This window comes from Lissotriton helveticus, chromosome 2_1 (genome assembly GCF_964261635.1).
Source record: "Lissotriton helveticus chromosome 2_1, aLisHel1.1, whole genome shotgun sequence".
Classification (NCBI taxonomy): Eukaryota; Metazoa; Chordata; class Amphibia; order Caudata; family Salamandridae; genus Lissotriton; species Lissotriton helveticus.
In genome coordinates, this window is record NC_136059.1 from 676,310,205 (window position 1) to 676,382,293 (window position 72,089).

Genomic DNA, 72,089 nt, shown 5'->3' on the forward strand with positions numbered 1-72,089 from the left:
GATTTCAAATATTTTTTTTGATCAATGTTATTTGTATATATATATATATATATATATATATCCACAACTCGCGTCCACCATCTGCCGCTCCTCTTTCACCCGGGTGCCTCCTCAACGCATGGTGGAGTGCGTAATATGTCTCCAAACAAACAGCTCGAATCCCCGAGCTGTTCCCCAAGTAAGGACACTCCAGCCAATTCTCTTTGTCTCTGCGTTCGATTTATTTTAACGCACACATGCAGTCAACAAACGCGTTTCAGCGTTGCCGCCTTCGTCAGTGTTGGCAGAGACATTTTTCTCATTTAAATAAAGTTTTCAAAAAAATGTATCACATGTTAAAAAGGTAAACATAAAAAGAGGCACACAAATTCATTTTCTTTTTTGGCAGCCATCTTATAACGTCTCACGTTAGTATTATCACTAACCAATCTAAATGTTAAATCACATTTTTCATTAGATTCATTGCATTCGTTTCAGTGAAGTCATAGTAATAAAACGTGAAGTCAGCAATTCATTTATGTAAACTCAACATTGAATTACATAACCCTGAATGGGCTTGTTTTTCCTCGCTTTGTCCACAACCTCATAATTAGAGTATATTATTACCTTGTGTCCCACTTTTACATGACAATGAATATACTTGAATACCAGTGTATAATTCATCTTTGATAGACATATCATGCCCTGAATGGGCTATCATACGACGAACTCTTTATTCAGAGTACATCGATACCGTTATTATTCAATTCGATGGCTATTGTTGTTCTTGAAAGTGCCTCATAATACCCTCTTTGTTCTCTATTGTTATGCCCTGAATGGGCTAATCACATCCTATCATCTAATAGGAACACAGGGGGGGGATAGGACATTGATGGAGAAAAGGGAAAGGGGGAGGGGAAAGGAGTGGGAATTTTATTTTAAGGAAATTGTTATGTGGCAGGGAAGTTGTACTCATCATTCACTGTTTAAACTAATGGGAGGGGAAGGAAGGGAAAAGTTGTAGAGAAGGTTCTCCATTCAGTATACTCTACTTTACTTTAGGTTTGTGGGTTAGTGTAAATGTACCCACATTTCCTCTTCATTATTCAGACCTGTTGGATTCTTGGTTTGAAGCATGATGATATAGCGAGACTCCAACATTCTTAACTTTTTAACCCAGTCTCCTCCTCTCTCTGTTCTGTCCAGTTGGTCCAATATGAAGAAGGACAGCAGATTGTTATTGCTTTGGTGCACCTTCTCATAGTGTCGGGCCACTGGGTAAGTTTGGTCTTTCAGGTTTATTGCCCTCATATGTTCGAAGATTCTGAGTTTGGTCTGTTTAATGGTACTGCCCACGTACTTCTTACCACATGGACAGACCAAACAGTATACAGTGAACTCTGAATTACAGTTCAATAATTTGGAGATTTGTCTTTTCTGTCCCCTTCCTGGTACTTCATACTCTTTTACCTTTTTGGAATTTCTACAGGCCTTGCATTTCATGCATGGATAGAAACCCAATACTGGGGCTTTCTACTTTTTGCTCACTTCATGATGGCTATTCACTAGATGGTCTCTAAGTGAGTGACTTCTTCGATATGTTACCAGTGGATAATCAGGCAGAGATTTTCCCAGGACACTGTCTGATTTAAGTATTTTCCAATTTCTACGCAGAATTTGGAATATCTCTGGTGACTTATCATTGTAATTTGTGATAAGTCTCAATGTCATATCTGTTTTCTTGACCTTATCAATTAATAATTCCTTCCTCGGTCGTGCATCACTCCTTTTTTCCGCCTCATTCAAGACCCCTCTGTGGTAACCCCTTGCTTCGAATCTCTGTCTGGATTCTTTTTTGGCCTTTGTATATTCCTCCTCAGTGGAGCAGTTCCGCTTAATGCGCAGGAACTCCCCCAGTGGGATATTGTTCACTACACATCGTGGGTGACAGCTACCAGCATGCAGGATTGTATTCCCTGCCGTCGGTTTTCTATACAACGATGTTTGTATCTTGTTGTCCTCAATGTATACTTTTAGATCTAAAAAGAAAACCTCATCTTTGCTTATGTTACTGGTAAAACAGTTTTACCAGTAACATAAGCAAAGATGAGGTTTTCTATTTAGATCTAAAAGTATACATTGAGGACAACAAGATACAAACATCTTTGTATAGAAAACCGACGGCAGGGAATACAATCCTGAGGAGGAATATACAAAGGCCAAAAAAGAATCCAGACAGAGATTCGAAGCAAGGGGTTACCACAGAGGGGTCTTAAATGAGGCGGAAAAAAGGAGTGATGCACGACCGAGGAAGGAATTATTAATTGATAAGGTCAAGAAAACAGATATGACATTGAGACTTATCACAAATTACAATGATAAGTCACCAGAGATATTCCAAATTCTGCATAGAAATTGGAAAATACTTAAATCAGACAGTGTCCTGGGAAAATCTCTGCCTGATTATCCACTGGTAACATATCGAAGAAGTCACTCACTTAGAGACCATCTAGTGAATAGCCATCATGAAGTGAGCAAAAAGTAGAAAGCCCCAGTATTGGGTTTCTATCCATGCATGAAATGCAAGGCCTGTAGAAATTCCAAAAAGGTAAAAGAGTATGAAGTACCAGGAAGGGGACAGAAAAGACAAATCTCCAAATTATTGAACTGTAATTCAGAGTTCACTGTATACTGTTTGGTCTGTCCATGTGGTAAGAAGTACGTGGGCAGTACCATTAAACAGACCAAACTCAGAATCCTCGAACATATGAGGGCAATAAACCTGAAAGACCAAACTTACCCAGTGGCCCGACACTATGAGAAGGTCCACCAAAGCAATAACAATCTGCTGTCCTTCTTCATATTGGACCAACTGGCAGAACAGAGAGAGGAGGAGACTGGGTTAAAAAGTTAAGAATGTTGGAGTCTTGCTATATCATCATGCTTCAAACCAAGAATCCAACAGGTCTGAATAATGAAGAGGAAATGTGGGTACATTTACACTAACCCACAAACCTAAAGTAAAGTAGAGTATACTGAATGGAGAACCTTCTCTACAACTTTTCCCTTCCTTCCCCTCCCATTAGTTTAAACAGTGAATGATGAGTACAACTTCCCTGCCACATAACAATTTCCTTAAAATAAAATTCCCACTCTTTCCCTCCCCCTTTCCCTTTTCTCCATCAATGTCCTATCCCCCCCCTGTGTTCCTATTAGATGATAGGATGTGATTAGCCCATTCAGGGCATAACAATAGTGAACAAAGAGGGTATTATGAGGCACTTTCAAGAACAACAATAGCCATCGAATTGAATAATAACGGTATCGATGTACTCTGAATAAAGAGTTCGTCGTATGATAGCCCATTCAGGGCATGATATGTCTATCAAAGATGAATTATACACTGGTATTCAAGTATATTCATTGTCATGTAAAAGTGGGACACAAGGTAATAATATACTCGAATTATGAGGTTGTGGACAAAGCGAGGAAAAACAAGCCCATTCAGGGTTATGTAATTCAATGTTGAGTTTACATAAATGAATTGCTGACTTCACGTTTTATTACTATGACTTCACTGAAACGAATGCAATGAATCTAATGAAAAATGTGATTTAACATTTAGATCGGTTAGTGATAATACTAACGTGAGACGTTATAAGATGGCTGCCAAAAAAGAAAATGAATTTGTGTGCCTCTTTTTATGTTTACCTTTTTAACATGTGATACATTTTTTTGAAAACTTTATTTAAATGAGAAAAATGTCTCTGTCAGCCAACACTGACGAAGGCGGCAACGCCGAAACGCGTTTGTTGACTGCATGTGTGCGTTAAAATAAATCGAACGCAGAGACAAAGAGAATTGGCTGGAGTGTCCTTACTTGGGGAACAGCTCGGGGATTCGAGCTGTGTGTTTGGAGATATATATATATATATGTATATATGTGTGTGTGTGTGTGTGTGTGTGTAAATATATCTAAATTTACTGAAAAAAACAAAGGCTGAATTTAGTTAGGTGAAAATTTCAGTGACAATATAACATTTTTAGCACACAAAAAACACTGTAAGTCACCAGTTATATTGATAGTGGTGTCCACAGGGCCTAAACGTCTCAGGAGAAGGACTGTGCACCCGCTTCACCTATTGTGAGTGGCAGGCCCTGGGGGATGGGGTCCCTTAGGCCTCTTAAGGCATGGGGAAGGGGGCTAAGGGCCTAATGAGGCTCGAGTTGCGGGGCCATGCTGTCCCTTTAAGAAAAAAGCTCCTGGGAGATGGAGTACCTGGCGGCCTAAGCAGGCTTAGGGTGGGGAGCGATGTGGCCCCCTCCCCTTTAAAATACATGAGTCCCCGCCCCGGGACGCAACACGGCATGCAGAGGTGGAGCTGCATTCCCACCCTCTCCTATTTAGTTGTATATGGCCACGGTAGACTGGGTCACCGGGCCACTGCCAATCCTAAGCCTCCTCGCAAAGAATCAAACCACTACTTTTGGATGGTTATAGCGTGAGCTGGCTGCCTTTGAGGGGCTTGTCCACAGGGTCTGGCCTGCAGCCAGGCACTGTGGCCAAACCCCTGCCACACACAGCTAAAGGCCATGTGCAGCGTGGGGTTGGCTGCATGCAGGGGTTGACTGCAAGGACTGACTTGTTGCCAGTCCCTTGGCCAACGCCTGCCTGCACACGTCCCAAAGCCCTGTGCAGCGTGTTGTCAACTGCATGCTTGGGGGTTGGTGCAGCCAGGCCCTATTGCTAAACCCATGCATGGATAAAGGCTGTGTTCAGCGTAGGATTGGCAGCGTCTGGTGGGTTGACTTTAGGCCCCGTGCTCAACTCCCGCCATGCACAGCTGAAGGCCTTGCGCAGCATGATGTGTAGCATCAGCGCTATCCAAGGGGGGAGAGCAGGACCGGGACAGGACTGCAGGTCCCAGGCTCCCCTGCGGCTGAATCCGATGCCCGCATCACGTGCCTGGAGGCGCTTTAAATTCCAGGACAGCTCCCGCAGCAATACTAGATGGTGACAAAGCTAAAGGGATTGCCAAGCACAAGATACCCCGATTAAGAAACACACTAGGGTGGGGAAACAGTTTTTATCTTTTACCATCTCCCATGGGCTCCGTGCTTGCAACGGTAGGACTGACTCTGATGGAGAAGCATGCCACAAGTTTAAGAGGGGGGTAACCAAAACCAGAATTGATTACATTCTGGTTGATATTGAATTTTGGTCTAGTGTAAAAGATATGGCCGTATTAATACGGGAAGATAGCGATAATAATGCCCTGACTCTTATACTTATTGGCTCAGCTCTGCTGTATGGCATTTCTGGAACCAAGAGTGGCCCGGTTATTACTAGTAATAATAACAAAAGAGTCAAATGGCCAATGATACAGACTGATCCAACTGCCCTTTCCAAAATATATTCCGCGGTGAGTACCACTGCTACCAGCATAAATGACACCTTGGCCTCATTCCTTAATTTGACCGCCGTAATTGGATCAGCCTTTTGCAAATTACAAAACGGACAACATGCAAAACAGAACATAGCCCCCTGGTAAAATATGGCATGTGGAAAAGCCAAAGCTGAATTAATCATGGCAGTTAAATCAAAACTTCCTATAGAAGTAAAGAGATGCAGGAAGCTATATAAATCTGTCCAAGCCAAGGCCAAAAAAGACAGGGAGGCAAAATACTGGGACAAGCTTGTCGAGGCAGCAAAACTAAAGAATAGCTAGCTGTTTTGGCATCTTCTTGCCAAAGGTTCCCCAAACTCAAAAATAGAAACTGGTTTTCATATTCAGGCCTATGTGTGGGAGGAGTATTTTAAAGAATTATATGCAGGACAGGGTGCTACCACTGATCTGGGCTTACAACTTGAATTACCAAACACAGTTTTAACTGAGGAGACAATCATCACTGTAGAGGAAACCATCACAGCTATAAATGCACTACAGAAAGGGAAAACCCCGGGCCTAGACAAGCTTCCGGGAGACCTGTAAAAGGCTAAACCCTCAATCTGGGGCCTCCTATTACAAGTAGTTTTTAACGCCATCTTTTCGGGTGGCGAAATCCCGGCAACCTGGAGGAGTGCCGAGATTATTCCCATTCACAAAAAGAGAGATAAAGGGTTGCCCTGCAACTATAGGCCAATCAACCTTATAGATGTCTTTCAAAAAATGTTCTGCTAAGTAATCTTGACTAGGACCCAAAATTGGATGTATGACATTACAACGCATGCTTTTACATCGCATGCCTTTACAACGCGGTATTTACAATGAATACCTTTACAACGCATAATGCTTTTAGGCGCTGGATGGTGAATTGTTTAATTTACTATTCCAACTCCAGTCCCTGTGGATAGTAGGGAAGGTGTTGGATAGTACATTAAACACATTCCCTATCCTAGAGCGCCCCCCAGCGCAATGCGTTGTAATGGTTTGCGTTGTAAAAGTTGTGTTGTAAAGGCACTGCGTGGTAAAAGTTGCATTGTAAAGGTTGTTTACCCCCAAAATTGGATCGAGGATAATAACATCTTGTCAGACCTTCAAGCGGGATTCAGGGCCGCCACAAGTACCACTGATAACGTTTTCAGATTTTTCCTGCTAATCTGGAAGGAAGTGACCATAAGAGGTGGCCACTTGTATGTTGTATTTGTGGATTTAAAAATGGCCTTTGACTCGATAGACCGCAACCAACTACGGCTTGCTCTGAGCGAACTGTGTTTCCCACCCTATTCACTTAACATTTTGATTTGTTTAAATCATAACACTTATACAAAGGTTAGGTGGAATGCTGAAGGCAGCCTGACAAAAGACATATTAGTACAGAAAGGTGTACGCCAAGGTTGCGTCCTCGCCCCAACACTTTTCATCCTCTATATTAATGGCCTTATTGAAAAACTATACATTGTGGAGGTGATCCCCCAAGATTAGCAGGCAGTTCTGTACCCTGTCTACTCTTTGCTGATGACACCCTGATAATCTCAAGGACATCTTGTGCGATCCAGAACCTTTTAAATAAATTTGACAAAGTATGCAAGAAGAAGGGGTTAGAAATAAACTGCTCCAAAACAAAATACATGACCTTTAATCCCTATAAATTAAATAAGGGAAAACTCATGCTGGTCTCACTACCACTGGAGCAGGCCAAATATTTTGACTATTTGGGGGTTCGTATTAGCGATAGGTTGGCCTGGACGCCCCAAATAGAGAAGAGCGTTGTGATCCTGCAGCATGCTGATTACGCTATAGCCAGGAGGGCCAGGGCGTCTCCTTATCGCCCAGTGTTGCCTATTTTGGAACTCCAAAGAGCTAAAGGTCTAGGAGCAGCCCTTTATTGTGCTGAGCTATGAGGGTTGGAAAATTTAAATGATCTAACCCTAGCTGAAATTAAATTCATCAGGGAGATTCTGAACCTACCTGCGAGCACCCCCTTATTGCCGTTAAGACTTGATCCTGGCCTTAAACCCATAGACCACTTTGCTATCCTCCGGGCACTCTTGTTTTAGATCAGAATCTGGACCAGTAAAACAAAGGTCCCATCGAAGGTGGCTCTGGAAGAACTAATTGTTTTGCATAGACAATCAGGCCATATAAAATAGTTCAATAAAATCAAGGACTGGCTTCTGGCACTGGGATTGGGGTGCGCTTGGGAGGTTCCAGGCTCCATAACAAAATCAATGGTTCCTCTGCTCAAAAGAAGGTTTTGGGAGTACATGGATCACCAACATATAGAAGGTATTGCACATGGCACTTTAACTTTTTTAAATTTTAAAGGAGTCTTCGGCTTTGAAATATTTATGGTCGATAGTGAACCACCACAGGCAAAAGCTTTGTATATTCAGTTTAGACTTGGGACTTTACCTTTGAATCATAGAAGTAGCATGTGGGGGAATGCAATTGTAACACCGTTGTGCCCCACGTGCCACACCAGTGCGGAAACCACTGATCATTTTCTTTTTTATTGTCCCACTTATGCTGATTATAGGAAAACCTGGATAATTCCAGTATGCCGCCTTCTGTTTTTCAGATCTCCTAGCGAAGCTCTACGCATTTTTAGATCTGATACAACACGGTGGCTCGTATTTGAAATATCGAGATTTTTGCTGTATGCTTGGTGGAGAAGCTCCAAACTCCATGAAAGTGCCTCTGTAAACTTGACTGGATAATACCTATTTGTATATTTTTTTTGATGAAATCTTGTTGTTATGTATTCCCTTTAGTGCTGTTATTGTTTGCCTGATTTAAGATTTTTATGAAATATGGATTTTTAACCTTTTATCGTTACATTTATGAAATGTTTTTATTATTGTAAATGATCCTGGTTTTGATCTAATATATATACATACATACACACACAAAGGTTAAAGTAATGTTATAGTTAGGTGAATATTTAAGTGACATTGTAAAATTCTGGGACTAAAAATAACACTGAAATTCACCAGCTATATTTATAATGGGATCCCCTGGGCCTAAAGGGCTCAGGAGGAGGGCTGCATGCTCCCTCCCCTATTGTTAGTGGTAGGCCCTAGGGAATGAAGTCCCTGGAGGCACTGAAGGCAAGGGGAGGAGGGCAATGTGCCCCTCCTCCCTTATTATTTTTGGCCGTGCAGGATGCTGGACCTGGAGCCCATTTGGGCTTGGGGAGGGGCGCTGCACACCACCTCCCCTAAAATAATATTTTTAACGTAATAAACTGTTCTTATAAAGTATAAAACATTGACTGGTGAGCACTTTCACGAGTATGTCAAAATATGCCAGTTTAATTTATTCACTTCGGTTATGCTCTTTATTTTTAATATTCCTTAAATGCTCCTTCAGTAAAGTGAAGACAAACCCTGAAAATTCGATTTCATCCAAGAGATTCATGTAGTTAAAATCTTAGAAACATGATAATTGTCCCTCTTTTTTTCTTCCTTATCTGGGACCTCTTCTGGCATTTTGATTTTGAGTTGCCAAGGCTCACATTAACTATGGTTTATTCTGCCAGTTCATTGTCCTTACCTGTGTTGCTATAAAAGTACTAAGAAATGTGTCAACTGGATTCATAAGCTACCTCCCTGCACACTAAATTTGTATGGTGATGAAGCTCATGTGTATCAAGATAAACATTGCCAGTGTATCCATTATGATTTACTCTACAGAGTTAGATTAAAATCATAGACTCCTTGTAACTCTAGAAGGCAATGTCAAGCACACACTGCATGCCCAGTACTGTCTGGACAAGCCATGAAGTCCTGCGGTTATGAAAGCACCAGTCACTAGCTGCTGTTTTGTACCAACAGGTCCTTGGTGCTTCAATCTTTTTAGTTTGAACTTTCCATTCCCTGAGGTGGACAAATTAAATTACTTTCAACCATTCAGCAAGGGATGCTGCTGTCTCCATTAGGTAAGCAATTGCATTGCAAGCAATATGAACACATATTTGGCTTCTTGTCTACGTATTACTCAATGCCAATGTAAAGGAAATTTCAAGTTAGGTGAGGACTTAGAAAGTCGATTTTTGGGAACACACGTGCATCCTGCAGATGAGAGGAACTGTGGGCAATTGCCATGATAGAACACTCCTCATCAACCAAACCTTTACAACATATTCTGATTCAGGAGCAATGTAAAATATTAGAAACTAACGTTTATGAGAATTCTTCAGACTTCTCAGCTGACCTGTATTCCCTGGGAGGTCCGTTGATATAGATTTTCCAGGTACATTTATAGTGCAGGCACATTTTATCTGCTTTTAGTTTGTGGAAGAGTTTATTCATTTGCATGAAAATATGGAGAGGGCTCTGGCTCACAAGAGTAGCTGGAGTGTACTTGGTAGGGTACCAATGTTTTAAAGAGAAATACATTGTTTTGTTGGCCAGGCCTAGGAGAAGATGGCGAGTAAAATAAAAAATCTTTTGGCATACTCCTCTTTTCTGACATGTTGAATCATTCTTGAAGGTAGAATATGATCAGTAAAATGAGAAAATATTTGGCAAGGTCCTTTTTGCAGCTATGTTGAAACATGCTTTGACTGTCGTACATACTGAAACCTGGATAGCATCAAACGTATGGAGAAATTGGAAATAAATCGCAAGAGAGATTTTTTCTCTGGTAGCAGTTTTCTGTTTTTGGTGAAGTTCCAGGACACGTACACACCAGGCATTTCTGATGATTTTCTACATTTCTGGATTAGACATGGACTTGGTTCAATGTTGCTGAGATTTTATTCCATCCATCACTTTTTTGTGGGATCTAATTGTGTCTTCCCATGCTCACTGTGCAACTGGAAAGCTCTACCTTGCTGATGAGACCATAACAAGGGTAAATACAGTATTTGTAGTCTGTTTCAGGGAGGACCTGGCCTGGCAGTTGAGACTGGACTGTTCCCACTGGAGCTGGGTCAAGGATGTATTGCATATGTCTGGGTACAAACTAGGTTGCAAGGTGGGTGAAAAATGGTGAATTGGGGTGATACTCCGATCGATCTCCAGAGCATGAGATTAATTCAAGCATTACATACATCACTTTGTTTTTTGATGCCCTAAGAGTGACGGGTAAGCCCAGACCTATGTCTCGTGCTCACTGTGCCACTGGATTCAAGCTATACCTGGCTGATGAGCCCATAACCATGGTGAAATTGGTCCTGGGTTGCTTGTATTCCACTTCATGCAGGACCTGGCCTGGCAGTTTGGGCTGGACTTTTCCCATTGGAGCAGGGTAAAGGCTGATTTGCATATGGCTGGGTCTAAACTGAGGTGGCATGGTGGATGAAAAATAATGGATTGGGATGCCGCCTGAGTGAGCCCCTGTGACTGTGATTAATTCAAGCATTCCTTCGATCACTTTGTTTTTTGATGCCCTGAGATTTCCTATACCGCCTTCTTTATTTAACACACTAGATAAGGTTATCACTTTAGAAGGAAATGCTCAATTCGATGCTTTAAGAATAGTGGCACTAGGGAGCGAATGAACTGTGAATGGATGATAATTGGCCGTGCTGGAATTTGAAAATATTTACTCCCGACTCCATTTATTGGAAGTCAATGTATGGCAGGGTTCGTGAATGGTATGGCTTGAAAAGCAGAGTCTGACATTACATTTATGCATTTCTTCTTAAAAATCTACTGCAAAGGAATAGGCAACAAAGACAAATGAGGCTGTACATCTGCTTTAGATTACTTAATTTGTCACAAAGAGACAGCATTTAAAAATATTTACAGGGTTATGACTCCTGCTGCAGAGATTACTGTGTGCCTAGCAATTGTGTCAGGATTATAACAGGGGTAGGATAACTCTAGTGGTTAATACAGTTCTAGCACTGTTCTGTGTTTTGTCCAGTCACAGATGTGACTCATAAAGTAGCATAGGGGGTTATTGTACCTGCTACAAAACACATCATTTAACATGCAGAACACAGATGTGTTTCTTATTTCAGATAGGTAATTGGGCCACTGCTTTTGACATTGACATCATTTTGTTACTTCCAGGTAATAAGCCTTCTAATATAGTACAGTGGTGTATTTGCAAGCATCAAGGAGCTGCATGCAAACTGTATGTCATCGGTTTAGATCCTCATAGTTTTTTTCTATTTCTGTTCTTACCCTGAATTTTCAAAGAAGGGTTCCTTTGGGAAGTAATAAAGCAAAATTAGTACACACAACAACAATCTTGGGGGCATATTTTCAAGGATTTATCGCTGAGTTATCGGCACTTTATCGCAGCCAAATTTATAACCCCATTCACAAGCTGGTGCAAACAGCACATAACACCAGTTTACCTGCAATAGCAGCCGCAAAAAACATCGCCACCGATGACCTCGGCAACTATTGCTAACGAGATGCAGAGTAGGCGTTCCCGTGCCAAAATCAGTAACAACACCACCCTGAAAGATTCTCAACCACTAGCCAGATCGGTGAAAAGAACCCAAAACAGGCAATAAGGCATGCTTGCAGCAGGAAATCAAGACCTGCCCTGACCTGGTGTATAGTCGGATGACAGTATGCACTACAAAAGGGAGCCCAGGCCAGAACCACACCTGAAGGGCAACAGATGCCATGGAGCCACTGATCATGCAGCTGGGAGCCCTAATAGGGCCACAACACCCACAGCCACCAACCCCAGGACCCCCCCACCGGGCATCCCCCTGGGCACAGACATGTCACATCAACTTCATCAAATCATGTACAAATAAATTCGCCTGATGTTGCACAATCACAACAAGTAACATGCATGTGTCATCACAAAAATGAGCATCACACATTCACCTTTGAATTACCAAAAGGAAATTTATATTAAAAAACTCAAAATTACATTAATGAAGACTCATGGCCAGTCTCCTCGGGACAATCTATAGGTCACAGCCTGCAAGACAAAAAAACAGTTAAGAAGGTGTGTCACGTGTTCATCAAAGGACAGAGAGAGAGCGAAAGAGAGAAAGAGATACAGAGAAAGAGGAAGACGGAAAGAGAGGGAGGGAGAGAGGAAGACAGAAAGAGAGGGAGAGAGAGAGGAAGACGGAAAGAGTGTGAGAGGGAGAGAGAGAGGAAGACGGAAAGATAGGGAGAGAGAGAGACACTGAGAAAAGAAGAGAGGAACAGGGAGAGAGAGTGTGACACTGCGCATGCAGGCCTCACTGCTCACCTGCTGCCACCGGTGTGTCTCCAACCACGTGCCGGTATGTACTGCAGTTAACCTGGACCCTCACCTGAAATAGATCCCTCATATGAAACAGAGTCCAGATACATGAATGGCAAAGTACATACAATTGCACATGCCATTATTGCCTGTCTGCCCATGCGCACCCACACAGCAGCACCTCAGTTGTTTCCGCTACCCAGCGGTGCATGCTGGCCCCTGCGCACCCAGGCAGCAGAACCCCAGCCCTCCCGCTGCCTAGTGGTACATGCCCGCCCCTGTGCACCCAGGCATCACTGTTCACCTTCCGCCACTGGCGTGTCGCAAAGAGGGACCACCACGTGCCGGTGCAAGCCTCAATCATGGGGCCCACGACCATGGCACCCTTCATATCATGCAGTCCCGCTCCACGGGCCACCAGTTCTCACACTTGATTCTGGGTCTTGATTTCGCTATGGCAGAGGACATACCAGTGCACACGGCATCATTGCAGGCTGCACACCTGCTCAGCCCTTGAGGTGCCACTAACTCTGTGACCCACGAGGCGGTAAGCACACACTGCCCGCTGGTTTAGGCCTACACTGCGGTCTAGCAGGGCTCACAGCGATCGTCACCAGTCCGGACCGCCAGGATGGGGCATCATCGCAGGCTGCACACCAACTCAGCACTTAAGGTGCCCCTACCTCAGTGCACTGAAAGTCACCATCCCACGGTGGTGTGCCTGTGCTGGCCACAATGTATCCGGTGCCACCAAGTCTGTGCCCTGCAATTCATGAACCCTCTATCATTGAGTATCATGGTGCAGATGGCATCTTGCCACCTTTGGCCCTGGGGTATGCGATGTTGCAGGGCCCTAGGCCCTCCTGTCTACATTAACACCACACGGATACACCCAGATAGAGAGTGGAAATGGCATCGAGCACGTGCACCTGGCCCTTTTTATTTGCAGGGTCACATGTCCTGTGATGCGTGTGCTGGATGGGTGTGGTGAGGGTGTAAACCGGCCGTAAAGGAGTGGCTGTGGCATGCTGACAACTAGACCTGTGCTCTGCAGATCACTACAGGGAAGACCTGGCACATGTAGCGTTGTTGTCCCCACCTGTGAGCGTGAGCGGAGTGGGCTGGCCTGGCGTATGCCAGTCCAGCATAAGGGTTTGAACTGGGTGTGGTTCCATACTGGGTTGGACAAGGAAGTCACTAATGCGTTTGTCCCTGTTGTTGTGTTGGTGCCACCCGGGCCACATATGGCAATGTGTCACCCTGTGACCCAAGTCCAACGACATGAGCAACATGGACGTAAGGGGGAATCTCTGAACCTGTATTCATCCATACTTCCACACTTGAAAGATCATAGACATGACAAATCTGGTGATTATGAATGTTTATTGCACATTCAGTGGAGTGTTGAAGCTGGAGCAGTACAGGGCCATGCACACACCACTTTACAATGTTGGCCCATGGATGGCCAGCCAGAGTCCTTCAGGGAATGACAAGTCCAAAGGAAGATGAAGAGTTCAGTCCACAGTCTGATTACAGTGTCATTGGCGATCAAACAGAATATGGCAGTCCATGTCGAGGTCCAAGGTGAGTGTCGCAGAGTGTATCAGGGAACAGTGGAAGGTGATGATACAGAGGGCAGAAACAGGCCATATAGTGGAGATGAATGCTACAGTTTTCTTATTACCGGTAAGGTGGGTTCATCTGCATCTTCCTCCTCTGCTGTTTCATGTGCCTCACCGGTGGGTGGTGGTGTTCTGTCTCCAGCACTGTGTGGCAGTGATACCTCAGGGGCCGGAGGTGGAATGTCTGCCACGCTGGGTGGCACTAACACCTCAGGGGACAGAGATGTGGATTGAGGGGCAGCAGCATGCATCAGCGCCAGGCTTTGTGGCAGCAATGCCATGAGGATGGTCCTGAGGTCATTGGAGAAACCCAGCTACCTCTCACTGGTGTGCAGCCGTGGCAGCCGCTCTTTCTGCCTGCGTCGCTCCATGGTCTTCATTAACCTCCGCATGTGTCCCAACTCCCGGTTGACATCGTGAGAGCTACTCTGACTGGACAGTTGTTCTAATCTCTGAGTCAGGGCTCCAGCAATGTCAGCCATGGTCCTTTGGAGAGCATGGAGAGATTCTGGGTGTCCGTTAGGGACCGTGAGTGGTCCCGGATGAGACTTAGACACCCCCGTTTGGCATCTAGCTTGGCTGCCATGCAGTCTCATGTCACCCCAACATACTGCATTGGATGGTAATGTGTTCTTCGTGGGGGTCCTGGGAGGCAGCCGTGGTGGTGGGTGCTGGCTGCTGTGTGGCCTGTGCAGGGGGTGGGGTCTCCTCATCGCAGCTGGGCTGCCCAGCTCCTGGAGTGGGGCTGCGGAGGCTCTCCATGAGCTTTTGGAGGGTGTCGTAGTCAAAGCTGTGGTGGTCCTCTTCATCATCAGAGAAGAGAAGTGCGGGCTGCTCTGCAGGAGGTGTTGATTCTCCCTCTGCAATGTGAAGGGGAGGTGCAGTTTAACAATGTGTTCACATGTATGTTGTTGCATTGTACATATTTTCATACAGACTGCATGACTGTGTGCATTGTGGCTGTTTGGGAGGAGATGCCAATTTGATGGGGACAGTAGACATTTTGACAACATAATGGATGTGTGTTTGTACTTGTACATTATCCACTCACATTTCACTCCAATGCCAAATGTGATTGGCCAGTTTCTACACACAATCGGCACCAGTTGTGTCCTGTGTTCTGTTGTGGATTTGTTGCGGTTTGTCCACATTGTTGTCAATGTTGATGTGTTCTGCATGTTATGTGTGTGTGCTGCATTTCGGGGGAGTCGCCATTGCAGCTCGGATTTTGCTGCCCCTTATCCTTTTAATGACTTCTGTGCTTATCGAGTGCTGAGGGTATATTGGTCTCTTGGTGGGAGTTGGGGGCTGGGGCATGGTTTGCCCGCAGATGTGCTCTACTTAATTGTACATGTGTGCCATTATACACCCATCTCCCCGTCCCCCCAGTCACTGGTCATTATTCACCCTGGTGCTGTTGTGCCTGGTCATGTTGAGCAGTGTCCGGTCCCCTAACTCCTGCCACCATCTCCCCACTGATACTGTGGACACCATTTCCTCTATCTCGTCCAGGTCCTCCCGTTTTGTACTTGACATCATTCTGGCCCCTCTTGACCTCTTCCATTGTCCTCTTCAGCACTTCAACTGCATTCACCTTGTCCACGATGGACTGCCATAGTCCATTTTTTGTTGCCAAAGACACAGTGGAGGTGACGAACAGTTGTTGATGGTGTTATACCACCTCCGTTATCAGGATCCTGTTTTCCGGCGTACTGAAGCGCGTCTTCCTACTCTTCTTCTCCTTGCCCTTCCCTGACCCTGAGGTCCCAGGCTGGTCCTCTGAGGGGGGGCTTATGGGGTTCTGGTTGTCCTCCATACTTGTTCCGGCAACATTCACTGTGCTTTGCTGTTGTTTTTCATTTTTTTGTCTGTTTTTCTCTACTTTTATGGTGATTGTTCCCGCCTGACGTGTGTGAATTGTAGGGCTGTTGCTGGTTTTCGCTGATTTTTGTATTGTGATTGGCCTCGTCGCAACTTTTTTGCATTCGTGTTTTTCATTTTTGAGACGTCGCAGTGAGATTATTGGGGACATTTGATGGGTTATCATGGGCCTATTGCATGGTACCGCTGTGTTGTGAATGCTACGTTAACACAGCGTTATTTTCCCGTGATAGACTGCGATAAGGAGAGTTGCATTAAGCATTAAGCTAATTTTGAAGTAATTATCACATGTTCTTGAGAATATCGCCCTTTGTGTTATATTTCATATCCTTGCTTTGTCACCCGACTGTTCACTCTTAACATGTAATGTCAACAAATATAGATGATATGTGATTCCTTCACCTCATGAGTTATAATCCTTTTTTGTTTTATGTAACATTTCTGGTACAATGATTTACACACATGATATATTGTGCCTCTGTGTGTGATGTAAAGAACTCTGATACTGTACACTGGGATGAGTAGTGCTAGAAAGTAAATACATTAAAATGTAATAGGTGCCATTTACATCAATATTTGTCTAATTACTCATACATACAGATAAAGAAATTATGATGCCGGTTTCCGACAGGCTCTTCATGTCGGGCTTTCAGACATGAAAAGCCTGTAGGAAAGCGATTTTGGGGTCGCCTAGCAGAGACCCCATTTCTCCATGGCTTTTGGTTGGAGGCATCTATGATGGCCCCTGTAAATTCCTGCTCCGCATCTTGCACCTCATGGTACCTGCAACTTGGTGCAGTGATTATCAGAAGCTCTCATTTCTCAATGGGAGCTTGTGCTGTGGCCGGTTTCCGATCACAGTACAAGCTCCCATAGAGAAAGGCAAGTGTGCTACCGCACCATGTGCGGTTGCATTGTAATTTTGGTGTCTGGACCGCTGACCAAAGGTCGGCCAGTCCCGTGACCGCAACGGTTTCGGGTGGACTCACGATGCCCCAGGTCTCTCTGTGCTACTCATCTGTAGAGACTCACATTCTGATGATGGGCTTTTGGGGGTCCTTGATGATTTACTATGTATTAGACTGAAGTAGGGGAGACAGGATGGCAATGAGCAAGAGCGGTGTAGAATTTACAGTTGCTTGACGTAATTAATTGTAGCACACATCAATGAAATCAATGTAACCAGATTTAGCAAGAGCACCATTGACAAGTCCTTTTAGTTCGTTTAACAATCAAATGCATGTTTTAGTCCTAGTTACCTCTAATTAATCTCTGAATTGGAATGGGTTTGTAAAAGCAAAAATAGAATTTAATATATTGAGCTTAATGACATGGAGTTATTGCCTCACCTAAAATGATCTCAATGGAAGAAACTGAAAGACAGGCAATATTTTAACACATTAACCAAAGCCTCCATTTAAAAATCTTATTTCTTACTATTGGGTTTTCGTATTTACCATTGTGTCCCCTCATTTATTTATTACAACCAGTGTGCAAAAACGTTCACTTTCCATGACAGGAGCAGCTAGTAGCTCCGACATTTGAGTTGACTATTTCCAAATAATCACGAGGGAAAAAAGGAAGAGTAAGCCTTATAAGAAGGGCAGTTTTCACAGTGTTTCATTCAAAGAAAAGGATTCGGTATAGAGATGAGAGGGCATGCCTCATTGTACTCGCCGCTTAAATCCCATTTCCAATTCACTCAACGCGTTATTTGACTTGGCAAGTGAGCTGGTCTGTGTATTAGATCAGCAGGGAGCCCAATCAAGGAGATGCCAAGTTTGCTGCGGCTCCTCTGTGCTGCATTAGGCTCCACTAGTGACCTTAAGCAAAGTGGGTGGTTGAACCCAAAAGAGAATAGCATTAACCTTTACTTGAAGTTCAGCATGATTTGAAGTCCCCTTTTGTGCGTTGTTTCAAAAAATGCTAAAATGCATTCAGCAGAATTGAATCTAGTCTGCTCAGCGCCATCTTCACATGGGAGCCCTAGCGGTACTCGCCTCCACTATTGCTGACACATGCAAAAGAAATGAAAAGCATTAACTCAGCTGAGACACTTGGTTCTGCAGCTGCACCGCGATTTACTTTGGAACCCAGAGCTTTCAGGATATTTTGCCTTTTCACAGGGCTTGAAAAATTGATGGAGAAAAAAAGAAAATTCCCTCCTACACATAAGGAAAGAAAAATAACACAAGCCTAGTTGAATGGATGTTTTTTTGGAAGCATGATAAAGTAGCACATGAAGGTCAGTTATTATGATTATTTTATTCACTTTTGTCAAAATAATCCCTGCATGTCATGAATTTTCTTAGTCTATTGCAGTTTTTAAAAACAATCGAACCATTGCATATTTTCCTAGAAAATAATTCTTATGACACATTTAAATGATTTCTTCTGTGACAGATATCAGAAAGTGTTACACCTAAAATTAATTTTCCATGTTTCCACAATGGCATGATCGGAGGACACTAGCTGTTGGCGTTTGGAATGGGTCAGTTTTATAAGCTTTACCTCAATATCATGTTCAACTCCATCTTGTCGTCCATTTTTATGTTTGTAATATGGAAAGCTATAGCTGTCTGTCAGAAGCTCGTGCTGTCATTCACCACAAGTGGAGAAGCGTGGCTCAGTGGTTAGAGGCGGCAGACCCGGAAGCTGAGATCGGCCGTGGACCAGGGTTCGACCAGGGTTCGATTCCCCGCCTCGGCGGGTCTCGGGCTCAAAAATTCCACGGACTTGACAATTCTCGCTCCGGTGCCTACTCGACTCACGGGGTCACACTCTGCGACTCTGGGCAATAGCTTGCTTAATCTCTACTACGGCCCCTCGCGGCGGGATGCCTGGCTTTCACCTTGTGGATACCCTGCCGGGGTATCTCACAGGGGAATACCAGGACGGGTTCCCTAAGCAAGCGCCTTGAGACCCCTGGGTGATTCGTGCGCTATATAAATCGAAATACATTTACATTTACATTTACATATCTCAAACTACACAGAACATACACACAGATAGGGATAGAGAAAGGGGTTTTGGGCAGCCCCTTTATAGTCAACCGCAAAAGGGATTGTGTTTATGAGTTGATCATCGAGGCTTGTATCAAGCCGTGAAATATTGTTGTACAGTGCTCCATCGTGTGCCAACCATTCTGATCTCATTTACATGCTGAGTAACCCCATCATGTACTTGTCTCTTTCACTGTGTGCACAGATAACTCCATCAGCAACACAGTTATGTTCAGCATTGGGAAATAATCATCTGTGCAGAAACATCTACAAAGACAGACACATGCACAGAGAAGTGCTGAGACATACACACAAACACATCCATAACACACCATCATACGTACACTCACAAACACACACACATTAACTCCACACACTCTTTGATACTTGAAGGTTATAAAGTGGACCAATGCAAATATATGCACCAGTCCATACACAGACAGTGTTTGTAAGGTTCAGTCAACATGAACCCACACTTTGAGGACTGATCTGGTCTTCACAGCATGGATTATGCATGCCCACACACACATACCCACATGAAGCAATAAAAACATAAAGAACCCTTCCCAATTATTCACCAGGGAACGGCTGGATTGAAGACATGGGTCAAAAAGAGAAACTGAGGTGCACATACATACACACATACAATGACATATTCTTAACAGGTATGAAAAAATATATATATTTCTTAACCATTCTTCTTAGAGGATGGCCAAATATCAGCCATCTTGCCATTTATTGTTGTTTCCAGCAGTGACTTTGATAGCTCAAGATCTTTAAGTTTTGGATTTATATGAATGCATAAACAGGTCATTTTTGATCAGTTGCCTTAACACAGGCAGGGAGAGAAAACATTATTGAGATCCTGGACCTGGACACTTTTGCATAAATTTAATATATCTATGTTGTTCATTAACTCATAGAGGTCCAACAGGGAGCCTCTGAAAAGCAAGCGTTGAGCTAACTGAAGGTCCTAAAGCCAACAAGATAATTTCTCTGCAGAGGTGCCATATATTTTGTATTCATTTCCATTTCCATATATTTTGTATTCATTTCCTTTGGCATTTCCCTATTTTCCAGTCCGCTTTCTCTGGCACAGATTGTCTCTCTGCAATTTATTGGTGAATGTTTCAAAGATTTTTAAATCTCAACACAAGTGCAAGTACAACATAAATTTTATTATTTACATTGGAAAATGTGGTGTGTCCACGTTGCGTTTTGTGCCGTTTGCTGTCATGGGCACTAGGCCTACAAACACAAGTGAGGTACAATTTATCTTGGAAGACTTTGGGGAACGCAGAGTGGGTGGATGTTTGTGGATCAACGCAGATTCCAGAACTTTTCATCACAGAAATGTGAGGAAAATGTGTTTTTTTGGGTTACAAAGTTTGAGGTTTGCAAGGGATTCTGGGTAACATAACCAAGTGACAGCTGCACAAGTCACCACATCCTGGATTCCCCTGGGTGTCTAGTTTTGAAAAATGTATAGGTTTGATAGGTTTCCTTGGGTGCTAGCTGCGCTAAGACCCAAAATCCAGAGGTAGGCACATTCCGCAAAAAAGTATGTGCCTAGTGGGCATTCTGCCGCCTTAGGGAGGGGGGAAATTGGGGGCTATTGCCCTGATATGCCCCCAAGAGGGTCAGAAAGATTGGCTATTTTGTTTGGTTGAGTACATTGGGATGCCTATTCTGGGCAGCCCCCACCGCTACATATAAAAAAAAGCCAGCATAATCGCTGGCATGCTCGTGGGCTCTCTGCCCCACCCAGGGGGCAGATCAGAGGCAACTGCCCCCATCCGCCTCCTGGGGAACATAAAGACAGTGACATCTTTTTTGAATATTGAAAAACATTTACCCCTAATGCCTAGTGGGCTTTCTGTCCCTCCGAAGGGGCTGATAAGGGGCTGTTGCCCCCATCTGCCTCTTGGGAGGGGGGCAGAAAGACTGTGGTAATTATTTGGGGGGTGGGCATTGGCATGCCCATTCTGGGCAGCCCCCTCCCTTATGTATAAAAAAAACAAATCCCTGTGTCCTAGTGGGCTTTGTGCCCCCCGAGGAGTGCGGGCAAATCAGGGGCTACTGTCCCTATCTGCCTCCTCAGGGGGGGCAGAAAGACTGGCATTTTTTGTGGGGGTGGGGGCATTGGCATGTCCATTCGGGGCAGCCCCCACCCAACTTTGGAAAAGTAAAAATCCATGCGGCCTAGTTGGGTTTCTGCCCCTCCAGGAGGCAGATCAGGGGCTATGGCCCCCATCAGCCTCCTGGGGAGGGGCAGAAAGCCTTATTCCTTCTTTCGGGGGTAGGGTGATGGCTTTGGCATGCCCTTCTGGGTCGCCCCTACCCCGGCCTATAAAAAAAACAATCCCTGGCATCTAGGGTGCTTTCTGCCCCCCCCCCCCCCGGCGGGGTAGATCAGGGGCTATTGCCACCATCTGCCTCCTGAGGGGAAGAAAGTCTTATTCTTAGATTTTCATTTTTTTTTATTTTGGGTATTTGCATTCCCATTCTGGGCAGCCCCACCACTAAGTGTATATATATATATATATATATATATTACCTACTGGCGGTCGCCAGTAGGTATATATAGTTAGGATTTTTTCTCTATGGGTTTTTTGAAAATTCTATGTCTAATAACTTTGGCGTTTGTGGACGGAATTGGCTGAAATTTTCAGGAAAATGGCACATTTTGTTTCTGAGCAGCCCTTGAAAATTTGGGGGGGGTTCGTCAAGGGGGGGCCGAGAAAAAAGGGGGGTCCCAAAACGCGTTTTTCCCATGTTAATTTCCATAGGGCGGTTGGCCTCACTTTTAGCCCGAACGGCTGAATGGATTTGCACGAAACTTGGCAAAATTGTAGGGACTGGTAGCCCGATGTGCCTTTTGTAGGTCTCAATATATGTGCTCCAGTGGATTTTGAGAAATTAACGTTTAAAAAAAGATATATATCTGTAACAGCGGACCGGGCAGCGCTCTGGTTCGCGGACTTTTCGCGCAACGGAGCTTTGTGAAGCGAAGCTGATTGGTTCTCCGGCGTCTGTCAACATTCCAAACAGTCCGTAGCGGCCGCCATCTTGTCTCTCGGTAGGATCGAGAGACAAGAGGAGGCCAAAGCGAAGGGGCAAATGACCATAAGGGGGCATAGTACATTGTCGCTCACCCCCTAGGTTTGATGTGGAGGTTTTAAAAGGGCCCCGCGGGGCAAAAAAAAATAAAAATAATAATAATCGAACAGCTGAATGGATTTGCACGAAACTTGGCAAAATTGTAGGGACTGGTAGCCCGATGTGCCTTTGCTAGATCTCAATATATGTGCTCCAGTGGATTTTGAGAAATTAACGTTCAAAAAAAGGTATATATCTGTAACAGCGCACCGCTTCGCGTACTTTTCGCGTTACGGAGCTTTGCGAAGCGAAGCTGATTGGCTCTCCGGTGTCTGTAAACATTCCAAACAGTCCGTAGCGGCCGCCATCTTGTCTCTCGGTAGGATCGAACAGCTGAATGGATTTGCACGAAACTTGGCAAAATTGTAGGGACTGGTAGCCCGATGTGCCTTTGCTAGGTCTCAATATATGTGCTTCAGTGCATTTTGAGAAATTAACGTTCAGAAACAAGATATATATCTGTAACAGCGCTCCGCTTCGCGGAGATAAAATTATATGTGTATTACCTAGCTGTTGCTAACACCAGTTAGCGACGGCTAGTAGAAGATAGCGACCATCTTGGGCCCCACTTTGCATGTGAGTGATATTTATCACTAATGACATGCAAAGTGGGCATGCCAAGATGTTAGCGACTGGAAACAGTCGCTAACATCGCTATCTCCTATTATCAACTTTTGGAAATATTCGAGATAAGGGCGAATATCTCCAAAAGCTACCACCTGCCCTGAGCAGTTCTTAGCCATGTTATCCAATGGGAGGTGGATAACATGGCTAAGAGCATTAGCTCGGTAATGCATGAATATCGCTGAGTTTTCAGCGATATTAATGCATTGCGGTCGTTTTTTATCGTATTTCCGATAAACCTTGATAATAGCAAGGTTTATCTGCGATAATTTCTGACGGTAAAAAAATCGTTGCTAAGCATCGTTAGGGATAAATATCGCTTAACTTTGGTAATATGCCCCAACGTCTGTTAACGTTCGATTCGAAGGAAATCAGGAAGTGTTGAAAAACATTGTCTGCGCCATCTTGTCTTTTTTCAAATGCCACACTTTTGTCGTGCACGGCAGCCATTTTAGATGCCTTGACCAGACCCACTCTGTGCACGCTGTCGATCCTTAGCATGGCTCCCCACCCTCGCAAGCATCTCCCCCAGGCAGTGGTCACCCCCGCTCTCTGTCTTATGCATGGGTAATAAACCTCCCCCATCTGCGCTGCTGTTCCCTGAGAATCACACCCTGTGCCCGCCCGACACCTCCCTTTCGCCCTATTCACTACCACACCCTCTGACACTCCTTTTCCTCTGTGTCCGATTGTCCAGGCTGGTCCTAGGGTATCAGCTAGCCCTGCAGATGTAGTTTATGGCCACAGCTGTAAAGAATCACCCCTCTTCAAAGGAGTTATAGTAGATCAAGGCCCACACTCGATGAGATCCGTCACAGCAGAAGCGTTGCTATTATCTGAAAACCATCCTGTATTGTGATTGGGGAGGGGACCGAGCCTGAAGCGGAAGATTCCAGGGATGACTGTTTGTACATCAAAGTTTTTACAATTATGTGTCACATTAAAAATATATAGCACTCCGACAAAGTAGTAAGATTATAAAACTTTAATAATTTATAAATATATACAAGAAAACAAAAATAGTAATAACATATAAACATTTTTAGGGAAAAACAACGAAGTAGCGGTCGGCTGTGCGAATAGTCCCAACGCAGCACAACGTCCAGATTTCCGGCGTGGGGCGTCGCGGGGGGTGGGTCATCAGTAGCAAACTGTTGTGCGAATAGTTCCAAGGCAGCAGAACGCGCCGAAATCTAGATGACACGAAAGTGATGTCTAGTAAGTTGCCACCCAGCAAATAACGGCATGGGGCGTCGCGGGGGGTGGGTCATCAGTAGCAAACTGTTGCGCGAATAGTTCCAAGGCAGCAGAACGATGGCACCAAGGTGATGTCCAGTAAGTTGCCGCACTGGTTTTGGTATCCTACAATGCTGCTCCGAATAACGGCGTGGAGCGCCCCGGGGGAGGCGGCGTGAACGGGCCTCTCCAGGTGGAGTCTCATCTGTTGTAGTGGGGCGCCCCTTTACCGTTTCAGTTGCCATTCCGTCCGTTTTTGGTCCACTGTGTCAAAAGCCGCAATTCAGCTGAGTTGCGCCCACTCTTGCGGTGCAGCGATAGGCGGCTGTCACAGGACTCTCAAAATGGCGGCAGGCTGTTTCCTTTTTGGGCCTGGTCCACTGAAATGGCCCTGGGACACCTTGGAAATCGGACGCTTGTCTGCTAGGTCTTGGACCCCATTCTCGAAAGCGTCCCCTCCGCCTTGAGAATTCATCAAAAGTTTTGGGGGCTCCGACTAGTGCAGGCTTCTGGTGGGGAGCGGCTGCCATGATTGCTCGCGGAATGACCACGACTGAGCTACGAGATGGTGGTGCTTTCATGCTGACGCCAGCTTCAGTCTGAAACATCCAGAAACAAGGTGGGGCTTTCATCGTTTGGGAAAAAAAAAAAGTTTTCATCCTATGAAAAGTGTTGTTTTTAGGTCACATGATCATGCCTTCCATCATTAGGAAACCAAAAGTAAAATGAACCAATGAAAAGTTTTATAAACAAGTCACATGACCTGTTATGCGGCATAGGGTGTAAAATGCGGAGAAAATACGTTGGCACGTGAGGCGGCGTCAGTAGCGGACCGATGTGCGAATAGGCCGAAGGCAACACAACGCGCCAAGATCCGGATGGCACCGAGGTGGTGTCCAGCAAGTTGCAGCACTGGTGTGGCCATCCTACAATGCTGAAAGTCGGCGTGGGGCGCCCCGTTGGCCTGTGAGTTTGCGTCAGTAGCGGACCGATGTGCGAATAGGCCGAAGGCAGCACAACGCGCCAAGATCCGGATGGCACCGAGGTGGTGTCTAGTAAGTTGCCGCACTGGTGTGGCTATCCAACAATGCTGAAAGTCGGCGTGGGGCGCCCCGTTGGCCTGTGAGTTTGCGTCAGTAGCGGACCGATGTGCGAATAGGCCGAAGGCAGCACAACGCGCCAAGATCCGGATGGCACCGAGGTGGTGTCTAGTAAGTTGCCGCACTGGTGTGGCCATCCAACAATGCTGAAAGTCGGCGTGGGGCGCCCCGTTGGCCTGTGAGTTTGCGTCAGTATCGGACCGATGTGCGAATAGGCCGAAGGCAGCACAACGCGCCAAGATCCGGATGGCACCGAGGTGGTGTCTAGTAAGTTGCCGCACTGGTGTGGCCATCCTACAATGATGAAAGTCGGCGTGGGGCGCCCCGTTGGCCTGTGAGTTTGCGTCAGTAGCGGACCGATGTGCGAATAGGCCGAAGGCAGCACAACGCGCCAAGATCCGGATGGCACCGAGGTGGTGTCTAGTAAGTTGCCGCACTGGTGTGGCCATCCTACAATGCTGAAAGTCGGCGTGGGGCGCCCCGTTGGCCTGTGAGATGGCGTCAGTAGCGGACCGATGTGCGAATGGGGCCAAAGGCAGCGCAACAATATTTTCTGATTTGAAGACACCACAAGGCGCTGAGATGCCAAGATCCGGATGGCACCGAGGTGGTGTCTAGCAAGTTGTGGCACTGGTGTGGCCATCGTACAATGGTAAAAGTCGGCGTGGGGCGCCCTGTTGGCCTGTGAGATGGTGTCAGTAGCGGACTGATGTGTGAATGGGGCCAAAGGCAGCGCAACAATATTTTCTACTATATTTTCGGAGTAGAAGACACCACAAGGCGCTGAGATGCCAAGATCCGGATGGCACCGAGGTGATGTGTAAGTTGCGGACCGATGTGCGAATGGGGCCAAAGGCAGCTCAACAATATTTTCTGAAGAGAATACACCACAAGGCGCTGAGATGCCAAGATCCGGATGGCACCGAGGTGATGTCTAAGTTGCGGACCGATGTGCGAATGGGGCCAAAGGTAGCGTAACAAGATTTTCTGTATGGAAGATACCACTAGGCGTTGAGATGCCAAGATTCGGATGGCACCGAGGTGATGTCTAGCAAGTTGTGCCACTGGTGTGGCCATCGTACAATGGTAAAAGTCGGCGTGGGGCGCCCTATTGGCCTGTGAGATGGTGTCAGTAGCGGACTGATGTGCGAATGGGGCCAAAGGCAGCGCAACAATATTTTCTGACTGACACCACAAGGCGCTGAGATGCCAAGATCCGGATGGCATCGAGGTGATGTCTAAGTTGCGGACTGATGTGCGAATGGGGCCAAAGGCAGCGTAACAATATTTTCTGTATGGAAGATACCACTAGGCGTTGAGATGCCAAGATTCGGATGGCACCGAGGTGATGTCTAGCAAGTTGGTGTGGTCATCCTACAATGCTGAAACTCGGCGTGGGTCACCCCATTAGCCTGTGAGATGGCGTCAGTAGCGGACCGATGTGCGAATAGGCCGAAGGCAGCACAACGCGCCAAGATCCGGATGTCACCGTGGTGGTTTCATAGTTGAGAGGCACTTCATCTGCAGTGGGGCGCCGAGATCCGGATGGCACCGAGGTGATGTCTAGCAAGTTGCTGTACTTGTGTGGTCATCCTACAATGCTGAAACTCGGTGTGGGTCGCCCCATTAGCCTGTGAGATGGCTGTTCTTTGGATTTGGGCCTGGTCCACTAAAATGGCCCTGGGACACCTTAGAACTCGGACGCTCAATTTTTTTTTCCTTTCCTGTACATGCAAAAAAAGGTAAATGCCCGGTATGTTACACGCTTCATCTGCCACGATGAACTCTCCAGAGGAACCGAAAAAAAATATAGTTGTGGTAACTATACCATGCATCGTCATATGGAGAGGTGGCACCAATTAATTATAGTGCTGCATAAAAGAGAGATTTGGAGGAGAACCCCTGACCTGCTAGTACATTCATTAAAGAAGTGGCACTGAGAGCTTCAGAGGCAAGGGAAACGGTCCCAAATATTTAGAAGAACTTTGGAAAGATTAAAATGACATGTTTAGATTGTGGTAAATTAATTTCATGTGGGCAGATGAGTGTTACTCTAATAAATACAGCATATGAACATCATCATAGTCGATGGTTGGTAGAGACATTTTGACTATATCCTGGACCTGCCCGTCCTCGCCCAAAATGGCGCCGGAATAAATGGGACTCGTAACTCCTTGTTGTGTACTGGTTGCAGAACCTTGAAATCACGAGATACGTATGCAGTTTTGAAGCACATGGCGGGCGGGGACGAGAATTGATTGAATATTTCGACATCCCTATTGATATTAAGTTCTGATGTGTTATTGATTACTGTACTGTTGAAAATTCGAATTAACGTCACCCATGGTACTTGCCCGCAAATGTATATCTAGATAATTTTATTGTAACTGGCCCTGTCGTATTTTAATTATAAAATGTACGTCCACCGATTCCGTAACTGTTAGACACCTTAGTTTTTGCAACCTAATGGCCCGCCCGTTACGTTCCTCTACAGTGTAAATGTCTATTCATCATATACGATTACAGTTTGCTCCGTGGCAGGCCCACGTGGTTATAGGCTCGTATTTGTATAATGAAATTTTCACAATAAAGGTTTTTAAAAGAAAACATGGTAGTAGTGTATACATTGGTAAAGTTTTTAATAATAGTCACTGTTTTAGAATCATTAAAAGGCAAGTGAAATAAAGCAGACCAATTACATGAAGGGTAAAAGGTATAATACGAAGGAACGCAGTAAAGATAAATGGTCAAGGGCTGTTGTGTTTTCTATTCCTGCAACATAAAGTGATCGATAAGAATCTCATATTCAGGCGTATCGGCGACTAAGACAGCAGGTCGACCCTCTTTTGCTCAACGGCTCCGTCATGGGACGAAGAAACGCTCTTTTTCTCGAAAAAAGAATATATTTTACTTGCAGGACAGTTGTAAAATTTCCGGGAAAGTACATTAGCCTGGAACATTATAACATATATTTAAGAGAAAATAATGTTCGGAAGTAATTAAAAGCGTAATTTTTAGGTGATATGACCAAGGCTTTCATCATTAGAATAAGAAAAGTAAAATGAACCAATGAAAAGTTTTATTAACAAGTCACATGACTTGTTATGCTTACGTTACGCGCTGCGCGCCCCGGATGACTTCCGGATGCGCTAACGCGGCGCGTCATATGACGCATTACGCGACAACGCAGGTCCAGAATATAGTCAAAATTTCTCCACCAACCAGCGGTCGAAACACAACCCCTTTCAGCAGGCTAAATAGTTCTGTTAAATGACAACAGAAGGGACAGGCAACAAGAACCATCAGTCAAAGAGGGGAGGGCTAGTTCTTCTCTACCGGGTTACATTGGGGCGCTACCGGAACTGATCGAATTGGTAGTCTACAGTGTTTCTGGATGTTTCAGACCGAAGCTGGGGTTAGCATGAGAGCAGCACCATTTCGTAGCTCCGTTGTGGCCATTCCGCAACCAATCATGGCAGCCGCTCTTTATCGTTATTTTGGGCGGGGTGGGTGGCGGAGCCGAGCTGTTTTGCAGCCATCATTGTGTGGAGTTCAGTTCATCTCACTAGTTTTGTATTTGTCATGAGGGGTTGTTCCTAATGTTTCTATTTTAGCGAGGTCAAAAAGAGATCCCATTAGTGGCCTACTGATTTTGCTCGATTCCTTTTCTTTTTTTTTACACGATTTTTCGTTATCTGCAAAGACTAAACAGAGTATTGCGACTCTGTGTTTGTTTGTAAATAGAGAATGAACCAAAGAGAACTAATTCTAAAACAGTAAATACTTGGATAACAATCAATCAAATGGAGAGAGAAGCAGGCACGACGGATTACAACGGGGGCAAAGGCCTGCGTTAACTACCTTTCACTATCTGCAAAGAGAGAGTACTCCTAATAGAAATGAGGGGGGGGGGCACCATTCAAAGCAGATCAGTGTGCATAAACACGAAAATGTTTTCACTTACCACGTACTTGACATTCGACAGCTTATGATATTTGCTATTAAAAAACCATTGAAATTCACTGAAAAAACCATAGGTTATAGACCATATATAGTTAGGAATTAGCATTTACAAAACTTTGAAAATTCACTGAAAAAACCATAGGTTATAGACCATATATAGTTAGGAATTAGCATTTAAAAAACCTTATTTTACTCACACAAAACCATTGAAATTCCATATATAGTTAGTTGCACTAACTATATATCGCGCACCCGCAATCCACTGCTGATCATGTCACATATTACATCATTCATGACATGGTCAGTGACATCACTGATGACATCACTGATGACATCACTGATGACATCTCAAATGACATCACTGATGACATCACTGATGACATCTCATTTGACATCAATGACCACATCACTGATGATATCATTCATGTGACAATACAATGCATCTCCTCACATTTTAATATAACCTCTGTTTCACCCAGTGTTAAATACAGAGTATAATTTTTGAAACCATTGACACACCAATACTAGTTACTACATACGTACTCACTGATTCCTACGTCTACACACACATTCACTCATTCACCCATACAATCATTCATACATACAATCACTCATCTTTACAACACTATCATATGCACTCATACACCTATACAGACACTCACACTCTGCCACTCATCCATGGAGTTACTCACACACCTAGTCAGTCCTGTAAAGAATCTATCACACTTCCATTTTCTTGTCTATACAGTTAAACATAGAGCACCTTACATTTTCAAACATATAGTAACACATACTTACTTTCTTATACAATCATTGATACAAGTACACATTGATCTGCACAGAGTCACACACCTCCCAGCCAGCCACACACACACTCAGTCTCCCATACAAATACTTGGACAATCAATCAATAACCCATATAGTTAATCATATAGCTACTGATCAACACATGCAGTAGTTTACAGAACAACAGACATAATGATGCACAAATTAAGACAGTTTAGTCACTAACCCATGCACTCAGTGAGACACATTTAATCACTCACTCATACATTCAGTCATGCACCTACTAAATCCTTCGTCCAGACAGTTATACATCTACTCATTCTTCAATATCTAAAACATATTTAAACTTTACAGAAACACACAGTCACTGGATGATGTCATCAGTGATGTCATCAGTGATGTCATTTGAGATGTCATCAGTGATGTCATCAGTGATGTCACTGACCATGTCATGAATGATGTAATATGTGACATGATCAGCAGTGGATTGCGGGTGCGCGATATATAGTTAGTGCAACTAACTATATATGGAATTTCAATGGTTTTGTGTGAGTAAAATAAGGTTTTTTAAATGCTAATTCCTAACTATATATGGTCTATAACCTATGTTTTTTTCAGTGAATTTTCAAGGTTTTGTAAATGCTAATTCCTAACTATATATGGTCTATAACCTATGGTTTTTTCAGTGAATATATATATATATATATATATATATATATATATATTCACTGAAAAAACCATAGGTTTGACACCAGTTATAGTTAGCTGGAAATTTTACTGACATCAGACCATTGAAATTCCCACGTTATAGTTAGTTGGACTCACTATAACTTGCGCGCCTGCAATGCACTGCTGATGATGTCACATATTACATCACTCATGACATGGTCAGTGACATCACTCATGAAATCACTGATGACACCATCCAGTGAATGTGTGTCTTTCTGAAAAAGAAATATGTTTTATATATGTATATGTAAAGGTCGATGGAAGAATAAATGTTTAAATAAGTGTCTTAATGGATTTTTTTTTTTTAAATTGATTGGTTAAGTGGCTTATTAAGTGTATCTTAGTGAATACATATATTAGCGAGTATTGTTTAAATATTTAAATGTTTGTATCAGTGTTTCACTTTGTGTATAAGTGGCTGCATGGGTTGGTGAGTAGCTACATGTGTGTGTATATGGGTTATTAGATGTTTTTTTTAGTATCAGTATGAGTGTCTGTATGGTTTGGTGGGGGTGTTACTTAGCACATAGATGCATCAATGACTGACTCACTGTTTGTATGTGTTTTGAAGACAGCATATGTGCAGGACTGTATGGGTGGATGAGTGTGTATATGTGTGTGTTAGTGAGTGAATGACTGTCTCACTAGTGTATTTATCAGTAACTACATATGTTTTAATCTAGTATATGTGAGTATTGATGTATATAAGTGAGTATTTGTGAGAGTGAGAGATTGAAAGAGTTCTTGTTTAAATAAGTATGTGTTTCTATAAGTGATTGTTTAAGAGAGTAAGTATGTGTAAGTTTCCTTAGAAGTAAGGTGGTAGTGGGTGTATAGCTGTATATGCAAATACATGGATGTTCAATAGTTTATTTGCATGTGTGATTATGTGTGTGAGTAACTTTTGGATGACTGTCGGTGTGTAACAGGATGTATAGGTGTTTCACTACATATGATGAGTGAATATATGTATGAGTGACTATATAGAACTGTTGGTGAATGAGTGGATGTGTATATAGATGGTGGTATTACTGAATTGGTTGTTGTAACTGGTATGGGTATCTCTATTTTTTTGAAAAATTTATTTTCTATTTTTGAATATGTGTTTCAAGGGTTACATTACACTGAAAGGAGGTCTGTCACTCTGTCACAAGGATGGTGTCATTAGTGATGTCATGAGTGATGTCACTGACCATGTCATGAGTGATGTAATATGTGACATCATCAGCAGTGCATTGCAGGCGCGCAAGTTATAGTGAGTCCAACTAACTATAACGTGGGAATTTCAATGGTTTTATGTCAGTAAAATTTCCAGCTAACTATAACTGGTGTCAAACCTATGGTTTTTTCAGTGAATTTAATAGGTTTTTTAAATGCTAATTCCTAACTATAACTGGTGTGAAACCTATGGTTATTTCAGTGAATTTCATAGGTTTTTTAAATGCTAATTCCTAACTATATAAGGCTTGAAACCTATGTTTTTTTCAGTGAATTTCAAAGGTTTTTTTAATGCTAATTCCTAACTATATAAGACCTGAAAGCCCACCAGGAATCTCCAGTATGCGCCAGGGGACTGCATTGCAGAGAGGTGTAATGAAGCCACACCCCTTTTTACACCTCTCTGCAACGCAGCCCCGTGCATGTTTGAAGAGGGGAAACTCATTCCCCTTGCATACTGGGGGCCCCTGGGGGCCAACTTGCCCACCTGGAACCTCCAGTATGCGCCAGGGGGCTGCATTGCAGAGGTGTAATGAGGCTATGCCCCTTGTTACACCTCTCAGCAATGCAGCCCCCTGCCGCGTTTGCAGAGGGGGAACTAATTCCCCTTGCATACTGGGGGTCCCTGGGGGCCAACTAGCCCACCAGGAGCCTCCAGTATGCGCCAGAGGGCTGCATTGCAGAGAGGTGTAATGAGGCCACACCCTTTTTTACACCTCTCTGCAACGCAGCCCCCGTGCATGTTTGAAGAGGGGGAACTAATTCCCCTTGCATACTAGGGGTCCCTGGGGGCCAACTAGCCCACCTGGAACCAGGTGCCAGGGGGCTGCATTGCACAGAGGTGTAATGAGGCTATGCCCCTTTTTACACCTCTCTGCAACGCAGGCCACTGGCACGTTTGCAGAGGGGGGACTAATTCCCCTTGCATACTGGGGGTCCCTGGGTCATATCTGCCCAAACACCGATATTCCGAACGATTGAAAATTACTTTTCTTGAGAAACATTTGGATTTGGATTATCATGTCCTATACTTTGGGATTTTGAAAGACTGACTTTGAGGATGCTATAAATTACTCAAGTCTGCCCGAATTGTGTGGGTAAAATTGATACCTAGTCACTTTGAATAAGAATGTACTTACGTCTCGTCTAACATTTGGAAGAAATATCTAGTTTTATGACAACAGGATACCGACATAACTTGAAGGAAATAAGAACGCCCTGAAGAAGTTCTGTTGTACAGATGAAACGTTTCGGCTGGCTGTGGTACATGAACTTAAGGAAAATAAAAGCATTTGAATATACACCAAGATTCAGCGCTTCAATAAGGACTCTAAGTGATATGATTTGATTGGACTTATTGTGCAAGTGGTGCTGTGCCAAACTTTGGAATATTCTCCACTACTCTCTACTACTTACTCTCTCCTACTCCACTACTCTCAAATACTCACTCTCTACTACTCATTCTCTACTACTCTACTACTCTCTACTACTCTCTCTCTACTACTCACTCCCTACTACTCACTATCTACTACTCTCTACTACTCACTCTCTACTACTCTCTCTCTACTATTCACTCTTTACTACTCACTCTCTACTACTCTCTACTACTCACTCTCTACTTCTCGCTCTCTACTACTCACTACTACTCACTCTCTACTACTCTCTCTCTACTACTCACTCTCTACTACTCACTCTACTACTCAATCTCTACTACTCTCTACTACTCACTCTCTACTACTCTCTCTCTACTAGTCTCTACTACTCACTCTACTACTCACTCTCTACTACTCTTTACTATTCTCTCTCACTCTCTACTACTCTCTACTACTCACTCTCTACTACTCACTCTCTACTACTCTCTACTACTCACTCTTTACTACTCTCTACTACTCACTCTCTACTGCTCTCTACTACTCACTCTACTACTTACTCTCTACTACTCTTTACTACTCACTCTCTACTACTCACTCTCTACTACTCTCTACTACTCACTCTACTATTCACTCTACTACTCTCTACTACTCACTCTCTGCTACTCTCTCTACTGCTCTCTACTACTCTCTACTACTCACTCTCTACTCTCTATTACTCACTCTCTACTCTCTACCTCTCTCTACTTCTCTCTCTACTAGTCTCTACCTCTCTACCGCTACCTCTCTACCTCTACCTCTCTACCTCTACACCTCTACCTCTCTACCTCTCTCTACACGCACACATATACACTTTTATATATATATGCATATATATGCATATGCATTTATATATATGTATGTGTATGTATATACATACATATATAAACATATATAATCTGTATATCAATATAAATACAAATATAAATGCATGCATACATATACATATATGCATACAGATGCATGTTATTTACATGAAAGTTTAAAAAACACTAATAAAAGCAAAGCTAAAAAGCCACCTCATTACAAACAGAATGGCTTTAACTTAAACGAGGGCGAGATTTATTGCATTTTCAATGCTTGTTTACTTTGGTTCCATCAAGAAGGCATCCAGATGTGTCACACATTTGCCATAAATTCTGAATGTTAGCACTCTAGTTGCTCATTAGATCACTGTAGTAAAGCTACTGCTCACCAGGGAAGTCTGCTGCTGGTATTCAAAGTGCATGTTTCAGTCTGCATGTCAGAATTTCTTTAATGAAATTGAAGAGGATTTAAAAAGTCACTCAAAATGTGCCCTAATTTTTCTTTCTGCAGCACTAATCATACTTTCTATGGCAAAATATACCCCCTCATTTTGTTCCTTTTTAAATTAAATGTTTTAAGAGTTACCACTTTATTCCAATCAAGATGGCTTCAGGTGTGCCATACCTTTGTAATAAGTAGGACTGTTAGCGCTCAAGTTGTTCTTTAGAACACTCTGGGACATTCTGTCATTGGGCTATACTTGGACCACATCTGGGTGATATTTGGGCTACATTTGGGCTCTTTTGTCTCTGGTGGCCATCTTGGGAGACTGCATGTCAGAATTTTTTAATGAAATAGTAGAGAATTTGAGAAGTCACTCAAAATGTGCCCTAATTTTTCTTTTTGCTGCACTAATAATACTTTCTATGGCATAATATACCCCCTCATTTTGTTCCTTTTTAAATTAAATGTTTTAAGAGTTACCTTTGTAATAAGTAGGACTGTTAGCGCTCTAGTTGTTCTTTAGAACACTCTAGGAGGCTGCAGTACAACACAAAGGAATCAACTGACAGTCTCTGTCCTTGTTGGATGTACATGTTTTACTGAGAATGTCAGACTTCATTCTCACATGACTGAGAAAGATAATGTGAATTTACAGAAAATATGCTTTCAGTTTAGCTTATAGATCCCCTTCCAAACCACTGTGGGAAAATCATGAGATATTAGTTTTCTTTCAAACATGATTCATGATATCACAGCAGAAGGCTTTTTCACATGGTAAAATCACCTTAGAACACACCACAATTCCTAAAATGAGTATGGTACCATCAACAAATGATTTATAATGTAACTAAAGTCCTAAAACCCTCTATTAACTACAATGCTTTTTAATGAGGTGCTATCATGAATATTGGTCCCAAGATGGCTGCCAACACTTCTTGGATGAAGTGCTGACAGCCAATCAGATCAGATGTGTGGTTAGGCTCCGCCCAGATATATATATTTTTTTGAACCTAAATTACTCAAAATCCACTGGAGCACATATCTTGAGACATAGCAAAGGCACATCGGGCTACCAGTCCCTACAATTTTGCCACGTTTTGTGGAAATCCATTCAGCCGTTCGGGCTAAAAGTGAGTCCAACCGCCCTATGGAAATTAACATGGGGAAAACACGTTTTGGGACCCCCCTTTTATCTCGGCCCCCGCTTGAGGAACCCCCCCCAAACTTTCCGGGAAGGAGCAGAGCGGAGCGGGCCATCTTCTTTGAGAAATTTGCGAAGATTCGTCCACCGGCGCCAAAGTTATTCCCAATAGAATGTTGCAGATTGGAAATCAATCCTAACAAACTCCAGTTATTGAGAAATAAACACTCACTGGTGCCGTGGCCTCGATATAAAGCAGACGTTTATTTAATGCAAACGGGTGCCCAACGCGTTTCGGAGTTACCTCACTCCTTGTTCACGGGTAAAGTTTTACAAGTGAATTTGAACATTTAAAGGTTCAGTGTTCCTATTTACAATAGACATAGAAAATATACTCTGTCATGTGGTTTTGGAGATCCTTCATACTATAGAAAGTTGCAGTGACATTGCATTGTTCAGCATAATTAAAGTCAAAAATTAATTTTTATTAATAACAATGGCAATCACATTATTCTCCCCAAGTGGGGTAAATTACGTAAACATAGTGACCTTTACTATGGTTTTATGAAAGATGCCCGTAATTTGTAATCTTCAACTATAAACATATAATTAGAACAACTAAATACAACATATATTACATCCAAGTGTATTCATATCTAAATTCAACATATTGTCGTTCATAGTAGGTAATTCTTGGGAATGCATGTCAAAGTCAAGCTCAAGTGAGCACAATATCCATCAAGTCAACTGCGTTTGCCAATATATATCTTCTCTTCTGTTACAAAACCAAATATATGAGTTACTAAAATAATAGGAACTACTGTGTGCAAACACAGAAAAGTGAAAAAACGTGTTAAAACATCTTCTTAAAAAAGGGGCAACAGCGGATAGATACAGTTCTAGGCTATAGATTTTTATCTTAAATGTATTGACATCTCCTCGTCCAGATTTAAACCAAAGGGGCTCCCTGAGTTGTACTCAATTATCATTTTTGATTCAAGTTTTCCTAATTCTAGTGTACGGTTTCCACCTCTTTCTCTAAGAGGGATAGAATCTAGTACACAGAATTTCAGAAGATTCTGGTTTTGTTTGTGTGATGTACTGAAATGGCGAGCTACAGGGTACTGTTTGTCATTTTTTGCAATAGCTCTTTAATGCTCTAAAATACGTAATTTAACCCTATTGATTGTACTCCCAATATAAAACAAATTGCAGGGGCATTTTAATGCATACACTGCATAATCGGTTTCACAAGCGACATTTTTTGTGATCTTAAACGCTGGTTTATCATTGCAGAGTTTTAATGTTTTGCAGTTGTTACTATTTCTGCAAGCTTTGCATTTAGTACAGGTGAAAAATCCTTGTACAGGATTGTGTTTTTTTATCTCTTTAATGTTGCTGGTCATTAGGGTATCCTACAAGGATTTAGTTCTTCTAAATGTCATCGAAGGATAATTCCCAATGTTGTCCTTTAGGTCATCATCAAGTTTCAGAATTTCCCAGAATTTCATCTGGCTTCTATGCACCTCCCATGCATGGTTATTATAGGTTGTTATAAACCTGATTTGGTTATTAGACTCTTTGGGTTCTTTTTTATCAAAAAGTACTTCTCTTTGTACTTTAGATACTTTTTCAATTGCTGAATTAATAGTTGCTTTACTATAACCCCTTTCACTGAATCGTTGAGTCATTGTCTTTTTTTCTTCATCATAATCTTTTTCTGTGCTGCAGTTCCGTTTGGCCCGCAGCAGCTCGCCAAACGGAATGCTGTTTATGAGATTCTTCGGGTGATAACTCTGGGCCTGTAGTAAACTATTACCAGCTGTTGATTTTCAGTGTAATTTACTGCAAATGTTGTTATTTTCTATTTGCAGTTTCAGATCTAAAAACTGTATTTCCTCTGTACTCATCTCACTGGTAAATTGTCAATTGAAACAGTTGTCATTTACTATTTGCACAAATTCATCTGCCTGCATTCGATTTCCATCCCAAATGCAGAAGATGTCATCGATGTACCTGACCCAGAGGACGACGTGGTCATGGTACTGTCTAATGTTTCGGACAACCTGCTCCTCCCACCAGCCGAGGTACAGGCCTGCATTTAAGATAAAAATCTATAGCCTAGAACTGTATCTATCTGCTGTTGCCCCTTTTTTAGGAAGATGTTTTAACAAGTGTTTTCACTTTTCTGCTGTTGCACACAGTAGTTCCTATTATTTTAATAACTCATATATTTGGTTTTGTTACAGAAGAGAAGATATATATTGGCAACCGCAGTTGACTTGATGGATATTGTGCTCACTTGAGCTTGACTTTGACATGCACTCCCAAGAATTACCTACTATGAACGACAAATGTTGAATTTAGATATGAATCCACATGGATGTAATATATTTTGTATTTAATTGTTCTAATTATATGTTTATAGTTGAAGATTACAAATTAACAGTAGAACCTACCTTGAACCTTGCCCTACACCCCAGTCCATCGTGGCAAGTGCTGATCGAACGGAGGGTGAATACAGGGCACTACATCTTATCCTCACTTCCTGTCCCCTCGGCTTCTGGCAGGTGAGCGGGCTAGTGCTCATGCACAGACAGCCTATTCAATTCCTGCCGTGACAGAGACAGAGTGGACGTGGTAGGATTACTGCAGGCTTTGTTCTCTACTCATTTTAATCGCGTCGCATCTTTGTTTAAAAAAAACAAACTGGCAATTGTATTGCATTGATTTCGGGGGAATGACGGGAAAACAGTAGAACCTACCTTGAACCTTGCCCTATACCCCGGTCCGTTGCGGCAAGTGCTGATCGAAAGGAGAGGGAATACAGGGCATTACATCCTATCCTCACTTCCTGTCCCCTCGGCTTCCGGCAGGTGAGCGGGCTCACGCACGGACATCCTATTTAATTCCTGCCGGGACGGAGACACAGTCGGATGCGGTAGGATTACTGCAGGCTGTGTTCTCTACTCATTTTAATTGCGCCGCATCTTTGTTTTAAAAGAAAAACCTGGCTATTGAATTGCATTGATTTTGGGGGGAATGACGGGGAAACAGTAGAACCTACCTTGAACCTTGTCCTACACCCAGGTCCGTTGCGGCAAGTGCCGATCGAACGGAGGGTGAATACAGGGCACTACATCCTATCCTCACTCCCTGTCCCCTCGGCTTCCAGCAGGTGAGCGGGCTAGTGCTCATGCACAGATAGCCTATTTAAACACAATGCCAGAACGGACGTGCAGCAGACATGCACAGCGGGCGCACCAATAGCACACCGAAGGTGCACCAAAGGCAAGCCCGTCTGCGCCCGTTCGCGCCCAGACAATGCCAGAGGCCACAACCCCTGCACAATTATACCCAGGTTTTAAGAGATTTAGCGCCTAGGAGCACCACAAATTCAATAGGAAGCCCCGATAAACTGTCAACACTTGTGGAATGTAATAAAGAGGCACACTATCTGTCCAGATTGTGGGTTCCACCTTCACACTAGAGGGACTAAATCTGACCTCTTTCCTGGTAGCTTTCAGAGAAGCATATATCTTTTGAACTGTAGATTGCTTCCAAAGCATTTGACCAAATTCACTTTGCTATTAGACGATCTTAAACATGATGCCCTGCTGCTAACTGAAACCTGGTTAAATAGTGACTTAGCACCAAATATTATCGCTGCCCTACCCCAGGGATATCACATTCACTGCGAGGATCATAAAACCGGGAAAGGGGGCGGTATCGCAATTATTCTTAAGGACTCCTTTAACTGTTGCTTCTCCCCCAATCGAGTCCCTGACTGTGAAATCCTCTCCTTCGCAATTGAGTTTTCCCCCACAAACACCTTTTCCGGGATTCTCATTTATCGTCCTCCGGGGGCTCTTGGACAGTTTCTATGTGCCCTTCCACCCATCACGGCCGACTTAGCCTCCACATCAGCCAATTTTTCGATCCTTGGAGATCTCAACATACATCTAGATAATCCCTCTGACCATAACACCAGGCAATTAACAGCGAGTTTGGAGGCCCTACAGTTTAAACAATTAATACTCAAATCTACTCATGGAAAAGGCCACACTCTTGAACTGGTATTTTGTAACTGTTCACACCTCACAGTAGGGACGCTCCGTCCGCTTCCTTGGACAGATCATTTTCTGATCCCCCTTTTGTGGGATTTCTCCCATTTGCCTACCCCATCAGCCCCAATCACCCATAAGCAACGTAATAGGCCCAAACTTTCAACTGAACTCTGGGCACCATTCCTCGATGCCTCCACACCCACCAATAACACTAACCCCATAATAGCAAATGAGGAATATAATAACTGGATTTCTAGCTCTCTTGACACCATACTTCCCCTGAAATCCTCTCAGGCTTTACGTAGTAATCCCTCTGCGCCATGGTATTCTCCAAAGTTACAGGAACTGAAACGTAATTGCAGGAAGTTAGAGAGGAACTGGTGAATCGATTACTCTCCCCCTCGTAAAATTCTGTACAGGGAAGTGCTAAAAACATACAAGAAAGAAATGAAAGAATCTCAGGCAGCATTTTTTTAACAAAAAATTATAGCAGCCGCCTCATCACCTAAGGAAATTTACCGCATTGCTAAAACTCTGCTTAAACTCCCTCAGATCCCTCCCAACACCACAGATATCCAAACCCGATGCAATAATCTAGCAGAATTTTTTGTAGACAAAATACAGAGTATCTACACTTCCTTCCCCCCTCCCCAGCTCGCTCCTGCCTTTCCGCATGATATCAGCTTTGGAGCAGCTAATGCAGTCAGTTTGGATTCCTTTCCTCTTTTTGATTCTAGCACACTGACATCCCTTATGTATAAGGTTAAATCTGGCTCTCCTCTTGACCCAGCCCCCCACGAGCTCTGTTGCCTGTTGTAGATAATACCCTCCCAACTGTCTTGAACCTGCTCAATGCCTCTATTTTAGCCAGCATTGTCTCTCCCCCTTGGAAGCAGGCTATAGCCAGGGCTTTGTTAAAGAAGCCCACTCTGGACCAAGATAACCCGGGCAACTACCTACCAATCTCCTTGCTGCCTTGGCTGAGCAAGATATTGGAGAAACATATAAATATACCACTGGTTGACTTTTTGGAGAATAACAATCTACTCGACCCCTCTCAAACCGGGTTTCATCCAAAACACGGTACTGAGACTGCCTTTCTCGCAGTAACGGAAGAAGCTAGATGTATCTTGGATCGGGGAGGCACCACGGCAAATATTCTTTTAGACCTAAGTGCAGCATTTGACACGGTAAACCATGAAATTCTGCTACACCAATTTACCACCTTAGGTGTCACAGGAAATGCCATCACATGGTTCCGGTCTTTCCTGACAGAACGTACCTTCCAGGTCTTTGAAGCTGACCATATCTCACCCAGTTTCCCGCTTGGCTGTGGCATCCATCAGGGCTCCTTCCTTAGCCCTACATTTATTAATGTATATATGAGCCCCCTAGCTGAGATTGTCCGTCCCTTCGGCATTAATATCATCACTTTTGCCGACAACACTCAGCTGGTGGTGGCTCTGAGTTAGCCGAACACCCCTGCATCCAATCTGATCGGTGGCCTCGTGGTAGTGGCTAACTGGATGACTCTCTCCTGTCTGAAACTAAACGGGGAAAAAACAGAGATGATGCTCTTGGGTCATGCCCCTTCATTCAATGCACATCTATTGTGGCCTCCCTGTCTTGGACCCCTCCCTCCTCTAAAAATCACAATAAAAAGTTTAGGCATCTGGTTGGATAGTTCACTCAATTTCGACCAACAGGCAGTGGTGCTATCCGCCTCCTGCTACGGTCTTCTCAGTCTAATACGCAAAATCATCCCTCTACTCCCCTTTCAGGCGAGACAGATTATGGTACAGGGCCTAATCCTGTCTCGCTTAGATTATGGGAATGCTCAGTACCTGGGGGCCCCTCAATCGACTATTCAAAGGCTTCAGATCATTCAAAACTGCACTGCCCAAACTCTGATTAAAATTCCTCGCCGGCAGTCTTCTAGGCCGGGCCTGAGGGAATTACATTGGCTTCCACTCAAGGAGCGAATCCAATTCAAGGCCCTATGTATCGCCCACAGGGCCCTTTGGAAAACTGGCCCGGTCATCTGTCACTCCCTGATCTCTCCCTATCAGACCCCCAGATAGCTTCGATCAGCTATAGCCCATCTCGCCATTGTCCCTAAAGTTCTGAGATCAAGAAGTGGAGGCCGCTCCTTTTCTTTCAACTCGGCCAAGCTATGGAATACTCTTCCCCTCCCTCTGCGGGCGGAACCCAATCTACCTGCTTTCTGCAAACATCTAAAAACCTTCCTTTTGAACTAAATTTCTCAGCTTTCAACACCCTCTGTTCTTGCTCAAGTCCGTAGTTCTAGGACACCTCTGGGTAGCTACCGCGCTTTACAAAAACATATTTAATTTCATTTAATTTCTCTGAATGCACATGGGTTAAACTCCCCGATGAAGCACCAAGCCCCACTACACTGGCTTCAATAGAAGGAGATGTACGGGGTGCTACTCCAGTTGACCCACATTCTTAAAATAGATATCAAGCGCCTTTGATCCTACTGGTACCGACACAGTTTCACTCCACCCATACTCATAAGTTGAAGGGGTGGCGATCCTTTTCCACAGGGGCCTCTCTTTCACACTGTACATCTTTTATAGGGATCAGGAGGTGCTACCGGTGGGGATACAGGGCAGGCTGGGCTCCACCCAACAACCATACTGTTGGTCTCTAGGCCAAACGGGAAACATGAGGAGTTGTGCTCTGACTTTTATCCAAGACTCTCAAACTTTTCCCAACGGGATATAGTGGTGGGCAGTGACTCCAATACACCCCTATACCCAAAGCTGGACTGCTCTGACCTTCACCGAAATAAACTCTGAGCCCCAACAGCCTTACTCCACAGTTTGTGAGATCTGGCCTTGGTTGACGCCTGGTGTAATCATCTCCCTAGGGAGCAATATTATACCTTTTACTCTAATGTCCCCAAAACTTATTCCTGCTAGGATTACTTTCTATTCTCCCTAACCTGACTACCCAGGCTTATAGATTCTACAATCTATGTTAAGGTACTTTCCCCCATGTGGCTGGCCGTAGGTAGTGAATGGTGTGACGCTCCATGACCCAACCCTACGTGATCGTATCAAGAACCATAGAACACTATTTTGCCAAAAACAACAATTGGGCAGGTGTCCCCTGCAATCCTTTGGGATGCGGCTAAAGTATTCAATCGGGGCAAACTTATCTCAAATACAATGGCATTTGGGTGAGTGGCCAAGATTAACAAACAAAAACTAGAAACACAAATATCCCTAGCCAAGGCACATCATAAGAAGGGGGCACACTTAGAACCCTGCAGGTTCTCTGAAAGCTCCGGGGAGAACTGGAGCAGATCATGATAAAGGCAGTGCTAAGAAGATCCTCTACCTTAACCAAGCCTATTACGAGTGCGGAGATAAGGCAGATAGTGCTCAGGGAGGGGAGCTATACACCCCCTTCAAATTCAATAGAAAAAACCCTAAGGGATAGGATCCCTGATTGCCCTAACATTTCAGGGATGGGGTCCCTCGGGTCAGTTGAGGCTTGGGGAGATGGGTGCATGCTCGCTCAGCTTAAAAAAACAATACAGCCCTGCGGGAGGGGTCCACCGGGACTTTAAAGGCTTGTGAATGGGGCAACACCCCGCCTGTCAAAGTAAAACAAACAAATGGCGGCTCCTGTTGGCACCCAGGAAAGGGGCCAGCTGGGGAACTGGTGGTGCCTCAGGGTTCCCACCGTCGCCCCTTGTGGTTGGTTATGGGCAGGTACTACATCCAAACCCATGCTGAGCACAAATAAAGGGTATGTGCAGCTTGAGGATGGCTCCCCTCTGAATTGGGTTTGCATTTTGTGTTATAAACAGCCCTGGAAATTCACTGAAGAAAACAAAGGGTAAACTGACATTATATTTAGGAATTGTAATTATATCTTGCTTTACATTAAAACAAACTTTGGAAATTCGCTGAAAAAACAAAGGTTAAAGTGGCATTACAGTTAGCTGAAAATGTCAGTTAAAGCATGCCTTTTTCAACTAATAAAAACCACTAAAATTCACCAGTTATAGTGATCTCAAGTAACTATGAATTGTGCTACAAAGTAACTACAACCCAAGCCCTCCCCATGCACTGCTAATTACCTCACAACTTACATCACTTGCTACATGTTCCATGACATCCTTGACAACATGACTGCAACATCTAAAATGATATGGTTGATAACACATTGCATGGCGGGGATGTTAACAACAGTTACTTTAGGGCAGGAGTTATAGTTACTTGAGATAACTATGATAGGTGAAATTCAGTGGGTTGTTTTGTTTGAAATGGTACGTATTAACCTAACTACAACATCCCATTAACCTTTGCTTTATCTGGTGAATATATATATACATGTATTCTTTTTTAAAATGTTGCACTAGACAGCATGAGAGAAATGGAAAAATACCCTTGAATTTGTCATTTTTGTGGTATTTATCTCATTTTCCAGGGGAGCCTAAAATCAAATTGCCTATTTTGGTGCTTAAATGCTGTTATTTTTAAAGCTAAAAATGCATTGCTTGAATGAGTACTCTTTCCTGAGAGCAATCCATTTATTAACGGAATGTAGATCAATTTCAACAGTGGCTGGGTATCACTGCCGGCGCACACTATAATGTCCAAACAATTTATATATGCAATTCCAACTTGTCTCTACTGCGGTGCTCCAAAAAGAAGAGTGGCCAGCTGACAACTTTAATGAACCACAAAAGTTCAAAACATTGAAAAGTATCCTCAAGCACACAAAGTCAAGAATTTCCCTGTAAATATATGAACAATCCATCTTGGGATATAATCTTCATGCTTCCAGTGTCTAGTTATTATGCTTTGAACCTCTTTGGCCAACACGTGGATTGTTTAGAAGGCCTATCACCCAAGACTTCATCACGGCTAAAAATAGATAAAATCACTATTTTGCACATAGCAATACCTCAGTAATCAATAATACATTGACACTGTTATCCTTCACCTCATGACAAAACCATGTACAAAATAAGAAGTAAAAAAACAATCATATTAGAAGATCCTGTGTGGAAAACCTACAACATCATTGAAAGTAAGTATGCTATCACAACTGTTTGCATCTGTATATGATTTTTTTTAATTGTTAGCACCAAAAATAAAACATAATCACACTTTTGTAACACATGCAGATTGCCTCTACATCACTATGTGTAAAATATATAGTACGAACTTATATAAACCCAAACCTAACCAAGTGTAAAAAACACTATTCACATGCCTTAATATCAACTATTGCTTGTAATAGTTCTTAAAATAAAAACAATTAAAAACAAAGACAGACAATCTCCAGGTATCATATCCATTTAAATATATCAGAAAAGAGCATATACAGTGAAGACCGCTTTCTCACTCATCTAATAAGAGATGTAGTTCTTCATGTACAAATGTATATCTCCTCGTTCCATAGTGCCTGAAAACGACAATAGCGTATGAATAACTATTAATATCAAGTCAACAAATATAATGCTACACTACACTCAATAACTCCACAATTAGTGCGCAACTTAACAATATTAAACGTACCAAAAATAACACCATACATGAACAAAAGTGCCCCAACCTAAGGAAAATGCACTTTAAGACGCAAGTGCGGATGCCAACTCACTCCCACTTAAATTAGCATGCCCATAGTCCACCACAGAAATTATAGTATAAAGTTATATCATATGTGATAGATTAAAAAAAGTTAAACTACAAAAACAAAAAGTACTTATCACTTTTTTCATTAAGTGATTTCCAAAGCTTACGGGACATGGAACAAACATTTATTAGGAGGGTATGTGAAATATGTGTTATTAGATCTGCTAAGGCTAGAGTTCAGGTGCTAGACCGCTTAAAAAGTGAATTATGCTTCTGGTTAAAATTCATCAAACCACTGAACTTCACCAGTTATGGTTAGCAATGTAGACTGGGCAAACTATAGCTCATGCCATCTGCTATGCTCAAAAGATACATTTGGCATTGGAGCAGCAGCAAACAAAAGAACGTTCAACAGGAGAATATGGTGCCATATTTACATGAAATTATGTGAAATTACCTCAGTGTAGCAGAAATGTCCCCAGGCCTAGTCAAAGACTATGATACAAACTATTAGTTGGTTTAATATTTTACCACTACAGCATGTGCCCTTCAAAATCAGTGCATGTTTTGGCACAGAATGTACGTTAATTACAGTTTAGATTGCTGTAACAGAAATCATTTATAATATTGAAATGCATTATTGCTGAATTGCTTATACTCTATAATTGATTAGTTCAGCAAAATCCTGACAACGTCAGTAGTTCTGAATAGTTATTAATACATATCTCATGGAGAGGGGAAAGTATTGTGTTTTTAGGCGTTAAAGACCACTGGTGCGCTGCCTGGTACAGATGCCTTAAAAATAGAGTTACTAAGGCTCAATGAGGGGAATACCAGACATGTGCGACTTTGATTATTGTGCACACTTTATAGATTATGAGGACCTTAAGAAGGTGCCGCCATCTGGCATTTCTCCCGCAAGTCTCTACATATTTTGTTTTTCAAATTTGACTTTTTATTAAGCATCAAACCATTCCACATACAAAAAGACAGCACCCGCAAGGGTACAATGGGGCGTGCAGTTCCCAGGGTTACACCACTAATAGCTACGATGGGTTCAGCTTCACATAGGCCCCATGTCTGCAACAGCCCTGTACAAAAAGTATGATGCCAGTTTCAAGAACATATAACACCCCTCTCCCAGAATAAACAGAACACCCCTCCCCCCCATCCAGTGGTGACTAAATGATAATGAAAACAGAATGGAAATAATACAGCTGAGGCAGAATAACATATTGGCACCTTAACTAGTGGTGAGATTCAGGTCGAACAGTAGTATCGCATAACACATTGGCACCTTAACTAGTGGTGAGATTCAGGTCGAACAGTAGTATCGCTAGGGAGCCCCCTGCGGCAATCGGGTCACGTAAGGAGAACCTATAGTTGGAAGAGGTGCATGGCCCGCATCGTCCGTGGACAAATCGCTGAGGGTGGACCCCGAGAAAAAAAGGTCACCAGAGGGCCCCAGCGAAGCACAAAGTCTTTATAGTTATTCTGGAAAATGTCCACCAGGCGCTCCATGGATTGGATCCTCCATCATCGGGCATGCCACAGCGAAATTGCCAGGCCTCTGTCTTCTTCCACGCAGCCGCCAGAGTGAGTTTAGCTGCCCCCAGACACGTCCACATAATCGCTTTGTCAGTCGTAGTTTGCCTGGTCAGGAGGGGATCTCAAAGGCCAAGGAGAGCAAAGTAAATGGAAGTCTGAATCGAGTAGCCCAATATAACTTTGATATGAGATAGAATCTCGTCCCAGAAAGGCCGAATCTTAAGGCAGTCCCACCATATATGCCTATAGTCCCCCCCGGGGCCCACATCCCCGCCAACAAAGATCTGAGGTGTCAGGATAGATGCATCAAAGCTTAGTAGGGTATAGGTACCAATCATATAGGGGTTTATAGTGGGCTTCTCGAAGAGCCAGCGATCTATTATGCTTGGAGAGATCCCTCCAAATATGTGACCATTCCCCTTCTGTAATATCCCTCCCCAAAACTTGCTTCCAAAAGGTCATATAACGTGCCCATGGGGAGTAAGCCGTGGAGAGCAACATATCATAGATAGCAGAAATGGCACCCATCATAGAGCCCGACCTGAGGGCCACAAACTTCTCCATTTCCGTAAGCTCCCCGGTAGCCGCTTCTCGGATGGAAGGTGTCAAGACCCAGTGTTTGAGCTGAAAGTAGTGGTTTTGTTCACTCTACGGTAGCGCGAATTCCGTCCTACATTCGGCAAACGTCAAAACCTCCCCATATCAGAACAGATCAGCTATTTTGAGGCACTCCCCCCTCCTCCAGCAATCTAAGGGCCCCTCATGTAACGCCGGGGGGGGGGGGGGGGAATCTGGATTAAAATGAATAGGGGTGTATGGGGAAGAGAAAGTAGTCCACCCCGCCCTCTTGGTAACCTTGTCCCAAGTGGACAGAGTCGTACTAGTGGGAGTGCTGAGATAGGCATTGGGAGGGCGATCCTTTTTGGCTTTCCATAATACATACCATATATACCACCCCACCACGGCGCGGTCCATGTGGAGCCAATGCTTATCGGATTCCCTGGCTGACCACTCAGTTGCTACCCGCAACTGGGCCACCTGATAATTAAAGGCAAAGTCAGGTAGGGCTAAACCACCTTGAACCCGTGGACGTCGGAGTACATGATGGGGTAGGCACGCCCTCCACCCTTGCCAAATGAATTTGGTGACCAGAGAGCGGAGGTTCGGCAACAGAGTACCCTCCAAATCGATAGGGAGCGCCTGAAATAAGTATAAAAATGTAGGTAATACCGTCAATTTTATTGCATTGATTCGCCCCAACCAGGAAATGTAGAGAGGCGACCACCGTTTATAGTCTTGCTGGAGATGGGACAGTAGAGGTGGGTAATTCATTTTATATTGATCGCCCAATTTAGCCGTGGGGCGCACTCTGAGATAGAGTAAAGAGTGCTTAGCCCATTGGAATGGTGTCAGAGGTTTCAGGCGAAGTACCTCAGCAGCGGAGAGGTTAAGGTGAAGTATGAAGGATTTTGTGTAATTGATCTTGAACCCAGCTACTTGCTCAAAGCTTCGTAGTTCTCTTTGCACCACCTGCAGCGATTGCGCCGGATCTACAAGCGAGAGGAGGATGTCATTGGCAAATAAGGAGGCTTTGTGTTCAGTCCTGCCAAAAGGAATGCCCCGAATCTCATTGTTGGCTCGAAACCTAAATGCCAGGGGCTCGATACTGAGGGCAAACAAAAGGGGTGAGAAGGGGCACTCCTGATGGGTGCCTCTGCTCGGAGCAAAGGGGGAGGAGGAACAGCCATTAACCATCACGCGGAAGGTGGGAAGATGATAATTGGCCTTCACCATGTTAATGAAAGTGTCCCCAAACCCGAATTTCCGCATGTTTAAAAAAAGGAAGGCCCAGTCCACCCGATCGAAGGCCTTTTCCGTGTCGAGGCACACTAACACGATCAGATGGACTGTACGCCTGATGTTATCATGTGTTTGCCTGCCTTTTATAAAGCTCGATTGGTCGGGATGGATTAGCGTCGGTATCAAAGATTCTAAGCGCGCAGCTAAAATCACGGAATCAAGCTTAGCGTCCAGATTGAGAAGTCCGATGGGTCTATAGGAGCCGCAGAGTTGCGGATCCTTACCAGGCTTGGGGATCACTGTAATCACAGCTTCCGCCATCGATCTAGAGACCTGCTCATCGGAGGTAATGGCCTGAAATATATCCTTAAGGTGTGGAATGAGCTCCGTCAAAAAACATTTGTAAAATGAGCCGTAAGGCCAGCAGGACCCGGGGCTTCATGCAGTTTGAGTCTTGAGATAGCCACCCCAACCGCCTCCTGTGTGATGGGGGAATCCAACTCTGCAGCAGACACCCTCGATATCTGCGGAAGAGCAAGGTTATCTAAAAATTGGTGTTGCCGCGCCGTGTCCGAAGTGCTGCTCTGATAAAGCTCGCTATAGAACTCCCCAAATATGTTTGCTTTAGCGGTGTCAGAATGTGTGAGGTGTCCCTGACGGTCCAAAATCCCCCCAATGAAGACCCTTTCCCTTTGTACCCGAAGCTGGCGTGCTAAGTGCGAGCCCACCTTATTGCCCTGTGTGAAAGCTGACTGACACATTTTTGACAGGGTGAACTCCGCTCGATTTGAGTATATAGATCTCAATTTGCCCCTGAGAGTAGTAAGTTGTCTCTGGAGGACAGAGGATGGGTTGGCTTCATGATCTTGCTCCGCGACCTCCAATTCCTTCTCCAGGGCCTCCCTAAATTTCCCTCGTCCTCTGTTTGTTTAAGTTGGAATTAAGCTGGATACACTTCCCTCGAATCACGGCTTTAAAAGCATCCTAGGTGTTCTGGGGGGGTTGTGTCCTGCGGGTCATTATGTATAAAAAAGTCAGCAATGGCCGCTCGTAGATCCTCTCTGGCCTCCGGATCTCTGGTCAGTGCTAGCGGGAAAAACCACCGAGGTGTTCTTGGAGAGGTCCCAGTCCAGAGGAGGCCCAAAGTAATCAAGCTATGGTCAGACACTGATATTGGGAAAATCTGAGCAGCCTGAACAGCCCCCAACAAGGATTGACTTACAAAAATAAAATAAATTCTGGCATACGTCCTATGGACATGGGAAACATGTGTATAGTCTTTGGTAGTGGGATGCAGGGTACGCCAGGCATCAAGTAACCCAAAGTCAGTGATTTTCTGTTGTGCCCTACTTGAGAAAGTACCAGTAGCAGACCTACTGGAGCTAGAGCTATCCAGAGACCCCTGCCATGTGAGATTAAAATCCCGAAAGAGCACAATAGGACCTTCGGCAAAACCCCCTATTTGGTCAAGTGCATGAGAAAGGAAGGCAGGTTGCCCCGAATTTGGCACGTATAATGAGACAAAAGTGCAAAGCTTGCCCCTCAAGTGGCCCTTGACTAACAACAATCTCCCCCCAATCAGATTTGAGAGACTCGAGTTAGAAGTTCGCTGAGACATGGAAAAGCAGAGCCACCCCATTGTGTTTTGTGGCGGCAGATGAGGTGAAAATCATCGGGTAGCTCCTGTGACGCAACCTAGAAGCCTCAGCCCTCTTATGATGTGTCTCTTGTAATGCTACCACTTCAAATTTGTGATCATTAAAATACTTCCAAATTTGTAGGTGTTTCTGTGGGGAGTTCAATCCTTTAACATTCCAAGAAGGATTGTTAACCATCAAAAAAAGAGTACCCCCTCCACTCTCCCCGAACTGCTGCAGAGGCCCCCACCCCTCCGAACAAACCCCTTTGCACTGAGTACATGGCCAAGTCCATGACCCCAGCCCTCCGCCGCCCCATGCACCACTAGAAGGTAGTAAGTCTGTCTCACAAAAAAAGAGAAAACAAGATGCAAACCCCCCCCCAACAGTCACCACCGAATTCCCCCCTCCCAACCCCCCCAAAAACTCACAGCTGTTGGACCCGAAGACCCCCGGCCTAGACCCCCCTAACTCAAAGGGAGGAATAATGGGTGCCATGGACAAGGCCCGCACCCCTCGATCGAAATGCTAAGAAAACTAGGGAACAGTAGAATGGTAATCTGTCAATAAAAGAAAAACCTTAGTGTGCTCAGGATGTCAGTACGGAGAGCAGCAGCTCTCCAGTGGTCTTGCCCGTCGCCGGGCCCAGGCATGGCGCTGCCATCATCCATTGTGCCGTGAAAAAACCTCTGAGCCGCAAGTTGAGCAGACTGGAGAATAGAAGTCCCCCCCGAGGAAGAATTTGAATTGAAAACATTTGTAGAGCGCAACATACACCCTGCGGTTTCTTGGCGCTGTGTAGACAAGGTTAAGCAAAACGGAGCCGTGGATGGCTGGCCCAAGAAATAACATGAGGCACAATTTACAGAGGAAAGGCTTGTTTAAACAAAAAAGTTTTAAGGTCTTTGCGGAAAGAGGAATAATGGGAGGCAAATCGTAAATGGTCAGGGAGGGAGTTCCAGAAGGTAGGAGCCAGAGTTGAAAAATTGGCTCCTCCCCACTTTTTTCGTTTGTAGCGCGGAATTTGGAGGAGAGATTTGGACGATGATCGAAGCTCTCTGGCAGGAGCATATTCATTAATCAAGGAGGAAATAAAAGCGGGAGCAGAACCCTGGCGAGCCTGAAAAATCATACAACCCGTTTTAAAAAGGGAACGTTCCTTGATAGGAAGCCAATGAAGCTCCTTAAGGAGGGGTGTAGAGTGATGAAAGCACGAAAGACCATACACCAATCGTGCCGCTTGGTTCTGAACCATCTGGAGCTTCCGCAGGCTGTACGCAGGGATGCCGTTGTAGAGGGCGTTGGCGTAATCCAGCCGCGAAATCACCAGAGCGGACATGATCAGTTTGAGTGCCAGAGGGGAAAAGAAACGAGAAACAGTGCGAATAGTGCGAAGAGTGAGGAAACAGGAGGAGACGACGGAGCTGATTTGTGAGTGTAAAGTGAGTTGGTTATTCACTTTAACACCCAGGGTTTTGACTGTGGAGGAAGGAGTGGGGGAAGGACCAAAAGAAGTGGGCCAAAAAAGAGAGTTCCAGGGACTGGAAGAACCACCTGTGAGAACCAACTCGGTTTTGTCCGGGTTCAATTTGAGGTAGTTGTGGTTCATCCAGTCCCTGATGAAAATCATAATAGACTGGAAATTAGAAATAGAGTGGGGAGAAGAGGAGAGACTGAAAATGAGCTGGAGGTCATCCGCATAGTTATATACGGTGACCTCCAGCTGCTGGAGCGCAAAGATTAAAGGAAAGATGTATAGGTTAAAGAGTAAAGGAGAAAGTGAGGAACCCTGGGGAACACCACAAGTGACGTGGAGTGGGGTAGTCGTGAAGTCCCCCAACCGAACCGCCTGGGTGCGGTCCCTCAGGAAGGACGATAGCCAGACCAGGGCTGAGCCCTCGATTCCCGCCGCTCTGACACGTGAAAGCAAGATGGTATGGTCCACCATGTCAAAAGCAGCGGAGAGGTCGATGAGCACCAGCGCCTGATGTTTATTTTGGTCCATGCCATCCCTGAGGTTGTCCAGGACCGACACCACGACGGATTCGGTAGAGTGCCTAGGGCGGAAGCCGGCCTGAGGAGACGCCAAGCCTCCATTCACCTCTACATGGGCGCTGAGTACCGAGGTGACATGGCGCTCAAGCACCTTCCCCAAATAGGGCAGTAGGGAAATGGGGCGATAGTTGGCTGGGGTGGACGGGTCAGCGCCGGGCTTCTTCAGAATGGGCACTATTGTGGCTGATTTGAGTGCGGGGATCACGACTCCCTGAGTAAGAGAGCTATTGAGGAAAGTGATTGGGGGCTGGGGGCAGGCAGAATAAATCTGTTGTAAAATTCGTGCCGGACAGATGTCTGCCGGAGAGCCAGATTTGACTTTAGGCAGCATCTCTAAAAATACTTCTTTGGTGAAAGGAGGAATTGAGGTGAGACGGGACTGGACAGTAGGGGGAAGAGGGTCAACAAAAATAGAAGAGGGGGGAGGGATATTTGCCTTGATAATTGCAATCTTATCCAGAAAATAAGAATTTAATTGGTCACACAGGGCCTGAGTAGGAGGGGATTGGGGTGAAGCCCTGTCCGAGTAGGCTAGATCGTTGACTATAGTGAAAATCTCCCTAGGTTTATTTTCAGCTGAATGAATTTTTGTGGAAACATACATAGTTTTGGTGGCTAAAATGGCTTTTTTGTACTCTGTTAGCAATGAAGAATATTGTTTTTTCAATAAAGGACAGTAATTTCTTCTCCACTGCCTCTCAGCTTGCCGTACGGCCAATTTTTGTTCCTTTAGGTCGACACTGAACCACCTATTGGAGTCCTTGAGTCGTCGAGTTGAAATACGGCGTAATGGGGCGACCGAGTCGCAGCTTACAGCAAGCCAGATGTTAATAGCGGTGGCTTGTAAATTGGAAGATAGACCTGAGAGATTAGGAGAGGAATTCAAAAGCAGGGAGGTCGGTGTAGGAAAATCAACCCGATTCCAATTCCGCGCACAGGTGTTTTTGGCGTGCGGAGCCTTAGTGGCGGGGTTGAGAAGGAGAGAAAAGGAAATAAGGGCATGGTCAGACCAAGGGCAGGGAGATACAGACACGGGGGAAACAGAGAGGTTAAGGGACCAAACCTGGTCTAATGTATGACCATGAGAATGTGTGGGGACAAATATGTGAGGGACAAAATTCAAAGACTGGAGGGATTCAGTGAATTGTTTAGAAGGGGTACACTCTGAAGGGTCCGAAGGCCAGTAATTAAAATCGCCTAACACCAGGACAGAGGCGTAGTTGACCACCAGGGTGGCCAATAGGTCTTGAAATGCTGGCAGAAACAGAGGCGAAGGCTGGGGTGGACGATACATTAGAAGACAGGTAATCGGAGGAGTAAAAGAGAAAGAGCGGACTACAAGGTATTCAGTGGAAGAGATGGGGGGAGGGCAAAAATTGAAAATTTTAGTCCGAGCGGGCAATTAAGACTACGCCGCCACCAGTCCTGCCCGCTGGGCGGTCGGCGCGTAGAGCAACATAGGAAGGGGGGAGAGCTGCCAAGAGAGCAGGTAAGGAAGAGTCACAGAACCAGGAACGAGGAAGAGAGGAGACCAGGCATCCCCAAGGACAAGTGTCAGAAACCGGGAGACCTCCTGAGACTTCGGTGAGAACAACTCAGCAGGAGCTCCAGTGGCCAAGACAGTCCCAGAGACAGAAAGAAAAACGCCAACGTCATGATGAGCAAGACCAGCATCTCCAGACATTTCCGGGGCCCCTTCGGATGACCCAACAAGCCAAGAAGCCGTCTACAACAGAAACCGAGTGGAAGGCTCATCGATCACACAGGAAACCTCTCTGAGACCAGGAACAGATGGAGAAACTTCAACGATTTCTTGTGTCTGTGTGCAAAGGGTTCGAGCCATCCCACGATGATAACGCTGCTGCCTTCGATCCCTTGTCAGAGGACTCCTCAGGAAGCAGAAGACCCAGAACCCGCAGCCCCTCTGCTAGGCAGGAGATGTGGTGAGTTTTGTTGCCGTGTTCAAAGATGAGACCAAAGGGGAAGGACCACCTGTAGCGACTCTTATCCTCTTACAGTTTCGTAGTAATAGAACGCAACGCCTGCCGGCGGGCCAAGGTCGCAGATGCCAGGTCCTGTCAGAAAGAACACCTATGGCCCTGGAAGGACACATCCTTCACTTTCCTGGCAGCCAAGAGGATAGCATCTTTCACCTTGAAAGAATGTAGCTTGACTAGTACATCTTAAGGGCGTTAGTGACTCCCCGCCTTAAGTGTACCCACACAATGAATTCTGTCTATTTTGATTTTTAACTAATGAGGAGTGAGAATCTCAGTAAATAGAACAGATACAAAGGCTTCCAGGTCCGGTCCCTCCGCCCCCTACTCCAGATTCCGGATCCATATATTTTCCCTCCGGGTCCTGTTCTCCAAATCCTCTGCCTTGAGTAAAGCTTGCTGGAGCTGAGCGTGAAGGATCTGTTGTTGATCCTGCATTGTGGCCTGGGTCGCCGCCATACTCTGTGTTTGCTCCTCCACCTCGAGGGTTGGGGATCCCACTGCGTCCACATCCTGCCGCAGAGTAGTGAGCTTTTCCATGAGATCGGCCTTCAATTGGTCCACAGAGATTCGCAAGTCCTGCTTGAATTCTCGACAGAGCTCCACTCGGAGGGTAGCCACCAGGTCTTCACGAGTAAGCGACATTTCAGGTGAATGCGAAACCTAAACGCCAGGGGCTCGATAATGAGGGCAAACAAAAGGGGTGAGAGGGGGCACCCCTGATGGGTGCCTCTGCTCTGAGCAAAGGGGGAGGAGGAACAGCCATTAACCATCATGCGGGAGGTGGGAAGATGATAATTGGCCTTCACCATGTTAATGAAAGTGTCCCCAAACCCGAATTTCCGCATGGTTATAAAAAGGAAGGCCCACTCCACCCGATCGAAGGCCTTTTCCGCGTCGAGACCCACTATCACTGCGGGGATCCGAAACCTCGTAACCTGCTCGATCAGATGGACTGTACGCCTGATGTTATCATGTGTTTGCCTGCCTTTTATAAAGCCCAATTGGTCGGGATGGATTAGCGTCGGTATCAAAGATTCTAAGCGCGCAGCTAAAATCGCGGAATCAAGCTTAGCGTCCAGATTGAGAAGTCTGATGGGTCTATAGGAGCCGCAGAGTTGCGGATCCTTACCAGGCTTGGGGATCACTGTAATCACAGCTTCCGCTATCGATGTAGAGACCTGCTCATCGGAGGTAATGGCCTGAAATAGATCCTTAAGGTGGGGAATGATTTCCGTCAAAAAACATTTGTAAAAATGAGCAGTAAGGCCTCAGGACCCGGGGCTTCATGCAGTTTGAGTCTTGAGATAGCCACCCCAACCTCCTCCTGTGTGATGGGGGAATCCAACTCTGCAGCGGACACCCTCGATATCTGCGGAAGAGCAAGGTTATCTAAAAATTGGTGTTGCCGCGCCGTGTCCGAAGTGCTGCCCTGATAAAGCTCGCTATAGAACTCCCCAAATATGTTTGCTTTAGCGGTGTCAGAATGTGTGAGGTGTCTCTGACGGTCCAAAATCCCCCCAATGAAGTCCCTTTCCCTTTGTACCCGAAGCTGGCGTGCTAAGGGCGAGCCCACCTTATAGCCCTATGTGAAAGCTGACTGACGAATTTTTAACAGGGTGAACTCCGCTCAATTTGAGTATATAGATCTCAATTTGCCCCTGAGAGCAGTAAGTTGTCTCTGGAGGACACAGGATGGGTTGGCTTCATGAGCTTGCTCCGCGACCTCCATTTCCTTCTCCAGGGCCTCCCTAAATTTCCCGCGTCGTCTGTTTGTTTAAGTTGGAATTAAGCTGGATACACTTCCCTCGAACCACGGCTTTAAAAGCATCCTAGGTGTTATGGGGGGGTTGTGTCCTGCGGGTCATTATGTATAAAAAAGTCAGCAATGGCCGCTCGTAGATCCTCTCTGGCCTCCGGATCTCTGGTCAGTGCTAGCGGGAAAAACCACCGAGGTGTTCTTGGAGAGGTCCCAGTCCAGAGGAGGCCCAAAGTAATCAAGCTATGGTCAGACACTGATATTGGGAAAATCTGAGCAGCCTGAACAGCCCCCAACAAGGATTGACTTACAAAAATAAAATCAATTCTGGCATACGTCCTATGGACATGGGAAAAATGTGTATAGTCTTTGGTAGTGGGATGCAGGGTACGCCAGGCATCAAGTAACCCAAAGTCAGTGATTTTCTGTTGTGCCCTACTTGAGAAAGTACTAGTAGCAGACCTACTGGAGCTAGAGCTATCCAGAGACCCCTGCCATGTGAGATTAAAATCCCGAAAGAGCACAATAGGACCTTCGGCAAAACCCCCTATTTGGTCAAGTGCATGAGAAAGGAAGGCAGGTTGCCCCGAATTTGGCACGTATAATGAGACAAAAGTGCAAAGCTTGCCCCTCAAGTGGCCCTTGACTAACAACAATCTCCCCCCCAATCAGATTTGAGAGACTCGAGTTAGAAGTTCGCTGAGACATGGAAAAGCAGAGCCACCGCATTGTGTTTTGTGGCGGCAGATGAGTTGAAAACCATCGGGTAGCTCCCGTGACGCAACCTAGAAGCCTCAGCCCTCTTATGATGTGTCTCTTGTAATGCTACCACTTCAAATTTGTGATCATTCAAATACTTCCAAATTTTTAGGTGTTTCTGTGGGGAGTTCAATCCTTTAACATTCCAAGAAGGATTGTTAACCATCAAAAAAAGAGTACCCCCTCCCCTCTCCCCGAACTGCTGCAGAGGACCCCACCCCTCCGAACAAACCCCTTTGCACTGAGTACATGGCCAAGTCCATCATCCCAGCCCTCCGCCACCCCATGCACCACTAGAAGGTAGTAAGTCTGTCTCACAAAAAAAGAGAAAACAAGATGCAAAAAAACACCCCAACAGTCACCACCGAATTCCCCCCTCCCAACCCCCCCAAAAAATCACAGCTGTTGGACCCGAAGACCCCCGGCCTAGACCCCCTAACTCAAAGGGAGGAATAATGGGTGCCATGGACAAAGCCCGCACCCTCCGATCGAAATGCTAAGAAAACTAGGGAACAGTAGAATGGTAATCCGTCAATAAAAGAAAAACCTTAGTGTGCTCAGGATGTCAGTACGGAGAGCAGCAGCTCTCCAGTGGTCTTGCCCGTCGCCGGGCCCAGGCATGGCGCTGCCATCATCCATTGTGCCGTGAAAAAACCTCTGAGCCGCAAGTTGAGCAGACTGGAGAATAGAAGTCCCCCCCGAGGAAGAGAGGAGACCAGGCATCCCCAAGGACAAGTGTCAGAAACCGGGAGACCTCCTGAGACTTCGGTGAGAACAACTCAGCAGGATCTCCAGTGGCCAAGACAGTCCCAGAGACAGAAAGAAAAATGCCAACGTCATGATGAGCAAGACCAGCATCTCCAGACATTTCCGGGGCCCCTTCGGATGACCCAACAAGCCAAGAAGCCGTCTACAACAGAAACCGAGTGGAAGGCTCATCGATCACACAGCAGACCTCTCTGAGACCAGGAACAGATGGAGAAACTTCAACGATTTCTTGTGTCTGTGTGCAAAGGGTTAGAGCCATCCCACGATGATACCGCTGCCGCCTTTGATCCCTTGTAGGAGGACTCCTCAGGAAGCAGAAGACCCAGAACCCGCAGCCCCTCTGCTAGGCAGGAGATGTGGTGAGTTTTGTTGCCGTGTTCAAAGATGAGACCAAAGGGGAAGGACCACCTGTAGCGACTCTTATCCTCTTACAGTTTCGTAGTAATAGAACGCAACGTCTGCCGGCGAGCCAAGGTCGCAGATGCCAGGTCCTGTCAGAGAAAACACCTATGGCCCTGGAAGGACACATCCTTCACTTTCCTGGCGGCCAAGAGGATAGCATCTTTCACCTTGAAAGAATGTAGCTTGTCTAGGACATCTCAAGGGCGTTAGTGACTCCCCGCCTTAAGTGCACCCACACAATGAATTCTGTCTATTTTGATTTTTAACTAATGAGGAGTGAGAATCTCAGTGAATAGAACAGATACAAAGGCTTCCAGGTCCGGTCCCTCCGCCCCCTACTCCAGATTCCGGATCCGTATATTTTCCCTCCGGGTCCTGTTCTCCAAATCCTCTGCCTTGAGTAAAGCTTGCTGGAGCTGAGCGTGAAGGATCTGTTGTTGATCCTGCATTGTGGCCTGGGTCGCCGCCATACTCTGTGTTTGCTCCTCCACCTCGAGGGTTCGGGATCCCACTGTGTCCACATCCTGCCGCAGAGTAGTGAGATTTTCCATGAGATCGGCCTTCAATTGGTCCACAGAGATTCGCAAGTCCTGCTTGAATTCTCGACAGAGCTCCACTCGGAGGGTAGCCACCAGGTCTTCACGAGTAAGCGACATTTCAGGTGAATGCGAAACATAAACGCCAGGGGCTCGATACTGAGGGCAAACAAAAGGGGTGAGAGGGGGCACCCCTGATGGGTGCCTCTGCTCTGAGCAAAGGGGGAGGAGGAACAGCCATTAACCATCATGCGGGAGGTGGGAAGATGATAATTGGCCTTCACCATGTTAATGAAAGTGTCCCCAAACCCGAATTTCCGCATGGTTATAAAAAGGAAGGCCCACTCCACCCGATCGAATGCCTTTTCCGCGTCGAGGCCCACTAACACTGCGGGAATCCGAAACCTCGTAACCTGCTCGATCAGATGGACTGTACGCCTGATGTTATCATGTGTTTGCCTGCCTTTTATAAAACCCGATTGGTCGGGATGGATTAGCGTTGGTATCAAAGATTCTAAGCGCGCAGCTAAAATCGCGGAATCAAGCTTAGCGTCCAGATTGAGAAGTCTGATGGGTCTATAGGAGCTGCAGAGTTGCGGATCCTTACCAGGCTTGGGGATCACTGTAATCACAGCTTCCGCTATCGATCTAGAGACCTGCTCATCGGAGGTAATGGCCTGAAATAGATCCTTAAGGTGGGGAATGATTTCCGTCAAAAAACATTTGTAAAAATGAGCCGTAAGGCCTCAGGACCCGGGGCTTCATGCAGTTTGAGTCTTGAGATAGCCACCCCAACCTCCTCCTGTGTGATGGGGGAATCCAACTCTGCAGCGGACACCCTCGATATCTGCGGAAGAGCAAGGTTATCTAAAAATTGGTGTTGCCGCGCCGTGTCCGAAGTGCTGCCCTGATAAAGCTCGCTATAGAACTCCCCAAATATGTTTGCTTTAGCGGTGTCAGAATGTGTGAGGTGTCCCTGACGGTCCAAAATCCCCCCAATGAAGTCCCTTTCCCTTTGTACCCGAAGCTGGCGTGCTAAGTGCGAGCCCACCTTATAGCCCTATGTGAAAGCTGACTGACAAATTTTTAACAGCGTGAACTACACTCAATTTGAGTATATAGATCTCAATTTGCCCCTGAGAGCAGTAAGTTGTCTCTGGAGGACACAGGATGGTTTGGCTTCATGAGCTTGCTCCGCGACCTCCAATTCCTTCTCCAGGGCCTCCCTCCATTTCCCTCGTCCTCTGTTTGTTTAAGTTGGAATTAAGTTGGATACACTTCCCTTGAATCAGTGTTTAAAAGCATCCCAGTTGTTCTGGGGTTTGTGTCCTGCGGGTCATTATGTATAAAAAAGTAAGCAATGGCCGCTCGTGGATCCTCTCTGGCCTCCGGATCTCTGGTCAGTGCTAGCGGGAAAATCCACTGAGGTGTTCTTGGAGAGGTCCCAGTCCAGAGGAGGCCCAGATTAATCAAGCTATGGTCAGACACTGATATTGGGAAAATCGGAGCAGCCTGAAGAGCTCCGAACAAGGATTGACTTACAAAAATAAAATCAATTCTGGCATACATCCTAAGGACATGGGAAAAATGTGTATAGTCTTTGGTAGTGGGATGCAAGGTACGCCAGGCATCAAGTAACACAAAGTCAGTGATTTTCTGTTGTGCCCTACTAGAGAAAGTACTAGTAGCTGACCTACTGGAGCTAGAGCTATCCGGAGACCCCTGCTATGTGAGATTAAAATCCTGAAAGAGCACAATAGGACCTTCGGCAAAACCCCCTATTTGGTCAAGTGCATGAGAAAGGAAGACAGGTTGCCCCGAATTTGGCACGTATAATGAGACAAAAGTGCAAAGCTTGCGCCTCAAGCGGCCCTTGACTAACAACAATCTTCCCTCCCTATCAGATTTGAGAGACTCGAGTTAGAAGTTCGTTGAGACATGGAAAAGCAGAGCCACCCCATTGTGTTTTGTGGCGGCAGATGAGGTGAAAATCACCGGGTAGCTCCTGTGACGCAGCCTAGAAACCTCAGCCCTCTTAAGATGTGTCTCTTGCAATGCTACCACTACAAATTTGTGATCATTCAAATACTTCCAAAATTTTAGGCGTTTCTGTGGGGAGTTCAATCCTTTAAGATTCCAAGAAGGATTGTTAACCATCAAAAAAAGAGTACCCCCTCCCCTCTCCCCGAACTGCTGCAGAGGCCCCCACCCCTCTGAACAAACCCCACGTACCACTAGAAGGTAGTAAGTCTGTCTCACAAAAAAAGAGAAAACAAGATGCAAAAACACCACCCCAACAGTCACCACCGAATTCCCCCCTCCCAAACCCCCCAAAAACTCACAGCTGTTGGACCCGAAGACCCCCGGCCTAGACCCCCCTAACTCAAAGGGAGAAATAATGGGTGCCATGGACAAGGCCCGCACCCCCGATCGAAATGCTAAGAAAACTAGGGAACAGTAGAATGGTAATCAGTTAATAAAAGAAAAACCTTAGTGTGCTCAGGATGTCAGTACGGAGAGCAGCAGCTCTCCAGTGGTCTTGCCCGTCGCCGGGCCCAGGCATTGCACTGCCATCATCCATTGTGCCGTGAAAAAACCTCTGAGCCGCAAGTTGAGCAGACTGGAGAATCGAAGTCCCCCCCCCCCGAGGAACAGAGGAGACCAGGCATCCCCAAGGACAAGTGTCAGAAACCAGGAGACCTCCTGAGACTTCGGTGAGAACAACTCAGCTTAAGCTCCAGTGGCCAAGGCAGTCCCAGAGACAGAAAGAAAAACGCCAAAGTCATGATGAGCAAGACCAGGATCTCCTGACATTTCCGGCCCAACAAGCCAAGAAGCCGTCTACAACAGAAACCGAGTGGAAGGCTCATCGAACACACAGCAGACCTCTCTGAGACCAGGAACAGATGGAGAAACTTCAACGATTTCTTGTGTCTGTGTGCAAAGGGTTAGAGCCATCCCACGATGATACCGCTGCCGCCTTCGATCCCTTGTCGGAGGACTCCTCAGGAAGCAGAAGACCCAGAACCCGCAGCCCCTCTACTAGGCAGGAGATGTGGTGAGTTTTGTTGCCGTGTTCAAAGATGAGACCAAAGGGAAAGGACCACCTGTAGCGACTCTTATCCTCTTACAGTTCGTAGTAGTAGGACGCAACGCCTGCCGGCGGGCCAAGGTTGCAGATGCCAGGTCCTGTCAGAGAGAACACCCATGGCCCTGGAAGGACACATCCTTCAGTTTCCTGGCGGCCAGGAGGATAGCATCTTTCACCTTGAAGGAATGTAGCTTGACTAGGACATCTCGAGGGCGCTTGTGACTCCCCGCCTTAAGTGCACCCACACAATGAATTCTGTCTTTTTTGATTTTTAACTAATGAGGAGTGAGAATCTCAGTGAACAGAACAGATACAAAGGCTTCCAGTTTCAGTCCCTCCGCCCCTACTCAAGATTCCGAATCCGTATATTTTCCCTCCGGGTCCTGTTCTCCAAATCCTCTGCCTTGAGTAAAGCTTGCTGGAGCTGAGCGTGAAGGATCTGTTGTTGATCCTGCATTGTGGCCTGGGTCGCCGCCATACTCTGTGTTTGCCCCTCCACCTCGAGGGTTCGGGATCCCACTTTGTCCACATCCTGCCGCAGAGTAGTGAGATTTTCCATGAGATTGGCCTTCAATTGGTCCACAGAGATTCGCAAGTCCTGCTTGAATTCTCGACAGAGCTCCACTTTAAAGTCTCGGAGGGTAGCCACCAGGTCTTCATGAGTAAGCGACATTTCAGGTGAATGCGTGGCGTCCTACAGGGAATTTGACTTCTCAGAGGCCTTAAAGTATTGAGATACTTTGTTGGAATGCTTCTTAGGAGGCATAGGGCCCCTCCTCCAACCTGCGTGGCGCCCGGTGAGTGTCCAATCCTATTAAAGTACCAGGCGTTTCTCAGCCCGTCCCGCGTGGGGTGCTCTCAATGGCCCAGGAATAGAACGCCTCCCCAGATGCCCCCAAAGCAAGTACCATGCGGGGGACTCCCACAAAGAAGACGAGCCTCACTGTAACCTCCTCTAACTTGGCTCTTCACCATGCTATTGCAGGTGCAGCTTCATTTATGCTATGCTCCCCATACTGCCGTCGCCACCATCAGGACCACAATTGCCACCATCTTGAAGTCAGGCATGGGGGAGACATCCCTAGTGCGCGGGGAGAGGCACCATACTGAGCCGCCCGCGAAAGAAGAGGGGAGCGCTGGCCCACAACCACACCAGCCCAAGGGCCCATGAAACGCCCCCCGCTGCTGTCTCGCCCTGCCAGAGCCGCTGTATCCCGTCACGGCATACACGGCACCATTACCGGATCGGGACCTGCCGAAGCGCTGTTCTATGTCGACGGCGCTCAACCATGCACCAGCGGCCAATCCATCATGGTCTATCACAGCAGTACAGAAGGTGCTGACCCTATTTGCTTCTCCACTTTGTTCCTTCCAAAGGTTCTCCACCTACCGGAAGGTACCATGTTGAATATACTATGCGCTGACAGACTCGGCCAAGCTTCTTCTAATTCTCCATCCACACAACATCCACGCGGAATCATCCTTTACTTTCTTGAATATACTGACTTGTTGAAGGTTTTGTCTGCTGCTGAAGCCATTCAGCGAGTTACTTGGTCTGGCTCTACATTGCTCTTCGCACAGGATTATTCCAGGGCTACTGCAGCCAGGTGTAAGGCTTTCCTCAACATGAGGCCTGATCTTCGCTCCATGGGGGTCAGATACGGACTGTACCACCCTTGTTTATTTAAAGTCACCTACAATAATAAAACTACATCATACAAAGATCCTGTGCGCTTGCAAAGTTTCATTAACTCTCATGCTACGATTCATATGGATTCCTCAGGATCTTCTTCTACTCACATTACTTGACTTCCTCAACATCCTTATATGGCAGGTCTCACTCCTTGTGATTGATAGTTCACTGTTGTTATTCTTATGTTTGCACTATTGGCTGTTTGTCTTAATGCCAGTTTACATATTGATGTTTACATTAATTATTTGCTAGCTTTTCTCATGCATTTATCATTTAATTCATGTTCATTTAAACAACATGTTGGTAATTGTGTTATTCTTCGTCCCTTACAGTTGAGTTACGGTGTGGCGTGATGTCTCCCCGGTCCAGGTTAGTCCTTCCTTGACGGTTCGTCTACTCCATGTGGTTCGACCCACCCTCACCTTCATGTTCCGTCTTTGTAGGTATGTTATTTGTATTGTCTTATGTTTTGTGTTTGGTTTCATCTCTTCTACTCTTGTTCTCAAGGTGTCTTTCATACTCTTAGTTCTTTTCTCATTACTGAATTGTCTCTTTCATTTCACATTCGCATTACTTTTTTCTTTCTACATCTTTTTATTTGCTTATCTATTGCCTAGAGTTCCCACCACTATGAACTTATCTCTCTTTCTTTCCTTTCTCATATCTCTTATAATACTAACCGATGTATTAACAGTGAATTGGACTTCGATGTTTTAAGTTTGGATCTTTCCATTTCTGATTCTTTTACCTCTTTCTCTCTCTGCTTAACTACTCTTTACATTTCTCAGTGCCCTAAATTCATTTCACTTTCAATTTATTTTCCTTTATATAACTCTTTTAACACTATACAATGTTTTTGTAATGTATTGGACCTATGCATTACAAGCCTGGATCATTCTTTTGTTGTGTTCTTCATCCTAATGAATTGATTCCCTATTTTTCACAGTTTTTATCATTTTATTTTAGTACCTCATGTTCATTAAGTTAGTTTCATGGACCATTAGGGGTTCTAAATTCTCCTATCAAGAGACAAAGAGTTTGGCTAAATTAAATGCTGATGTTGTTTTCTTGCAGGACACCCACCTTATAGATATTGAATCTTGAAAAGGGGTTGGGTGGGTGACGCTTACTTTTCTCCAGGTGATGGCAAACGCAATGGGTTGTGATATTATGCCGTAAATCCTTACCAGTTACATTGCTCTCACAGGAATCAGATGGTGAAGGGAGATGGCTCATTGTTTAACTATCACTAAAAGGTATTCCGGTTTCTCTTCTTAATGTTTATGCACCTACAGGTGGAGATGATTCCTTTGGTCTGATTTGGCAAAGCATATTTCTCAAAGTATTGAAGATAATTTTATTTTGGCTGGAGACTGTAACCAGGTTTTCAACCCCTTTTTAAATCTATGTTCAAAAGTATCCTTTGTACCAAAAAAATCACATAAATCTTTTACTCACACTATTCATCACCACAAATTGCTTGACGCTTGGCGCCTTTGTAAGCCAACTACTAGAGAGTACTCCTTCTATTCCCCAACCCACCATACCCAATCAAGAGTTGACTATGTTTTTGTAGCTCACATTATCTCACAATCCCTTACTCATGCAGAGTTTGGCCCTGTTCTCTTATCGGATCATGCACCGGTTTCCATTGGCTTTGATATACTTCCCAGGAATAACGCTCCTAGAAGTAGGCGTTTTAATAATGCACTCCTTTTAGATCCCAAATTCACGACAGCTTTTACTTTATTCTCTAAGGAATACTTTGAAAGGAACAACACAGATTCCTTATCTCCCGCAATCATTTGGGATGCCTTTAAGTCATCAGCAAGAGATTTTATTTTACATTTTGTGGCAAAGAAACGAACAATTCCGCGTAAAATTACTAAAGATCTTCTTCAAGACATTAAGGGAGTCATTAGGATGACGGGCGGACTTTGTCCACCCATCATCATTCCGGTGAAAGGGACCTCCCGCCATAAGGGCGGGGGTCCCGTGGCTAGCATTAGGATGCACCCGCCACAGTAGCGGGCGCATCCTGCATTCCTGCCATTGTGGGGGGCGGTGCACTCAGCACCACCCACCACAATGGAAGGAAGGCATTCTGTGCACTTCCATGCACAGCATGGCAGGAACCGCACGCTGCCTGCCATGCTGTGCATGGAACTGCTGGGGGTACCATAGGTACCCCCCATGTGCACCCCCCACCGCCCTGGAGTCCATGGGTTCCCTCATCGGGGCCCAAAGCAGACTCCGCATTCCTTTCCGCGACGGCACTGCCACCATGGAAAGGCATCTGAAAAAAGCCCATTGTAATATGGCTGGCAGTGGTTGATAGACACCGCCACCATATAAACCCTTTTCCGCCCCGGTCGCCTTGACCGTCCAGCCATACTAATATGGCGGGAGGACCTTACGGCTAGGATGGCGGGTGGATAGCCCGCGCCAGGCCAGCGGTGGCTATCGCCGGCCTGGCGCAGGCGATCCGCCCGCCATCTCTGAGGACTGTTTACAGAATCTCATTAACGCAAAGTTTAAGCTTAACAAACAATCAACGGAAGATGATTCACTTTATTTACTCAAATCTAGTGCAAAATTTTACGGAGGCAAAAATAAGGCAGGACAAATTTTAGCCAATTATTTAAAAATTCGCCAAAACAGACTAAATATCGAAACTGTCTTTGATGAACAATCAGTCTTAAAAATTAAGGATGCTGAAATTTTACATGAATTCTCTCTCTTTTACAAATCTCTATACTCATCTGAAACCCAACCTACAGATCATTTATTGTCGCAATTTTTTTCTTGCATCCAAAAGCCTCAACAAATCCCTTTGGATCTCTCCCCCGTAGAGACGGACATGCATGAACTTTTAAAAGCTCTTCAGATTCTTAAAAAAGATAATGCTCCTGGTCCGGACGGCTTCACTGCTGAATTTTATACACATTTGTCTTCACTTTTAATACCCAAATTATATTCACTTCTAAATTTAATTTGCACCTCAAAAACCTCTTCTGGATTATTTTCCGAAGCTCATATTTGTCTTATCCCTAAAGAAGGTAGAGACTATAAATATTGTAGAAACTATAGACTTGTTTTGCTGGTCAATTTTGACTATAAAATTGTTTCCAAAGCCTTAGCTATATGTCTTGATTCCTACCTCCCAAAGCTACTAGGTAAGGAACAATCTGGCTTTGTCAAAGGACTAGTTATAACAGACAACACACAACTCTTTTTCGATATCTTATCCAAATCTTCGCATCTTGATCATCCTTTGGCAGCAGTTGCACTGGACGCCGCAAAGGCTTTTGACAGAGTTGAGTGGACACATTTATATTATACCCTTCAATGGTTTGGTTTTGGCCCCAATTTTATAAATTTACTATCCCTTCTCTACTCCAACCCTCGCGCAGCAATCTGTGCTAATGGCTTAGTTTCTTCATTTTTTGATTTGGGTAGGGGGGTGCGCCAGGGATGTCCTCTCTCTCCTTTCCTTTTTAATTTGGCCTGAGAGCCATTTTTATCAAAATTACGCCAGAATCCAAACATTCATGGAATTCAAACACCTAGGGGTCGATTCCGATTCGGTAAAATGCCCTCCAAATAGCCGTACGGAGCGTTTTTCCCGTACGAATCGTATGCAGAACCGTACCCGAACGTACGATATAGTACGATGTGTACCCAAAGCATTTCTCCATACGAATTGTACCGAAGAACGTACAACTCACTAATCCATACGAATCGCATTCGGAACGCGTAGTACGCGATGTCCGTACGGATCGAAGCGGCATTTTCCGACCCAGCAAGTATGAATCGTATCGACAACACTCCGTACGACTCTTTTTCTATGGGAGCTTAAAACGTCCGTAAAAGCAGATTTCGCCTCGAAATGCGTACGAAACTGACCCCCCGGGTACGGTGCGTACACCCCATGGTTGCAGGGGTATGGTACATCGGGGTGCGGTAAGTAAACTCCCGGATTTCAGGAGTACGGTGCGTATGTCCCCATGCGTACACCCCATGATCGTAGGTGTACAGCCCGTAGGGGTACGGTTCATACACCCTAGTGTCGTAGGTGTACGGTGCGTACACCCAGTGCGTACACCCCTTGATTTTAGGGGTACGGTGCATATGTGATAGTGTTGCCCTCCATACGAATTGCTCATACGCGATGTTTACCGTACGAATCGCGTACTCATTCCCTGGTCCGGATCGTACTTGGCGGGTCATACAGCATTTTTACGAATCGTACTGTTCACTGTGCGGGTCGATGTCGTACGGATTTACCCTTCATTTTCGTACGGTCCGCAATGATTCGGACGTACTACGCGATTCCTACGGATTTGCACGATTCCTACGGAAACGGCTACGAATACGAATCGACGTACGGATTTGTTTCCCGAATCAGAATCGACCAGCAAATGTCCACGTCAAACTGTAAGCCTATGCTGATGACATTCTCCTTTTTATGTCCAAGCCAGAAGAATCTATTCCTGTTTTTGTAAAGGAGGTGAAATTGTTTTCACTTATTTCTGGATACAAATTAAACAATGATAAACGCAAAATCCTACCTCTAACAAAACATACTTTTAGCTCACAATTTTAAACCTCTCAATTTAAATGGAGTCCAAATCATATTACATATTTAGGTTTATGTTTTGCATCCTCAATTTTAGAAACAGAAACTTTGTGCATGAATAAATGCCTTCAAAAGATCACAGAATTGACTTCGAAATGGCACCCCCTTTATTTGTCTTGGTGGGGCTGCTTGGACACCATAAAGATGATGTTATCACCCATAGTATTATACACTATATCGAATATCCCAATCCCGATTACTTCCAAATTTCTTAAAAAAATTAATTCAATTTTATCCTCTTTCTTATGGAATAACAAGAAATCTCGAATGCCTCTAGCAAAACTAATTCGTCCTGAAACAGAGGGTGGAGTTAACTTTCCAGATTTCCTGGCATATCGCAAACCTTTTTTACTGCGCCAGGCCTCCTTATGGTTGCTTGACTTGACAGATGACTGCCCCCTCTGGAGTTCAATGGAGAGTCTATTTATATCGCCTTACTTATTTTCTGAATATCCTTCTTTTTCAGGTAAGCCACAGTCCATTTCCATTCCTATTTTGAAGTATACTTCCAAATTGCTTGATTTACCTTCTCACTCTTCTCTTGATTCTCAGGAATCCTTTTTGAACTCTTCAATTTGGCATAATAAACACTTATTGATACATAATAGACCAGTTTACTGGAGAACTTGGAGAGACAGAGGTTTGCTATGGATTAATTCTTAAATTCAGAATTTTTGCCCTTCGTTGAATTTAAGCAGATATTCAGCTTACTGACCTTCTTTATTCATAAATATAATATACTTAAACAAGCTGTATTTGAAGCATATTCCCATATTCCCGACATACCTATTGCCTCTAACAACTCAGAGCCCTCTTTACGACTTCATGCCCTCTTAATGTCCAAACCCAAAGCCTCAAACATTTACAAGCACCTTCAAGGTAGTGACATTGAAAGACAGAAAACAAAAATCGAAGAAGCTTGGGAAAGGGACTTTGCAGTTTGCTGGTCACTCTCAGTTTGGAAAGGAATCTGGTCCAAAATTCATAAGGCCTCTAGAGCAGCAAATACCACACAAACAATGTCCTTTGTTTACAATAGACTTTTATTCACGCCAGCCATTTTATGTAAGCGTTTCTCTTCCACTCAACAGACGTGTTGGACATGCTCTTCCCCTAACGCTGACCTGTTTCATATGTTATTCATATGTCCAAAAGTACACGCTTTTTGGAAGCAAGTAGGGTCACAAGGTAACTTTATATATAATACCACATTTCCTTTTTCTCTTACTCATATCTACTTGGGCAGTCGCTCTTCTATTTGGGACGGGGTTCCACTTAATGTCAAGATTATTGATTTATTACTAGTGATTGCTTTTCAACAGATAACTGTTAATTGGAAAGACTTCTCGAAGATTTCATACAGGGCTTGGTGGTACACTGTTTGTCATAACCATAGGCTAGACACTGCAGTCATATATCCACCTCAATTGGCTACAAAGCGTGTTGACTTGTGGTCACCAGTTACGACATTTATTGATGATAGTGCCAAGAGATGTTCAGTACCAAAACCATCTCAACAGGAGATTTCTAAACCGCCCTGACTCCCCTAATAGTTCCATAGGTTTCTTTGCTATTTCTTACAGTGCATATTTGTTTTGTTTACTGTATATTGTTTTCTATTATATTTCACTTCTATATTATCTGTCCAATTCCTTTGATTTGTAAACCACAAGGTTGAAATGTGAATATATGTTCACCTTGTTTCTTTTCAATAACATTATTTGAACTTTAAAAAAAAACTAAAGTACGATTCTGAGTCCTACGTTAATTAAATGTCAGATATTTTGGTCTAGAGAAAAAACGTGTTAAGTCTGTGCTGGCTCTGTCTGCAGATGACTGCAGGAACAGTACAAAATTATAAAAGAGTATTCAAGGCATTTTCGTAGATAAATTGTAACATAATGTTGCAAATCACTCGCCATCAATAACAGGATTACTTGGAGTGAAGCGTGAGTTGTCGTGGAATCATCCAGACTACTGAGAAGAAAATATCAACTAAAAAACACAGTTCAATGTTCCAGATCCTGCCACTACCAAGACGACCTCTGCACAACTACTTTCTTTACAATTGAAAAAATTATTTGCACCTGTTACTATCTCCCACCTTGATAAGAGATCTTCCTCTAAATCTGTAATACCCTACCATATGTAATACCCTACCACCCAAGCAAGTCCCTTCACCTACTAAATGAAAATGTAAACAAATACCTGTCTCCGTGACTCTCCCGATTTCCCCAGCTTATAAAGTTTTATCTTACCGCCTTCCCGAAAACTCTGTATTATTCGCTTCATATTATTCCTCAGCATTGTAGAGACCCGTGAGACACAAGTAAGTCAGTAGGACCTGCAAAACACAAAGAATGCATTAAAGGCTTTCCCATATGATTGGTAAGGACATCAGAAAGCATGCTGGCTTAGTATGGCATATTAAAGTTTGGTTACAAAAATGCAATGATTTGTTTTCATAAATGTGGTCTCTTGCTTAAACAGCCAATTGCACAAGCTATATTTTAAGTCCTCTGCAGCTAGTTCATAACATTGTTGTTCTTTCAGTGTACTTATTTAAAAAAATGTTTCACCGAATTACTAATGTTCTCTTTCCTTCAGGATATATCCTTAGACTTGTAGACCTTTTCATGTTTCTAATTAGGCCAGCAATGGTCCCCGAAGTTAAACCAATTAAAATTATTTACTGTGGCACACAGTGTGGAGATAATTATCTGATATCTGAGTTTAACTTCTGCTTACTTAGCAACAATACTTAATAGAAAAGAGGGTAACTGATGCCTTTGCTTTCTTATTACTTGTCTACCAAATGTGTTTGCCCTAGAGCAAATTGTTTAAATAAAGCATTACAGTCTGTGCAGTGTTCATCAAAACTGTTTCAGATCCACACATAGTTCCATTGTAGGCAAGAGAACCTCATGTGGTTGAATATGCATTCTTTTCTGATAATGATGGAGCCATGTTGACATTGTTTTACAATAAGTACGGATGTCACAGCTTGCATTCCCCCCACAAGTTCTGCTCTTATTCATTTGATTACACTACACAATAAAAACAATTTTGCACTGAGAAAGCAATGACTTCCACTGAAAAAAAAAAATCTTGTTTCTCATTTAAACTTTCTTTTAATTTTTCAGGTCTGGCTTACAGACAGCTATAGCGCTTCCACCAGCCTCATGTAATCAAAGACTATATGGATATACATGTATGCAGGACTCTTTATCCATTGGTCTCATAAACTGCCTTTTTAAGTCATCCCTGTGTGTATAAATAATGGTCCCTTTCACAATAGTAGGCTTTCATGTATCGATCTCCTTAGGTTGAATCTACACCTACACCTAGATGTAAATCTCCTCATTGATAAAATCCACTATGTCCATGTGCACATTTTGTACTGAGAACTCTCCATTCAGTCACATGAGAGGATAGGTATTCCTTCTACTGATTGTACAAATGTAAAGTTATTATTAGGAAATTTCCATCCATTTTTGGAAGCCTCCACCACCGGGGAGGAGATCTCCTAATAGAAAGTAATACGTAATTTCAAGAAAATATATTTAAATTAATATTTCAAAAAAATACTTAACTTTTTTAGTTAACAGTAATTAAAACATATTTCCCTAACTGCTATTCACCTGCAACTCTTTTCAACACTTTTTCAACAGTTCCTCGTTTCCCTCACTCTGAAAATCCCTCATAATCCAGAGCCTATGTTCGCATTTATAGGTGTGGCCCGTGGTAATAAGCAGTACCATCCTCTATAGTTACTCAAATAGGTTCTTTGGGTAGGTTTCCTCCCACTTTGTTTGGTACCAGCCTGCCTAGGGGAACAAAATGTGGGGCCTTTCCAGGTGTCTCCTAACATTTAAATATAAAAGGGCTAGACTCTCTGAAATAATATGATAATGGACCCTACCCAATGGGTCTTCCTTTCAGGAGAAGAAAACTCCTCCCCACTCCCTGACATTGTGCCTGGTCTGGAAGACATTTTTACAACTAATTC